This window comes from Triticum aestivum, chromosome 5B (genome assembly GCF_018294505.1).
Source record: "Triticum aestivum cultivar Chinese Spring chromosome 5B, IWGSC CS RefSeq v2.1, whole genome shotgun sequence".
Lineage (NCBI taxonomy): Eukaryota > Viridiplantae > Streptophyta > Magnoliopsida > Poales > Poaceae > Triticum > Triticum aestivum.
Window position 1 is genome coordinate 249,149,557 of NC_057807.1, and position 72,089 is coordinate 249,221,645.

Consider the following 72,089-nt stretch of genomic DNA (forward strand, 5'->3'; position numbering starts at 1 on the left):
GGTGTAAGCCAACTTACACATGCGAAACACTTAGGTTGACTTGACGAGCCTAGCATGTACAAACATGGCCTCGGAACACGAGAGACCAAAAGGTCGAACATGAGTCGTTGGTAGATGCGATCAACATGGAGATGTTCACCGTTGATGACTAGTCCGTCTCACGTGATGATCGAACATGGCCTAGTCGATTCGGATAATGTATCACTTAGATGACTAGAGGGATGTCTATCAGAGTGGGAGTTCATTAAATAATTTGATTAGATGAATTTAATTATCATGAACATAGTCTAAATTGTCCTTGCAAAATATGTTGTAGATCAATAGCTCGTGCTTTAGCTCCCTGTTTTAATACGTTCCTAGAGAGAGACTAAGTTGAAAGATATTGTGAGCAATTGTGCGGACTAGGGCCGTAGTCTGAGGATTGTCCTCACTGCTACACAAAAGGCTTCTGTCCTTGATGCACTGCTCCATGTGCCAACCTCTTTAGCGTCGTCTGTGGATGTTGTGAAAATCTAGCAGACACGTTCTGATGACTACTTGATAGTTTAGTGCGCCATGCTTTACGGCTTAGAATCGAGGCTCCAAAGGAGTTTTTGAACGCCATGGAACATATGAGATGTTCCAAGAGATGAAATTGGTATTTCAGTCTCATGCCTGTGTTGAGAGTTTGAGACCTCTGACAAGATCTTTGCCTACAAGATGGAGGAGAATAGCTCAGCCAGTGAGCATGTGCTCAACATGTCTGGGTACTACAATCGCTTGAATCAAGTGGGAGTTAATCTTCCAGATAAGAGAGTGATTGACAGAGTTCTCCAATCACTATCACCAAGCTACTAGAGCTTCATGATGAACTATAACATACAAGGGAAGATGATCCGGGAGCTGTTCGTCGTGCTTAAGGCCATGAAGGTAAAATCAACAAGAAGCATCAAGGGTTGATGGTTAACAAGACCACTGGTTTCAAGAAGGGCAAGGTCAAGAAGGGAAACTTCATGAATAGCAAGCCAGTTGCCGCTCGAGTGAACAATCCTAAGAACCCAAACCCGAGATGAAGTGCTTCTATAAGGGGAACGGTCACTGGTAGCGGAACTACCTCAAATACTTGGTAGATAAGAAGGCTGGCAACTTCAACAAAAGTATATTTGATATATGTGTTGTTGATGTGTTCCTTACTAGTACTCCTAGTAGCACCTGAGTATTAGATACCGGTTCAATTGCTAGTATCGGTAACTCTAAACAAAAGCGACGGAATAAACGAAGACTAGCTAAGGGCGAGGTGACGATGTGTGTTGGAAGTGTTTCCAAGGTTGATGTGATCACCATCGCATGCTCCCTCTACCTTCGGTATTAGTGTTGAACCTGGATAAATGTTGTTTGCATTGGTGTCTGTGTTGAGCATGAACATGATTAGATCATGTTTACTACAATACGGTTATTCATTAAAGTCAGAGAATAATGGTTATTCTGTTTACATGAATAACACCTTCTATGGTCATGCACCCAATGTGAATGGTTTATTGAATCTCAGTCATAGTGATACACATGTTCATAACATTGATGCCAAAAGATGTAGAGTTGATAATGATAGTACCACTTTCTTGTGGCACTGCTGCTTAGGTCATATTGGTGTAAAGCGCATGAAGAACCTCCATGCCGATGGACTTTTGAAGTCACTTGATTTTGAATCACTTGACACATGCGAACCATGCCTTGTTGGAAGATGACTAAAACCGCATTTTTTTTGGAACAATAGAACGGGCAAGTGACTTGTTGGAAATCATACATGCTGATGTGTGCGGTCCGATGAGTGTAGACGCGTGCGGTGGATATCATTATTTTCTCACCTTCACCGATGAATTGAGTAGATATGGGCATGTTTACTTAATGAAGCATAAGTCTGAAACGTTGAAAAGTTCAAGCAATTTCAGAGTGAAGTTGAGAATCATCGTAACAAGAAGATCAAATTCCTACGATATGATCAAGGGAAGAGTATCTAAGTTATGAGTTTGGCAATCACTTAAGACAAGGTGGAATCGTTTCAAAGTTGATGCCACCTAGAACACCATAGTGTAATGGTTTGTCCGAACGTCGTAATCGCACTCTATTGGATAATGGTGCAATCTATGGTGTCTCTTACCCATCTACCGCTATCGTTTTGGGGTTATGCATTAGAAGACAACTACATTCACTTTAAATAGGGCACCATCTAAGTCCGTGGAGACGACACCGTATGAACTATGGTTTGGCAAGAAACCTAAGTTGTCGTTTCTTAAGGTTTGGTGTTGCGATGCTTATGTCGATAGGTTTCAGCCGGAAAAGCTCGAACCCAAAGCGGACAATCATGTCTTCACAGAATACCCAAAGAAGACGATTGGGTATACCTTCTATTTTAGATTTGAGTGCAAAGTGTTTGTCGCTAAGAACAGGTCCTTTCTCGAGAAAGAGTTTCTCTCGAAAGAATTGAGTGGGAGGATGATAGAACTTGATGAGGTTGTTGAACCTTTACTTCAACCAGAGAGTAGAGCAACACAGAAAGATGTTTCTATGTCACCCACGTCAGTTGAAGAGAAAGCTAATGACGATGATCATGAAGCTTCAGATCAATTTACTATCAAACCTCGTAGGTCGACAAGGGTTCATACAACTTCTGAGTGGTAACCATGTCTTAAAAGTCATGTTGTTGGACAATGGTGAACCTACGATCTATGGAGAAGCGATGGTGGGCCTGGATTCCAAGAAATGGCTAGGAGCCATGACATCCGAGATAGGATCCATGTATAAGAACAAAGTATGGACTTTGGTGGACTTGCCCGATGATCGGCAAGCCATTGAGAATAAATGGATCTTTAAGAAGAAGACAAACGTTGATGGTAATGTCACCATTTATGAAGCTCGACTTGTCTCAAAGAAGTTTCTGACAAGTTCAAGGAGTTGACTGTGATGAGACTCTCTCAATCATAGCGAAGCTGAAGTCTGTTAGAATTATCTTAGCAGTTGTTGCATTTTCATTTAAGAAATCTGGCAGATGGATGTCGAAACAAGGTTTCCTTGACGGTTTCCGTGAGGAAAGGTTGTATGTGATACAACCAGAAGGTTTTGTCGATCCTAAGGATGCTAAAAGTTATGCAAGCTCTAGCGATCCTTCTATGGACTGGAGCAAGCATCTCAGAGTTGGAACATGCGCTTTGATGAGGTGATCAAAGCTTTTGGGTTTATACAAAGTTTGCAAGAAATTTGTATTTACAAGAAAGTGAGTGGGAGCACTACAACATCTCTGATAAGTATATGTGGATGACATATTATTGATCAGAAATGATATAGAATTTCTAGAAAGCATAAAGGGTTGTTTGAATGGAGTTTTTCAATGGAAGATCTAGGTAAAACTTCTTACATGTTGGGTATCAAGATCTATAGAGATAGATCAAGACGCCTGATAGGACTTTCACATAGCACATACCTTGACATGATTTTGAAGGAGTTCAAAATGGATCCGTCAATGAAGGAGTTCTTGCTTGAGTTGTAAGGTGTGAAGTTAAGACTTAAAGCTCGACCACGGTAGAAGAAAGAGAAAGGATGAAGGTCATCCCCTATGCCTTAGACATAGGCTCTATATGATATGCCATGTTGTGTACCGCACCTGATATGTGCCTTGCCACGTGTCTGGAAAGGGGGTACAAGAGTGATCTAGGAGTGGATCATTGGACAGCGGTCAAAATTGTCCTTAGAGGAATAATGAAATGTTTCTTGGTTATGGAGGTGATAAAGAGTTCAGCGTAAAGGGTTACATCGATGCAAGCTTTAACACCTATCCGGATGACTATGAGTAGCAAACCGGATATGTATAGTGGAGCAACCATTTGGGATAGCTCCAAGTGGAGTGTGGAAGCAACATCTATAATATGACCTAGAGATTTGCAAAGTACATACGGATCTGAATATTGCAGAACCGTTGACTAAACCTCTTCCACAAGCAAAACATGATCAACACCAGAACACTATGGGTGTTTAATTCATCATAATGTAACTAGATTATTGACTCTAGTGCAAGTGGGAGACTGTTGGAAATATGCCCTAGAGGCAATAATAAAATGTTTATTATTATATTTCCTTGTTCATGATAATTGTCTATTGTTCATGCTATAATTGTATTAACCGGAAACCGTAATACATGTGTGAATACATAGACCATAACATGTCCCTAGTGAGCCTCTAGTTGACTAGCTCATTGATCAATAGATGGTTATGGTTTCCTGACCATGGACATTGGATGTCATTGATAACGAGATCACATCATTAGGAGATTGATGTGATGGACAAGACCCAATCCTAAGCATAGCACAAGATCGTGCAGTTCGTTTGCTAGAGCTTTTCTAATGTCAAGTATCTTTACTTAGACCATGAGATTGTGCAACTCCCGGATGCCGTAGGAATGCTTTGGGTGTATCAAACGTCACAACGTAACTGTGTGACTATAAAGGTGCACTACAGGTATCTCCGAAAGTGTCTGTTGGGTTGGCATGAATCGAGACTGGGATTTGTCACTCCGTATGATGAAGAGGTGTCTCTGGGCCCACTCGGTAATGCATCATCATAATGAGCTCAATGTGACTAAGGAGTTAGCCACGGGATCATGTGTTACGGAACGAGTAAAGAGACTTGCCGGTAATGAGATTGAACAAGGTATGGGGATACCGACGATCGAATCTCAGGCAAGTAACATACCGATGGACAAAGGGAATTGTATACGGGATTGATTGAATCCCCAACATCGTGGTTCATCCGATGAGATCATTGTGGAACATGTGGGAGCCAATATGGGTATCCAGATCCCGCTATTGGTTATTGGCCGAAGAGGTATCTCGGTCATGTCTGCATGGTTCCCAAGCCCGTAGGGTCTACACACTTAAGGTTCGGTGACGCTATAGTTGTAATGGGAATAATATGTGGTTACCGAAGGTTGTTCGGAGTCCCGGATGAGATCTCGGACGTGACGAGGAACTCTGGAATGGTCCAAAGGTGAAGATCGATATATTGGACAAAGGGTATTGGAGTCCGGAAGTGTTCTGGGGGTACCGGGCTATGGCCAGCATGACCGAAAGGTGTTTCAGGGGCCCCGACAAGCGTTGCAGGGCCTTATGGACCAAGGGGAGGGGGCAAACCAGCCCATTAATGGGTTGTGAGCCCCCACACCCTTTCCCATGTTGCTTGGGGAGGTGGGGCGCCTCCACTTGGCTTGGGAGGAGAGCCTCCACCTGCTTGGCTTGGGGGGCAAGTCTCCCTAGTGGTTCCTAAGGAGATCCAATCTGCCTTAGGCGCCGCCCCCTAGGGGAAACCCTAGGGCGCCTCCTTGCCCTTCACCCTATATATAGTGAGGGAGAGAGAGGGCAGTCGCACCTTGACACGCCCTGGTGCTGCCCTTCCTCTCCTTCCTATACCTCTTCCTCCTCCGTAGTGCTTAGCGAAGCTCTGCCGGAGAACCACGAGCTCCATCGCCACCATGCCATCGTGTTGCCGGAGTCCTCCCTCAACTTATCCTCTCCCCTTGCTGGATCAAGAAGGAGGAGACGTCCACGGGCTGTACGTGTGTTAAACGTGGAGGTGTCGTCCGTTCGGCACTAGATCGGATCTTCCGCGATTTGAATCGCCGCGAGTATGACTCTATCAACCGCGTTCTTGTAACGCTTCCGCTTAGCGATCTTCAAGGGTATGAAGATGCACTCCCTCTCCCTCGTTGTTAGCATCTCCTAGATTGATCTTGGTGGCACGTAGGATTTTTTTTGAATTATTACTACGTTCCCCAACATAAAGATCTTCGTAGAATTTGTGGGAACCAATATTAGCATCCAGGTTCCGCTATTGGTTATTGACCGGAGAGGTGTCTCGGTCATGTCTACATAGTTCTCGAACCCGTAGGGTCTGCATGTTTAATGTTTGATGACGATATGTATTATATGAGTTATGTGTTTTGTGACCGAAGGTTGTTCGGAGTCCCCGATGAGATCACGGACATGACGAGGAGTCTCAAAATGGTCGAGAGGTAAAGATTGATATATTGGAAGGTTATGTACAGACACCGAAATGGTTCCAAAGAGGTTCGGGAATTTTTCGGAGTTCCGGGACGTTACCAGAACCCCACGGGAAAGTTAACGGGCCTCATGGGCTATAGTGGAGAGGAGGAGGTAGGCCACAAGAGGTGGCGCATCGCCCTCTTTCCCCTCTCCGATGGAAGGAAGGGGGGAGCCGACTAGGACTGGGAGTCCTAGTGGGACTCCCCCACTTGGCGCGCCCCTGGGCCGGCCAGCCTCCCCCTCCTCCTTTATATACGAGGGCAGGGGGCACCCCAAGGCACAAAGTTGTCTCTTAGCCGTGTGCGGTGCCCCGCTCCACCGTTTACTCCTCCGGTCATATTGTTGTAGTGCTTAGGCGAAGCCCTGCATGGATCACTTCACCAACACCGTCATCATGTCGTCGTGCTGACGGAACTCATCGACTCCTTCGTGCCTCTACTGGATCAAGAGTTTGAGGGACGTCATCAAGCTGAACGAGTGCAGAACTCGGAGGTGCCATATGTTTGGTACTTGATCGGTTGATTCGAGAAGATGTTCGACTACATCAACCGCATTAAGTTAACGCTTCCGCTTTTGGTCTACGAGGGTACGTGGACACACTCCCCCCTCTCGTTGCTATGCATCTCCTAGATAGATCTTGCGTGAGCGTAGGATTTTTTTTTGAAATTGCATGCTATGTTTCCCAACAGTGGCATCCGATCCAAGTCTATGCGTAGATGATTTGCACGAGTAGAACACAAAGAGTTCTAGGCAGTGATCGTCATACTACTTACCACCAATGTCTTATTTTGATTCGACGGTATTGTTGGATGAAGCAGCCCGAATTAACCTTACATGACCGCGTTCATGAGACCGGTTCCACTGACAGACATGCAACTAGTTTTGCATAAAGGTGGCTGGCGGGTATCTGTTTCTCCAACTTTAGTTGAATCGAATTTGACTCCGCCGGTCCTCGTGAAGGTTAAAACAGCAAACTTGATAAATCACCGTTGTGGTTTTTGTGTCGTAGGTATGCATGGTTCATGCTAGCAGCCCGCAGCAACCACGTAAAACTTGCAACAAACAAAGTAGAGGATGTCTAACTTGTTTTTGCAAGGCATGTTGTGATGTGATATGGTCAAGACATGATGTGACATAAAGATTGTTGTATGAGATGATCATGTTTTGTAAAAGTTATCGGCAACTGGCAGGAGCCATATGGTTGTCGCTTTATTGTATGAAATACACACGCTATGTAATTTCTTTACTTTATCACTAAGCGGTAGCGATAGTCGTTGAAGCAATGGTTGGCGAGACGATCACGATGCTACGATGGAGATCAAGGTGTCAAGCCGGTGATGATGGAGATCATGACGTTGCTTCGATGACGGAGATCAAAAGTACAATATGATGATGGCCATATCATGTCACATATTTTGATTGCATGTGATGTTTATCTTTTATGCAGCTTATTTTGCTTAGTACGGCGGTAGCATTGTAAGATGATCCCTCACTAAAATTTCAAGGTATATGTGTTCTTCCTGAGTATGCACCGTTGCGAAAGTTCTTCGTGCTGAGACACCACGTGATGATCGGGTGTGATAGGCTCTACGTTCAAATACAGCGGGTGCGAGCCAGTTTTGCACATGCAGAATACTCAGGTTAAACTTGACGAGCCTAGCATATACAGATACGGCCTCGGAACACTGGAGATTGAGAGGTCGAACATGAATCATATAGTAGATATGATCAACATAGTGATGTTCACCATCGAAGACTACTCCATCTCACGTGATGATCGGACATGGTTTAGTTGATTTGGATCACGTATCATTTAGATGACTAGAGGGATGTCTATCTAGGTGGGAGTTCTGAAGTAATATGATTAACTGAACTTAATTTATCATGAACTTAGTCCTGATAGTTTTTTGCATATCTATGGTGTAGATCAATGGCCCGTGCTACCGTTCCTTTGAATTTTAATGCGTTCCTGGAGAAAGCTAAGTTGAAAGATGATGGTAGCAACGAGACGGACTGGGTCCATAACTTGAGGATTATCCTCATTGTTGCACAGAAGAATTATGTCCTTGATGCACCGCTAGGTGTACCACCTGCCCCAGCAACTGCAGACATTGTGAATGCCTGGCAGTCGCGTGTTGATGACTACTCGTTAGTTCAGTGTTCCATGCTTTACGGCTTAGAATCGGGACTTCAAAGACGTTTTGAATGTCATGGACCATATGAGATGTTCCAGGAGTTCAAGTTGATATTTCAAGCAAATGCCCGAGTTGAGAGATATGAAGTCTCCAACAAGTTCTATAGCTGCAAGATGGAGGAGATCAATTCTATTAGTGAGCACATAGTTAGAATGTCTGGGTACCATAATCACTTGACTCAGCTGGGAGTTAATCTTCCAGATGATTGTGTCATTGACAGAGTTCTTCAATCACCACCACCAAGCTACAAAGGCTTCATGAGGAACTACAATATGCAAGGGATGGAAAAGACTATTCCCGAGCTCTTCGCGATGCTAAAGGCCGCGGAGGTAGAAATCAAGAAGGAGCATCAAGTGTTGATGGTACAATACCACTGGTTTCAAGAAGAAGGGCAAGGGTAAAAGAAGGGGAACTTCAAGAAGAATGACAAGCAATTTGTCACTCTCGGGAAGAAACCTAAAAATGGCCACAAGCCTGAAACTGAGTGCTTCTACTGCAAAGGGACTAGTCACTGGAAGCGGAACTGCCCCAAGTATTTGGCGGATAAGAAGGATGGCAAAGTGAGCAGAGGTATATTTGAGATACATGTTATTGATGTGTACCTTACTAATTCTCATAGTAGTGCCTGTGTATTTGATACCGGTTCGGTTGATGATATTTGTAACTCGAAGCAGGGACTACGAATTAAACGAAGATTGGCTAAGGATGAGGTGACGATGCGCATCAGAAATGGTTCCAAGGTCGATGTGATCGCCATCGGCACGCTACCTCTACATCTACCTTCGGGATTAGTTTTAGACCTGAATAATTGTTATTTGGTGCCAGCGTTGAGCATGAACATTATATCTGGATCTTGTTTAGTGCGAGACGGTTATTCATTTAAACCAGAGAATAATGGTTGTTCTATTTGTATGAGTAATATGTTTTATGGTCATGCACCCTTAGTCGGTGTCAAAACCGGCGGATCTCGGGTAGGGGGTCTCGAACTGTACGTCTAAGGCTAATGGTAACAGGAGGCGGGGGACACAATGTTTACCCAGGTTCGGGCCCTGTCTATGGAGGTAATACCCTACTTCCTGCTTGATTGATCTTGATGAATATGGGTATTACAAGAGTTGATCTACCACGAGATCGTAATGGCTAAACCCTAGAAGTCTAGCCTATGAGATTATGATTGTCCTCCTCTCTACGGACTAAACCCTCCGGTGTATATAGACAACAGAGGGGGCTAGGGTTACACAAAGTCGGTTACAGAGAAAGGAATCTACATATCCGAATCGCCAAGCTTGCCTTCCACGCAAAGGAGAGTCCCATCCGGACACGGGAAGAAGTCTTCTATCTTGTATCTTCATAGCTCAACAGTCCTGCCCATGTACACAGCCTGGTTGTCCGAGGACCCCTTAATCCAGGACTCCCTAAGTAGCTCCTGAACCAGGCTTCAATGACAATGAGTCCGGCGCGCATATTGTCTTCGGCATTCAAGGCGGGTTCCTCCTCCGAATACTTCAAAGTAGATTTCGAACACAAGAATCGTGTCCGACTCTGCAAAACAAGTTCCACACACAACCATAGAGAGTATAATATTTCACGAGTCCAATCCGCTGACAATTTTGATAGCACGACATTACGTCATCACCCGGCCATTATTCGAACCGTTTTTAGCCTGCCGCTCCGTATTTTGAGGTGCGGTTTTATTGGCACGTCTTGTCAAAGTAGAGATCATGTCCCCTTATCACGGGATTCTCATCAACACGGGTGTGGGTAACCCAACCATTATGTTGGCATGATTCCTTGGGAATAGGCATGTTTTAAGGCTAGGGAGGGGACCTTTGATATCTGTCGCCTTTATAAAGGGGCTAAGACCTATCCTTTTCTTTCAACGCCAATCCTTTCCTCTACCTCCCACCTCAATTTCCAACACCCAAGGGTCAATCCAGTCGCTTCGAGCTTCCAGCCATGTCCAGACCCAGCCTTCAAGGCTGGTGGATGGCCTCTTCTGTCACAGAGGAGGATATCTCAAAGCTCAGGGAGGCAAGATACCTGACTGCGGAAATCCTCCACAGACTTCCTGCTCAAGGGCAGGTTATTCCTACTCCCAGATCCAATGAGAGGGTCGTGTTTATTTCTCACTTCCTCCGAGGGCTTGGGTTTTCTCTTCATCCCTTTGTTCGAGGGCTAATGTTTTATTATGGACTAGATTTCCATGATCTAGCTCCAGACTCCTTCCTTCACATCTCGGCGTTCATCCTCACGTGCGAGGCCTTCCTCCGTATTTCCCCACACTTCGTCTTATGGCTTAAGACCTTTAACGTGAAACCGAAGGTAATCAACGGGAAACAAGCGGAGTGTGGAGGTGCTTCAGTAAGCAAACTTACCACTTATCCTTCGCCAAAGGGCTCCTTCGTAGAATCTTCTGACCTATGGCAACGGGAGTGGTTTTACATTACCGAACCCCGTGGTAAAAAGTGGGCTGCTACACCTGCATTTCGATCTGGCCCTCCTCTACAACTTGCATCGTGGATTAATAAGGGGCTAGACTGGGGATCTATTGATGAAGTGCAAACGTTGCAAAGTCGCATTCGGAGCCTTATTGAAAAGGACACCGGTCTTACCAATGTAATCCAAGTAATGCTAGTCCACCGGATCCTACCGTGTCAGCGGCGTCCGCTCCATATGCAGGAGTTCAATCCGGAAGGTCCACGGACCCTTCAACACTTCTCCGGCACAATGCTCAGAGGGATGTGGAAATTATTCTTCGGCGCACGAAAACAGTGGCTGGATACTACAGAAGACCTTGGTCTAGAATGCAATCATCTGGATACCCCGGTAAGCACTTAACTCCCGAACACAGTTTAGTCAAATTCCTCATAACAATGTACTGATAAAACTCTACTCAGGGCTGGATAAAGAAGGCAGCGAGAATTAGGTGTTCGGCTCCACTTCCCGAGGACTTTGCCGATCCGATGTTAACAAGGATGCTGGCTTCGGCACCATGTCAAGTGCCGGCGGGGAAGGACAAGGAGGAGAGCGAAGAGGCCCAAGGTGGACTCCATTCTGGAGGCACACCAGGCAATTTATCCGGGGAGATCGGAACTTCCACTTACGAAGATGGAAGGGAAGGGCAAGCTGACATCCCTTCTCCTCACGGGAAGAAGAGGACCGCCTCCGAAGACTTGAAGAGAGAAGCTTCTAAGCGGGGGAAGGTATCCCAGTCAGGGGGTGATGTTGACATGCAGTCACTCCGCAAAGTTAGGCCTTCGGCCGAATTGTAAGTGAACCAGGGTGTTTTAAACATATCCCGTTCTTTCCTGGTTTTGAGGGTAACATTTAAAATATATATTTGCAGTCCGGTACGCATCCCTCCTCAACAGTCCTCCTCTTCGGGGGATCTTCTTCCGGAGATGATGGAGAGTGAGACGCCTCCACAGATCTCCCTGCCTGATAAGGCAGGCGATGCTGAGGTGTCGTCCTGGAGGATCTTTCCCGATCAACAAGTGGCGCGAGGGGCAGTGAAGACCTGGCCCGAAGGTAATGCTGCGGCCGCCCAAGTCCGGGATGTGCGGCCCTCATGGGGACCAGTTGAGGGAGTCCCGGATTAAGGGGTCCTCGGATAGCCATACTATATACATGTGCCGGACTGTTGAGCTATGAAGATACAAGATAGAAGACTTCTTCCCGTGTCCGGATGGGACTCTCCTTTGCGTGGAAGGCAAGCTTGACGATTCGGATATGTAGATTCCTTTCCCTATAGCCAACTTTGTGTAACCCTAGCCTCCTCCTGTGTCTATATAAACCAGAGGGTTTAGTCCGTAGGACAACAATCATAATCTCATAGGCTAGACTCCTAGGGTTTAGCCATTATGATCTTATGGTAGATCAACTCTTGTAATACTCATATTCATCAAGATCAATCAAGCAGGAAGTAGGGTATTACCTCCATAGAGAGGGCCCGAACCTGGGTAAACATTGTGTCCCCCGCCTCCTGTTACCATTAGCCTTAGACGCACAGTTCGGGACCCCCTACCCGAGATCCACCAGTTTTGACACCGACATTGGTGCTTTCATTGAGAGTTCCACTGCGTCGTCACCAAAAGGCTTGATGGATCCATCAATCATCTACAACAACAGAGTCCAGGGGGAGATCTTCCTCCCCGGACAAATCTTCGCATTCGGCGGCTTCGCACTGCGGGCTAACTTGCTTGGCCATCTAGAGCAGATCGATAGTTATGCCCCTGGCCATCAGGTCAGATTTGGAAGCCTGAATTTTGTGGCCGATATCCGTGGAGACTTGATCTTCAACGGATTCGAGCCCATGACGGCCGTCCCCTGCCACCACGATGAGCATGACCTAAATCTGTCATCTGGCCGCGTTCAAGAGACCGCGCCTGTAACCGCTCTAGCCTTAGATCTGGAGCAGATCGCGTCGTCTGAAGACAGGAAACTTAACCCCGCCACGGAAGCCGCAGACTTAGTGGCGCTCGAGCCGCACAAAGACCCAACATCAAGCTGGGCTTGTGTTACCGGAACCTCGGACTCGTCTCGGCCATAGGTTCTGGACCGCGTGCATCCGCGTCCATCGAACCTGATTGGGCACCGATCTTGGAGTTCAGCTCCGTGGACATCTTCCAGCACTCACCTCTAGGCGATGTGTTAAACTCATTGAAATCTATCTCCTTGTCGGGGAACTCTCGGCCGAACTACATCCAGCTCGAAAGGGAGGCGGACGACGAAGAACTTCGTTTCCCACCCACCACCGACTTTATATCCACTGTCGACGACTTAACCGACATGTTTGATTACGACTCCGAAGACATTGACGGTAGATGACGATGCCGGAGAGGAGCAGGAACCACCGCATACAGGGCGTTGGACAGCCACCTCCTCGTATGACATATACATGGTGGATACACCCAAAGAAAACAACAGCGACAATGAAAATCCAGCCGAGGATAAAACCTCCTGAGATACAACCAAAGCACCGACGTCAGCAGTGCTGCTCTAAGCCACGCCGTAGTAAAAACAACAACACCGTCACAGGAGAAAACAATACTCCGGACGACGCCGAAGACAATGAAAACCCCGTTGAGCCAACCTCCGAGCAGGACGAACAAGAAGATGGGCAAGGTAGCCCTGATGAACAGGCCACGAATGAAGACACGGAGTACAGTAATTACCTTCCGCTCTTCGAGGATGAGGTGAGCCTCGGCGACAAAGACTTTATCATGCCTGAGGAACCCGTCGAGCAGGAGCACTTTAAGCGCCGGCTAATAGCCACTGCAAGGAGCATGAAACAGAAGCAGCAGTAGCTTCAAGCTGATCAAGATCTGCTCAACGAAAGATGGACTGATGTCCTGGCAGCCGAGGAATATGGCCTCGAGCGCCCAACCAAAAGCTACCCGAAGTGCAAACTATTACCACAGTTCGATGACGAGGCGATGGAGCCCGTCCTACCAAGGCATAATGCGGCTGACCGACCACCACGTGACCTGGACAAAGCGGCGCCTCGAGCCGAACACCAGCCCGCACTACCTCGCCGAACAAACAGAAATACAACAACTCGGGGATATACACATGACCTACGGCATGACTTGGGAAACAGAGCAGGCCAGACAAGATCAATTTATGGATCGCGGGGGCATGCCCCGATGCGTGACGACGGCCATCCGGCTGAGCGTGACAAATATAACCATGTCCGAGCCGAAAACCGCAGACAAACTCCATCCCAAGTTACGTCATGACTTGGCCTGATATAGAGGCGCCGCACACCCCCTTTGCTTCACTGACGAAGTAACAGAACATGAATACCCAGAATTGTTTAAACCCGTGAACATCGAATCATATGACGGCTCAACAGACCCCGTGGTATGGATTGAGGATTTTCTTCTCCATATTCACATGGCCCGTGGTGATGATCTTCACACCATCAAATACCTCCCACTCAAACTCAAGGGACCAGCCAAGTACTGGTTGAACAGCCTGCCCGAAAACTCCATCGGCAGCTGGGAGGACTTGGAGGATGCCTTCCTCGACAATTTTCAAGGCACATACGTCCGACCTCCGGATGCCGACGACTTAAGTCACATGGTTCAACAGCCCGGAGAGTCAGATAGGAAATTCTGGACTAGGTTCTTAACTAAAAAGAACCAGATCATCGACTGTACGGGTACCGAAGCCTTAGCGGCCTTTAAACACAACATCCGTGACGAATGGCTCGCCCGACACCTCTGCCAAGAAAAGCTGAAGTCCATGGCAGCCCTTACAACACTAATGACCCGCTTTTGCGTGGGTGAAGATAGCTGGCTAGCCCATAGAAATAATCATGCAAGCGAACCTAGTACTTCTGAGGCCAGGAACAACAACGGCAAGCCACGATGCAATAGACACAAGCGTCGAAGCAACGGTGACAACACCAAAGACACGGATGTCAATGCCAGAGTCAGTGGCGCTAAGTCCGGTCAGCAGAAGAAGCCATTTAAGAGAAACAACCCGGGCCCGTCTAGTTTGGACGGCATACTCGATCGCCCATGCCAAATCCATGTCACTCCTGATAAACCAGCCAATCATACCAACAGAGAGTGTTGGGTTTTTAAACAGGCTGGCAAGTTAAACACCGAGAACAAGGAGAAGGGGTCGCAAAGCAAGGACGATGACGAGGAACCCCGGCCACCAAACATAGGGGGACAGAAGAAGTTTCCTCCCCAAGTCAAAACAGTGAACATGATATAAGCCACCCATATCCCCAAGAGGGAGCGCAAGCGGGCACTTAGGGACGTCTACGCGATGGAGCCAGTCGCCCCAAAGTTCAATCCATGGTCGTCCTGTCCGATCACCTTCGATCGCAGGGACCATCCGACCAGTATCCGTCATGGCGGTTCAACCGCACTGGTCCTTGACCCAATTATTGATGGATTCCACCTTACGCGAGTCCTCATGGATGGTGGCAGCAGCCTAAACCTGCTCTATCAGGATACAGTGCACAAAATGGGTATCGATCCCTCAAGGATCAAGCCCACAAAAACCACCTTTAAAGGTGTCATACCAGGTGTAGAGGCCTGTTGTACGGGCTCAATCACACTGGAAGTGGTCTTCGGATCCCCGGATAATTTTCGAAGCGAAGAGTTGATCTTCGATATCGCCCCTTCCACAGTGGCTATCATGCACTGCTCGGACGAACCACATTCGCTCGATTCAATGTGGTGCCACACTACGCCTACCTCAAGCTCAAGACGCCCGGACCATGCGGTGTCATAACGGTCAACGGAAACACGGAAAGCTCCCTCCGTACTGAGGAGCACACCGTTGCCCTTGCAACAGAAGTACAGATCAGCCTTTTTAGGCAGAACCTCAATTCGCCAGTAAAGCTCCCGACACCGTCAAGCGAGTCTGAACTACTCTGCAGCAGGACAGTCCAGCTCATCCAGAGCTTGACTAGCAATTCGGCCTCCGTCCCAGCCCCAATCAAGCGGTGACATTTGTGCCATGCGTACATAACTACGCACTTAAAATACCATGGGCACGGACGGAGGCACAGCTAGACTGTGGTCCATAATGCGGCTCAACCGCCCCTGGATCCGCATACCTTCACTTTTTCTTTTTAATTTCAGGTTCTTCTCTTCTCGAGGCTTTTCTGATAACCTGATCATTGGACCTATCACAGGATGGATACACCAAGAAGGCAAGGAGCTTTGACGTACAAGGGAACCCCCAGGTGGTCTCTGCTAACGATTGTTATACCTATTTTAAAAACCCGCACGCAGCTCGCCCTTGGTCATTGCATGTCAAATAGCCTTATTTGCTTATCGCATTACTTGTACCAGTACGCCTTGACGTATTAATCAAATTACAACTAAAAATAATTTGCGGCTCAATATTTGCAGCGTCAACTTATTACTTAGTTTTTTCCTTTTCATTATATATTCTTATCAATTGCGCCCGTACACTCTGGTACGCATTAATTCGCTAGGGGCTTCATCGTACCCCGCAATACGGCAATAAAGTCCGAACACTTTTACAGTACAGTTTGGCACCCCGAACTTATAGCATTATATGCATCGGCGTCGTATCATGTCTTTGGTCGATAGTTGGGTTGCCCGGCTCTTGTGCTTACTACCTTACGTTCCGCTATATCGGCTAGGGTAGTAAAGGGAGAACTACTGTGATTGTGTCCCGGTTCTTCCAGACGAGCACCTCAGTAGAGAAAGCCAAAAACTGACTGTCATGATGCGGCGAGAGCTGGTCAGCTGTTCGAGAGGTTTCAAATCCTTAGAGATTTTTCCGCATTATGCGAGGGATTGGTTTTTATCCGATCAGGTGTTCACAACATCCCAAGTCTGGACTTCCGAACACTAGGGGCTGCGCCTAAATTTTTGTTGTCAAACTCCTATGGCTAAGTGAGAGTGATAAAGCCGTACAGTCCGATTGCCTTGTTCGTTGCGCTAAACACCTCCTTTAAGGACCAAACTCTGGAGTAAAGAGTGTTTAGATTTATCCCAAACACCCCCGTACTACCTATGTGGGGGCAGAAGCCGACGACTGGCCAACTCTCAGATTTAACAAAACGACCGCACAGGAGGTAAAATTTTAAATAACATACATTATAACAGATCTGTTTCATAATACAGGATAGGATAACATGAGTGCGTTCATGGGAATATGATATCCTTAGCACATTGCTCCGCCACAAGATGGGATCCCTCCAGGACACTGTCAAAATACAATTGGGGTCGGCGGTGCTCCTTGCCCTCGGGCGGCCCCTCGGTCATCAGCTTCGTGGCATCCATCTTCGCCCAATGCATCTTAGCGCGAGCAAAGGCCATTCGCGCGCCTTCAATATGGACCAACCGCTTGATGGCTTCAAGCCGAGGGCAGGCGCTGACAAGCTGCTTCATGAGTCCGAAGTAGCTACTAGGAATGGCTTCGGCAGGCCATAGCCGGATTATCAAATCCTTCATGGCTAGTTCGGCCGCCCTATGCAGCTCGACCAGCTGTTTCACCTGATCGCTAAAGGGCACTAGATGTTCTGGTCCAAGGTATTGCGACCAGAACACATTCTTCATAGAGCTCCCCTCTTCTTCTCGATAGAATTTTGCAGCGTCTGACACGCTGCACGGTAGATCCGCAAACGCCCCTGGAGAACTCCAAATCCGGATCAGTAAGAGGAATCTTTCCTTCACATATTTGCTCTGCATTATAAAAGCCTTACCCGCCACGACTTTCTTGGCCGCCTGGATTTCCTGGAGGGTGCCATGGGCTTCGGCTCGGGCATCTTGTGCGTTCTGGCGGGCCTTGGCAAGTTTGGACTCTCGATCCTTAAAATCGCGCTCCAAGGACTCGTACTTCTTGACGGCGTCCTGGAGTTCTTGCTGGACCTCATTGACCCGAGCCTCATGCTTTTCACGTGCGGCCTTTTCCTTAGCCACCATGTCCTCGGCCTCAGCCAGTGACTTCTTGAGAGCCTCTGCCTCGATCGTTGCCCCTAACAAATATTATGACACTTCAGTCAGAACAAATCGTTCATTATACCTAAATTTAGACAAGGTTAAACATATACCTTTGCTTTCCTCGAGCTGCTTCTTCACGCGTCCGAGCTCTTCCTCGGCCTACTCCAGATTCTGCTTCAGTCCGGAGACCTCCGCAGTATGAACCGCCGCAGCTAGCAACGACGCCTGCTTATTCACATAGACGCATTATGTTAGACTCCTGCGAAAATTATTTGATCCTTTGTTCGGCTTTTATTTCCGAACACCGGATAGAGTATCAGGGGTTACTGTCTATACTGTGTCATTATTTTACTTACCTCAAAGCCTGTTAGAAGGCTAGTGCAGGCTTCGGTCAGCCTGTTTTTCGTGGACTGGATCCTCTCAATCACCGTACCCATAAGGGTACGGTGTTCTTCCACAATGGAAGCGCCTTGCAGCGATTCTAGCAACCTGGCCGGTGCCTCTGGCTGGACAGAGGTCACCGGTGGAGTAGGCACACCTCCCTCTTTTGAAAGAGGTGGCCCGCCTGTTTCCGGAGCCGCTTGGGTCTCCAGAACTATATTCGGTTGAGGGCCAATTTGGATATGGCCCCCATTGTCAGTGTCCATGGGGGCTTGCTCCCCCATGTGTCTGGCAGCCGAGGCTTCACCCTCCGGGCCTCCTTGACGGCCTCGGGATTCTCTCCTAGGCCAGGGATCCTTCGGGATGACGCCTCGGCGCCATCTAGGTCCCGGGGAGAGGTGGCCGATGGAAGGGTCCCGCTGTCCATCACCACTGGGTCCAGTGAATCCTTTAAAGACAAGGAATGCTTGAGGTTGGACCGAGCCGGACTACAAATGCATAATTTAGCATATTAAAACAATGAAGCAAAGAATCCAGATACAAATACGTGACCGGACACTTACGATTTGGCCACGGGCTTCTCCCTGGGTTCCCACTCCCAGCTGCTGTCGGTGGCTGCTGCGGAGCTCTCCAGAGGGGAAACTTTCCCTTTCTTGGACGCTTCGGCCTCTAGGTGTGTGGAGGCCGTCCTTTTCTTCCTCCCCCCTGCAGGGGGGGAATGGATTTCTTCTTCCTCCTCTTCCTCGTCGTCTTTGGCAGAGGAGTGAGCCTCGACGTCTTCGGACGTCGCGTCCAAAGTGCCCTTGCAACGGAGACCACCTCTGGTCCCCTTGGCCTTCTTCTCCGGCACCTCATAAGACGCCAGAAATAGCATCTTCGTCAGAAGCAGAGTTTCTGGGCCTTCAGGCAGCGGAGCCGGATAGTTAATCCATTCCGCTATCTCTGTCCAGTCCTGAAATAATTGATAGGGAAACTTAGATGCCTTCCTCGAATATGCAAGTAAAGGGTACACCTTGAAAAACATGAAAGAACTTACCGGATTTGCAGGGTGAGTTAGGTCGTGCCCACGGTCCTCATCCGTGGCCGGCGGCACCTCGTTGGCCTTGAAGAGCACCTTCCAGATATCTTCATGCATCATGCCAAGGAGCTCTAGTAGGGTCTGGTGCTTGGCCGGATCAAACTCCCATAGATAGCAAGTCCGCAGTTGGCACAGAAGAATCAGTCGAACGAGCATAACCTGGATCACGTTGATGAGCTTGACTTTCTTGTTTATCATGCTCTCGACGCGCATCTGGAGCATGGTCAGCTCGTCAGAAGAGCCCCAGGTTAGGCGCTTCTCTTGCTAGGAGGTGAGCCGCATCGAGACTTCGGATCGGAATGCGGGAGCCGCCGCCTAGTTGGTGTCGTGCGGCTCGGTGATATAAAACCACCCCGACTGCCAGCCTTTGACGGTCTCCATGAAGGAGCCTTCGGGCCAGGTGACATTGGGCATTTTGCCCACCATGGCGCCTCCGCACTCTGCTTGTTGGCCGCTCACCACCTTCGGCTTCACATTGAAGGTTTTCAACCATAGCCCGAAGTGAGGTGGGATGCGGAGGAAGGCCTCACACATGACAATAAATGTTGAGATGTTGAGGATGGAATTGGGGGCTAGATCATGGAAGTCCATCCCACAATAGTACATCAGTCCGTGGAAGAACGGGTGGAGAGGGAATCCCAGCCCACGGACGAAGTGTGTGATAAACACTACCCTCTCCTGGGGCTCCGGGGTGGGGACGATATGTCCCTTGGCTGGCAGTTGATGGACGATTTCCTTGGCTAGGTACCCGGCCTCCTGGAGCTTCTTGATGTCCTTTTCCTTGACGAAGGAGGCCATCCACTTGCCTCCTACTCCGGATCCGGACATGATTGGAGTGCTTTTTTGGGCGGAGAAGGTGAGAGCTTGGGTGCTGGAGCTCGAGAATGGATGGGCAGAGAAAGAAGAAGGCGTGGGTGAGAAAGGGTGAATCCTTATCCCTTTATAAAGGTAGTAAAAGTCATGCGCCTCCTTGCTCGGCTTAAAATTCGCCTATTCCCGAAGCGCCATGCAGATGGCACGGTTGGGTGACCCATGCCCATATTGATGAGAATCCTGTAATAAGGGGACACGATCTCTGCTTTGACAAGACGTGCCAATGAAACCGCACCTCAAAACACGGAGCGGCAGGCTAAAAATGGTTTGAATAATGACCGGGCAGTGGCGTGATGTCACGCTACAAAAAGTTGTCAGCAGATTGGACTCGTGAAAATATTATACTCTCTACGGTTGTGTGTGGAACTTGTTTTGCAGAGCCGGACGCGATTCTTGTGTTCGAAATTTACTTTGAAGTATTCGGAGGAGGAACCCGCCTTGCAATGCCGAAGACAATCTGCACGCCGGACTCATCGTCACTGAAGCCTGGTTCAGGGGCTACTGAGGGAGTCCCGGATTAAGGGGTCCTCGGACAGCCGGAATATATACATGTGCCGGACTGTTGGGCTATGAAGATACAAGATAGAAGACTTCTTCCTGTGTCCGGATGGGACTCTCCTTTGCGTGGAAGGCAAGCTTGGCAATTTGGATATGTAGATTCCTTTCTTTGTAACCGATTTTGTGTAACCCTAGCCTCCTCCGGTGTCTATATAAACCGGAGGGTTTAGTCCGTAGGACAACAATCATAATCTCATAGGCTAGACTTCTAGGGTTTAGCCATTACGATCTCGTGGTAGATCAACTCTTGTAATACTCATATTCATCAAGATCAATCAAGCAGGAAGTAGGGTATTACCTCCAGAGAGAGGGCCCGAACCTGGGTAAACATTGTGTCCCCCGCCTCCTGTTACCATTAGCCTTAGACGCATAGTTCGGGACCCCCTACCCGAGATCCGTCGGTTTTGACACCGACACCAGCAACAAAAGTCCCGGATTATCAAAGTTCCGAGGGACGACGCCACCTGTTCCGGATCCGGAGGCGCCGGATACATTGATGGACATATTGCAACATGGGCCCGTCTCAGAGGAACATCGTACCTTGATGGGTACGGTGGTTGAAAGAGTTCGGTCCACGAAAAGAGGATTGAATGAAGCCATTACAGGCCTACTAAGAGGTTTCAAGGTACGTAGTGTAATTTTATTTATGTTATAAATGCAAATTGCACCTGTGTATAGATAGTAGCCCCTGAGACTCTGGTTGACATCCAAAGGGAGGCGATCAAAGGATCAAAAATATATGCCCAGGAAATGGTCTGACTAATTGAAACATAGGCTGTTACATCCATGGCAACTGACCAAGCTATAGAGGTAGCACATCTGAAACAGAAAGTTGATGTAGCGGATGATGACATCATGCTTATTAACAGGCGGCTCGACGAGGCACATGGTATGTCTTTAGGGCCATTCAGTACATGCTAACATTATGAAATGAGCGTGACACTGAGATTTTGTATATGCATAACTGCAGATAGTGCTGTTGCAGTTGAGACCCTTCGGGCTGAACTTGCCCGGACCAAGGAGCAAGCCAGGATGAGTAATGCGGCTGCCAAAAAGGTAGCCGCCGAATTAAAGGCCGAGTAGAGTGCTCGGCGTCAATGCAAGGAGAGAATATCTACTATGGCACTTGAGCTGAAGGATGCCACTAGCCGATGCCAAGTTCTTGAGAAAGATAACAAAGCCAAAGCGACCGATCTTGACAAGGCCTTACAAGAGGCGAAGGAAGCCCGGTCTGAGTCTAGAGCAGCTCGGGAGGAGATCCGACAAGCTGGGGAGATCGCGGCTGGTAAGCCCTTTTTATTGCAAACTAAGTTTAGCGATCTGAAGTATGCCCCGCTTAATCAACTGTGGAGTTCTCCAGACGCCTTTTTGGACCTACCAAAGAGTGTTGTCGATGTGAATCAATTTTTCCATGCGCAAGAAGGACATGCAATGGAAAAGCTATTTTGGTCGCAGTTTGACACACCAAAGCGCCCACTGTTGAATGAATAGATGGCCCAGTGGGCCGAGCTCCACAACATGTCCGGAGCTCCATGAAGGACGTCATAGCCCGACTGTGGCCGACTGAGCCAATTCCGAATATTTATTTTGGTTTGGTGTGGCAACTTGTCGATGCGGTGCCGTGTATCGATGCTATTAAGCAGTCAACATGCATAGAAGGTGCACGGATGGCCCTTGCCCGTGTCAAGACGTATTGGGCAAAGATGAAGGCTACCGATATTGCAGCGCAGAGTCCACCCGAAGGCAAGGACCCTAACATGCCAGAACATTACTTTGAAGATGTCCTAGAAGGTGCCCGCTTGATAGAGGGTCACTGCTCGAAAGATATTATGTTTGAGTGAAGTGCACTGAAATTGTAAAAACAATGTTATGATATGTTTTAAGGCTATGTTTTTATACTTTTGCCCAAAAAGTTTTGGTGCCTCCTATGCGGCCGTTTTTTATATAATCTAAAGTTTGCCAGTCGTCGGCTTCAGCCCCTCTTGCGTATAACGTTGGGGTGTTCGGAAAAGCATTTGATCACTCTTGACCCAACGTCTTGGTCCGTTAAGGAGGTGTCAATGCGGCAAACCAGGTAATCAGACTATATGGCTTTAACACTTTCACTTAGCCATAGGAGTTTGACGGTGGGTGTACGATATAGCCCCTGGTACGTACACAGTTATCCGAATACGGCGCATTTACATACGTGACCGGAAAAAACGGTCCTTCATTAATGCAGAAGGAATCGCGAAGATTCCGCTTTGTCATTGAGTGGTTGACCAGCTCTCGCGGCATCATGACAGTCAGTCTTCGGCTTTCTCTACTAAGGTGCTCATCCGGATGAACCAGGACACAATAGCAGTAGTTCTCCCTTTACTACCCTAGCCGATATAGCGGAACATAAGGTAGTAAGCACAGGAGCCGGACAATCCAACTATTGACCAAAGACATGATTCGGAGCTGATGCATATAAGGTCAAACTCGCGACACCGAACACTCCCTATAGGTGTTCGGACTTTACAATGTATACCGAGCTGAATACAACCCCTGGTGATAGACCCTGGAATCAAGGCACGTATGGCAATCTGATGTGGGAAAGAACGCAGGTGGTGAGAGCATAAATCTCAAAACACAATACGGACCAAGCTGCTTCTATAACATCCACTTTAGTACGGCGAGCTGTATATTTACAGGTAATGCCGATATCTTTCTTGGACATTTTACATGCCAGGGAAGTATAAAACAAAAAGAAATAAAAAGGTTTACACAAGGTCTTAATCTAGAAAAGAAACCTTAATGCGGGGCCCTGCTGCACATCTGCACCGTTTTCTCCGTTGTGAAGTGTCCTTGAAGGGTGTGATGGCCATCTGTAAAAAGGGAAAAACCAGGTAAAAGAATCTGGTGTGGCCATAAGTAAAGCTGGTTCATTTTAATGAACCGTGAAAGATAACTTCTGGGGTCCGAGTAGGGTCGAGCCGAACTATGGACCTTTTGTGTGAGGTGTGCCCCCGGCCCTGCCCAGGGAATTTTGAGTGTATCTCCTTATGGGGCGGTCGATGGGGGCATAGCTGCTAATCGAGCTCGGGTTTATCTTAGCTGCCGCACTGAGGTGTGTGCCGGATACATTTAGCTGTGTTTGCGGTCTTAACGAGCGATGAGCTGCTCGACTTTAATAGGCCATTTTGTGCTTCGACTGCTAGAGTCGCCGTGTATTCTTCTGTACGAAGAGAGCGCTCTGTATTTCTGCTGACCGTAATGACACCACGTGGTCCAGGCATTTTGAGTTTTAGATAAGCATAATGCGGGACTGCATTGAAACGGGCGAAGGCCGTTCTTCAGAGTGGTGCATGATAGCCACTTCGGAACGGAGCTATATCAAAGATTAGGTCTTCGCTTTGAGAGTTATCGGGAGAGCCGAATACAACCTCCAGTGTTAAAGAGCCCGTGCAACGGGCTTCTATTCCCGGTATAACTCCTTTAAAGGTAGTGCTGCTTGGCTTAATTCTTGATGGGTCTATCTCCATCTTGCGGACAGTCTCCTGATATATCAGATTGAGACTACTGCCGCCGTCCATGAGGACTCGAGTGAGGTGGTATCCGTCGATTATTTGGTCGAGCACTAAGGCAGCCGAACCCCCATGACGGATACTAGTCGGATGATCCCTGCGATCAAAGGTGATCGAACAGGCCGACCATGGGTGAATTTTGGGGCGATGGGCTCGACGACATAGACATCTCAGAGTGCGTGTTTGCGCTCCCTCTTTGCGATATGAGTGACATAGATCATGTTCACTGTTTTGATCTTCGGTGGAAATTTCTTCTGTCCCCCCATGTTCGGCTGGCGAGATTCGTCCTCGTCTTCGCTTTGAGGTCCCTTCCCCTTGTGTTCGGCGTTGAGTTTGCCGGCCTGCTTGAAGACCCAACAACTACGGTTGGTATGGTTTGCAGGTTTAGCGGGGTTGCCGTGGATCTGGCAGGGCCTGTCTATAATTTTATCCAGGCTGGATGGACCATCTTTATTGCTTTTAAATGGCTTCTTCCGTTGACCGGGTCTGGAGCCTGTCGGCGTTCTGGGAACAGCGGTCTCCAGACTTGCCTGCCTGCGGCCTGCGGCGTGGCTCAAGTGGGGGCCCAATGCAGCCCAGCTTCATCAGCTCAAGCTCAAGACCCTCGCGAGGGGCCAAGCCTCGCGGGGCGGACGATAGGAAGCTTCCTCAGGAGCAGCCTCCTCAGGCACGCTCGCGAGGAGGCGGAGAGATCAAGGCAGGGTACCTCCCGAGGAGCCCATGACACAAGCCATGATGATCGAGACCAGGCGGGCGCCGGCCTGCGCAGTGTCCTTGTTTCCCTTTCGGTGCAAAGGGGGCAAGCACAGACCAAGGCATCAGGCAAAGGTTACCGTTTCGGTGAAACAAGACCAAGACCAGCAGAATGGCAGGATGGAGGTCATCATGGAGCCCAAGACGGCGTCATCGTCAGAGCCTTTGGCAGCCGAATACCAACTTTAGTCAGGATAAGTGTACTAGATGTTCCCCTTCAAAATGGCCAATTGTTGGCGCCCTTCCCGCTCATTATTTGGGAAGAGGCCCAGGGCCTCCCTCTATAAATAGGACTAGCCACCCACACGGTAGAGGCATCTGGGGATCGGATCGAGAGAACAGATCGACCAAAGAGAGAGAGAGAGAGAAGCGACTGAACTCATCCGAGCAGTTCATCGCACCAGCTCAAGAACAGCCCCTCGCGAGGCTGTTCTCCCTTTGTATTGTTCATCATCAGCCCTTGAGGCAATCCACCACACCACACACTGGAGTAGGGTATTACACAACAATGGTGGCCTGAACCAGTATAAATCTCGTGTCCCTTGTGTGTTCATTCTTTCTTGCTTAGGTCCTTGTGAGACTTCGACGCGTGAGCTGGTAGGGGAAAGATCTTCGTGCGCACCCCAGTGTTCGAACCTAAAGGGTCTGTCGGAACCCGAAATCCGACATTTGGCGCGCCAGGTAGGGGGGGCGCTGGAATCTTTCTTCCGCTAGTCACGCGTGATCTTTCGCCGTGTCCATGGCTGACGCTCGCCGAGCTCGCGCCAAGCGTCGGGCTGCTCTCGCCACCCGCGTCGCCCAGACGGCGCCCGTCGGTGGTCGCCCCCATCATTCCCCGTCACGTGCTGCCAACGCCGCCACCGGCCCGGCGGGGAACGAGCAGCAGGCCTCGTCCCTGCACCCTTTGGTGCGGCGCGATGGCCGCACCGCCACCCCGACGCCGACTCCAGCCGGTTCATCATCCCACGCCCGTCGCGCCCCCGCGGACGCGCTGCCCGCTCCTACAGTCGATGCCGGCACTGGGGCCAAGGGGCTCTGAGCCTTGGCCCCCGCCCTGCGACAGGTGCGGTGGCCGCACAAGTTCAAGCCGGAGATGCCGCCGCGCTACAACAACGCGACAGATCCGCTGGTCTTCCTGCTAGCGTACGAGGAGGCCGTCCTCGAGGCCGGGGGCGACGATAGGGTGATGGCCAACTGGTTCCCCATGGCCCTCACCGGCGTTCCGTGCATGTAGCTGCTCCATCTACCGACGGCTTCTATGACCTCCTGGGGGGAGCTGCGCGACCTCTTCCTCACCCAATATGCCGTGCCAGTGCCCCCGGTTGTTGCAGCTCTCTTGGGCGGCTCACAAGCGCCACCTTCGAGCCGCCATGTCAAGCCGTTCACCCGCCAGGCCAGCACCGCCTCCAAGCGCTGAGGGCTCCGTCGCCTCAGGAGGCGCCCCAACCTCCGAAGGACGCAAGCAGCGCCAGCACTCTCAACCACGTCGAGCACCCCGTGTACTTCGTTAGCACGGTGCTACGGGACATAAGGGTGTGGTACCCCATGCCTCAAAAACTCCTCCTCGCACTATTAGTAGCCTCACGCAAGCTACAACACTACTTCTAAGGCCATCCCATCAAGGTCGTTTCAGCATACCCCTTGGAAAGGGTACTCAGGGGCCCTAACTCGTCTGGAAGAGTCGCTGAGTGGAACATCGAACTGCAAGCATTTCAGCTAGAATTCAGCACAACCAGAGTCATCAAGGGGGCCGCACTTGCAGATTTCGTGGCAGAATGGGCAGAGGCGCCAGGCCTCGAGGCTGGCGAGGACCGATCACTTTCCCCGGGAAGCGAGGCACTGGACGGCTGGGTCATGTACTTCGACGGGGCGTTCTCCCGACATGGCGTGGGGGCCGGTGCAGTGCTCGTATCTCCCACTCAAGACAAGCTCTACTACGCCGTACAACTCTGTTTCCAACACGGAGAAAAGGTCTCCAACAACATAGCAGAGTACGAAGGCCTGATAGCAGGCCTGAAAGCTGCAGTCGCCTTGGGGGTAAAGCGCCTCATCATCAAGGGCGATTCACATCTCCTCGTCAACTTCTCCAACAAGATATACGAGCCGAAGGACGAGCACATGGAAGCCTACCTTGCGGAGGTTCGCAGGATGGAGAAACAGTTCTGGGGGCTGGAGTTGCAGCATGTGCCTCGCGACACCAATCAAGAGGCTGATGACATCTCCAAGAGGGCATCCAGGCAGCTACCTCAGGTGCCTGGCGTCTTCGAGGAGCGACTCTTCAAGCCCTCGGCGGCACCATCACTATCGATCACGGCGCAACCTCAGGAAGAGCTTCCTCAGACGCCTGCCTCGGGAGCCCCGGTCTATGGCCCGGCCTTAGGGGAATGATTGCTCCTAGCATTGGAGCCTCAGGAAGGATGATGGATCACAGAGCTCAGGAACTACTTGATGCAAGGGACCCTGCCGGAGAAGGAGGAAGAAGCGGAGCGTGTGGCATGGCAGGCCTCGGCCTACTGCATCAAGGATGGAGAGCTCTACCGAAGGCGACCAAATGACGTGTCCCTATGTTGCATTTCCAGATAGCAAGGGAAGGAGCTGCTGGTAGACATACACGGTGGAAACTGTGGGCATCACTCATCATCACGGACCCTCGTTGGCAAGGCGTTCTGCAGCGGGTTCTATTGGCCCACAGCACTCAGTGATGCCGTGGAGCTGGTGAAGGCTTGTGAGGCCTGCCAATTCCACGCCAAGCAGATCCATCAGCTGGCGGGGGTCTGCAGACTATACCCCTCTCATGGCCGTTCGCAGTTTGGGGACTGGACATTCTGGGCCCGTTCCCTCGGGCGCCAGGGGGCTATCGCTACCTCTACGTTGCCGTGGACAAGTTCACCAAGTGGGCTGAGGTGGAAGCTGTCCGCACCATCCCAGCGGGCTCCGCAGTCAAGTTCATCAAGGGCCTCGTGAGCCGATTTGGGGTGCCCAACCGCATCATCACCGACAACGGTTCGCAATTCACCAGTAATCTCTTCAAAACGTACTGTGCTAACCTTGGAACGCAGATATGCTACGCTTCGGTAGCACACCCCCGGAGCAACGGCCAGGCTGAGCGGGCCAACGTGGAGGTCCTGAGGGGCCTCAAAACCAGGACCTTCAAGAAGAAGCTGGAGGCCTGCGGCAGGGGCTGGTACGATGAGCTCCAGTCTGTGCTGTGGTCCATCTGCACAACCGCGGCCAAGCCGACTGACGAGACCCCGTTCTTCCTCGTCTACGGAGCTAAGGCCGTCCTCCCTCACAAGGTCAGACGTTGTTCCACACGGGTCCTAGCGTTCGACGATACACAGCAGGACGCCATGCGGGGGACGGATCTCGTGCTGGGGGAGGAACACCGTCGAGAGGCCGCGCTGCAGGCAGCAAGGTATCAACAGGCGCTGCGATGATACCACTACCGCAACATCCGCCCCAGAACTCTTGAGGTAGGGGACCTCGTGCTCCGATGGGTCCTCTCCAGGGAAGGGTTGCACAAGCTCTCTCTGATGTGGGAGGGCCCGTTCAAGGTTGTTCATGTTTCCAGGCCCGGCTTCGCGCGCTTGGAGACCCAGGAGGGGGTACCCATCCAGAACGCGTGGAACATTCAACATCTCCGAAGATTCTACCCCTGAGCGAGGCCCAGTGCCTATGGAAAAGGCCCGGTGCGTGTGAAGAAGGCCAATGCCTGTGAAGCTACCGCATTTTGGAAAAGGCCCGGTGCCTGTGAAGAAGGCCAATGCCTGTGAAGCTACGGCATTTTGGAAAAGGCCCGGTGCCTATGAAGAAGGCCAATGCCTGTGAAGCTCGCCGCCCGTGACACTGTCACGTAATAATGAGTGGGGCTGTACACGCCCCGGAGTCTCCGGAGTGCCACCCTCAGGCCTCGGGGGCTCCCGCCCACGCCCAGTGGCAGCACTTTGCTCCGCGCTGGTGAGAAGACGTCAAAGACTAGATTAGGTGCCGGACGCGGCTTTTTCATTTGCTTTCTGCAGTTGGCTTGTTCTTTCCTATTTGAAGTTTTATCGAAGCTGTCGCTGTCTCTGGCTTGTGACCCTTTGTCTTTTTCACTCACTTGCCTCGGTTTTCCCTCGCGCAAGTCTCGCGAGGGAGGTACGCGGGCACCCTCGCGAGTGTTTTCTGCCCCGGTCGTTTGGAGCTTTCCTATCCGAGTCTGCTGAGGGAGCACCCCTCCCAGTCCTTGCCCCACGGGCATCACGACGCGAGCACAGGACCTGGGTCGGTCGCCCCCACAACCAAAACCGAAAGCTACCCCTCTCGACTAATCCTTGCAAGACATGAAGCGCACGGCGAGGCCTCGGCCACGGGAGGCGGAGATCATGGCAAGCCTCCCCGAGGCGGGCGCGACAACACGGGGGCTGGTCGCGACTCCCACTGGAGGAGCTGCTGCCTGAAGGAGAGTCGCCGAAGCTTGGCGAGCCCCGAGCGCCGCTGCCCACGCGCCTGCCGCCATCTTCGTCCTGACCAACGCCGGGGCTGGGCACCCGGCCGCGGTCATCGTCTTCGGGGCAGCACCCAGCGCGACGACCGTCTTTCCCGAACACCCTCATGTAGAGGGTGGCGTCGCCGTCGAACTTAAAGTGCAAGGTGCACCACCGGCTCAGGCCACGCGCGCGGGCAAAAGTTTGCCAGCCACGGGTCAGGGACAAACCCCCGGCGGCGGAGACCTCCAGCAAAGCCCAGGAGGCCCTGTTGCAGCAACCTTCCGCCTGAAGCCAGAGGTCGCCCGTAGCGCCAGCCGGAAGTTCACCTATAAAGAAGCAAGGAAGCTGGAGCCAGGAGCTGGTCGGGTCCGCCGACCACGCGACGAACTCCGACAGCACCTCTGCCGAGTGGAAGCGCGGTCTGGGGGGTCGCGCAGCCACGACGTGCCTCCCGTCAACGACCGGGCGCTCATCGCCACGCAGGGAGCCATCTCGACGACCACGTGAAGCCACCACGAGGGACGCAGGATGCTTGCGGGGGCGGCCCCGGCCGCGCTTGGTCGGAGGGGAGTCAGACCCTTCCTGACAAGCCTTTCCCTTCTCCGCGGCCGAGAACCTCTTCGGCCGAGCCATGGGGATGGCGAGCAGCTGGGATGAAGAAGAAGAGGAGTAGTAGGAAGGGTTGAACTGGAAGGGCCTGTGCCGTTTTGTACTTATAGCCGGCGGAGGCCAACCATTGGCCCCCACGATCGTAGGTAATCATGACCCGTTTTTGCATGAAGGGACTTGTCAAGTCATGCGGTTGCTGAGGCGTCATGGGGAAGCGGAGACACCCACGCCCAATCAATCGCCACGCGGCGCCCGAGGCCGTAGGCTGTTGGGGCCTGCGGTGCTTCTCACTTGCCCCTTCGCTTCTCTGCCAAGACAAGTCCGGGCGCGCCTTGGGCCCGAGGGCTACTGTCGGTGTTCTGGGAATGTGGGTCCCCAGACTTGCCTGCCTGCGGCGTGGCTCAAGTGGGGGCCCAATGCAGCCCGGCTTCATCAGCTCAAGCTCAAGACCCTCGCGAGGGGCCAAGCCTTGCGGGGCGGACGACAGGAAGCTTCCTCAGGAGCAGCCTCCTCAGGCAGGCTCGCGAGGAGGCGAAGAGATCAAGGCAGGGTACCTCCCGAGGAGCCCGTGACGCAAGCCATGACGATCGTGACCAGGCGGGCGCCAGGCGGGCGCCGGCCTGCACAGTGTCCTAGTTTCCCTTTCGGTGCAATGGGGGCAAGCATAGACCGAGACATCAAGCAAAGGTTACCGTTTCGGTGCAACAAGACCAAGACCAGCAGAACGGCAGGATGGAGGTCATCGTGGAGCCCAGGACGGCGTCATCGTCAGAGCCTTTGGCAGCCGAAGACCAACTTTAGTCAGAATAAGTGTACTAGATGTTCCCCTTCAAAATGGCCAATTTTTGGCGCCCTTCCCGCTCATTATTTGGGAAGAGGCCCAGGGCCTGCCTCTATAAATAGGACTAGCCACCCACAGGGTAGAGGCATCTGGGGATTGGATCGAGAGAACAGATCGACCAGAGAGAGAGAGAGAAGCGACTGAACTCATCCCAGCAGTTCATCGCACCAGCTCAAGAACAGCCCCTCGCGAGGCTGTTCTCCCTTTGTATTGTTCATCATCAGCCCGTGAGGCAATCCACCACACCACACACTGGAGTAGGGTATTACACCACAATGGTGGCCTGAACAGTATAAATCTCGTGTTCCTTGTGTGTTCATTCTTTCTTGCTTAGATCCTTGTGAGACTTTGACGCGTGAGCTGGTAGGGGAAAGATCTTCGTGCACACCCCAGTGTTCGAACCTCAAGGGTCTGCCGGAACCCGAAATCCGATAGAGCCCCTGAATCCGGCGTTTACCGTTGTATTGTCCGGGCTTTCTTCATTGTTCCGACATTTGTTTTTGTTGTGTCGTGGTTTTCCATTGCCATCCCTGATAGTCGACGATTTGGTTCTTCTTAGTGAGAAACCGGATCCAAAGCTTACGGGTTGATTCTCCGGGTTTTTGGATTATGTGACTTAGATCATTTGCATCCAAGGGCCAGACATAGGCCCCTTGGAAATTGGCCTGGAAAGCATCCTCAAGTTCTTCCCAGCTTCTAATGGAGTTTGCAGGGAGGCTTTTCAGCCAGTGCCAAGGTGGTCCTTTTAGCTTGAGGGGTAAGTATTTGATGGCATGGAGATCATCTCCGTGAGCCATGTGGATGTGAAGAATAAAGTCTTCTATTCAAACCGCAAGGTCCGTCGTTCCATCATATGCCTCGATGTTTATGGGTTTGAACCCTTCTGGAAAATCATGTTCTAGCACCTCATCGGTGAAACACAGGGGGTGTGCGGCACCCCTGTATCTGGATGTGTCGTGGCATGGGTCCGACGGTTGTAATGTCCGGTATTGGTTCTGAACTGGTAAGTGACCGACATATTTGGTTTGATAGTCATGATCCCGTGTAGGAGCTCGTTCCCTGGATCCATAGATGGACCTGGTTTTGCCAGCCTTTTTGTCTAGGTCCTCATGTAGATCGTGTTTCTGGTCCTGAGCCGCAACCTCCCTTCCTTTACGGGGAGGGGGTGCGGGCTTGTGTGCGGAATTTCTAGCCGCTCTGTCTCGACCACGAGGTGGTTGGTCCGGCTTGTCGGTCGTATTGTTTTTCGGTGGTATAGGCGCAATAGCCTCATCGTCGAATTCGGGCAGCAACTTACGCTTAGGATAGCTCTTTGTTTGGCGATTACCGTTGTATTTTTCCTCAGAGTCTAGCACTTCGTTCCATCTGTCATTGAGCGTACCCTATGCGGATTTAAGCTGCTGCTTCTGCTTCTTCAGGCTCCTTGCAGTGGCGATAAGCCTTTGATGGAAGCGTTCTTGTTCTAATGGTTCTTCTGGGACGACGAATTCGTCATCGCCCAAGCTGATCTCCTCTTCAGAGACAGGTTGATAGTTGCTATCTTCGGCATCGCTATGGTCCAACAACATCCCCGGACTATGCTCGCCGTCCTCTCGCACATTCTGCTCTAACCCTGGGTCTGTGGGGTCCTCGGCTTGGTCTGGATTATCATCGTCGTCCGTGACAATGTTGCTGTTTTTCCTTTTGCTGGATCGAGGTCGGCGCTTCTGACGCCGATGTTTGGGAGGTTCATCGACCGGCATACCATTATCGCTGTCGGCCTCCTTCTCTTTAGGTGTGTCCACCATGTATATATCGTATGAGGATGCAGCCATCCACCGCCCTATGGGTGCTGGTTTTTGTGCCTGCTCCTCTCCGGCATCGTCATCCATACCGTCGATGTCTTCAGAGTCGTAATCAAGCATGTCGGTTAAGTCATCGACAATGGCTATAAAGTGGGTGGTGGGTGGGGGACGAAGTTCTTCGTCGTACGCTTCCCATTCGAGCCGGACATAGTTCGGCCGAGAGTCCCCCGACAAGGAGAGGGATTTCAATGAGTTTAACACATCACCTAGAGGTGAGTGCAGGAAGATGTTCGCAGAGCTGAACTCCGAGATTGGCGCCCAATCAGGTTCGATGGACGCGGTCCAGAACCTATGGCCAGAGACGAATCCAAGGTTCTGGTGACACAAGCTTAGCTCGATGTTGGGCCCGTGTGCAGCTCGAACGCTGCCGAGTCTGCGGCTTTCGTGACGGGGTTGAGCTTCCCGTCCTCAGGCGGCACGGTCTGCTCTGGATCTAGGGCCAGAGCGGTTACGGGCTCTATCTCCTGAGCGCGGCCAGGTGACAGATTTAGGTCGTGTTCATCGTGGTGGCAGGGGACAACCGTCATGGGCTTGAATCTGTCGAAGATCAAGTCTCCACGGATATCAGCCACAAATTTCAGGCTTCCAAACCTGACCCGATGGCCAGGGGCGTAGCTATCGATCTGCTCTAGATGGCCAAGCAAGTTGGCCCGCAGTGTGAAGCCGCGTAATACGAAGATTTTCCCGGGGAGGAAGATCTCCCCCTGGACTGCGTTGTTGTGGATGATTGATGTAGCCATCAAGCCTTCTGGTGATGACTATCGGTGTCAAAACCGGCGGATCTCGGGTAGGGGGTCCCGATCTATGCGTCTAGGCTAATGGTAACAGGAAGCAAGGGACACAATGTTTACCCAGGTTCGGGCCCTCTCGATGAAGGTAAAACCCTACTTCCTGCTTGATTAATATTGAAGATATGGGTAGTACAAAAGTAGATCTACCACGAGATCGTAGAGGCTAAACCCTAAGAGCTAGCCTATGATGGTATGATTGTAATTGTGATCGGCCTTCTAAGGACCGACCTCTTCGGTTTATATAGACATCGGAGAGGGCTAGGGTTTACATGGAGTCGGTTACAAGGAAGGAAATATAACATCCGGATCGCCAAGCTTGCCTTCCATGCCAAGGAGAATCACATCCAGACACGGGACGAAGTCTTGAGTCTTGTATCTTCACGCTTCAATAGTCCGGACGTTGTACACAGTCCGGCTGTCCGGATACCCCCTAATCCAGGACTCCCTCAGTAGCCCCTGAACCAGGCTTCAATGACGATGAGTCCGACGCGTAGTCTTGTCTTCGGCATTGCAGGGCGGGTTCCTTCTCCGAATACACCAACGTAATTATCGAACACTTGAATCGTGTCCGGATCCACAAAATGATCTTCACATGCCACCGTAGAGAGAATGACATCTCACAAATGCAATCTGCTGAGAACTTTTTAGACAACGCGTCATGTCATTACGGTCGGGTCATTATTTGAACCATTTTCCTACAACCAGCCATAGCGCATATTGCGAGGCGGTTTCCTTGACACGTCTTGTCAAAGCAGAGATCATGTCCCCTTATCACGGGATTCTCATCAATACGGGTATGGGTAATCCCACCACTCCATCAATCGTGGCGCTTGGGAAGCAAGCGATTCCCAACGGGCAAGTGGGGAGGCGCACCGCTTTCGTCGCCTCTATAAAGGGATAAGATTTCCCCATTTTTACCCACGCCTTCTTCCTCCTTTGCCCACTCTTGCCCCCTCGAGCTCCAGCGCCCAAGCCCAAGTCTTCTCCGCACAGCTAAACATGTCCGGAGCAGGAGGCAAGTGTGTGGCTTCCACCGTCAAGGAGAAGCATATCGCAAATCTTCGGGCGGCCGGATACTTGGTCGCAGACATAGCGCACCGGCTACCAGACGTTGGGTAGGTCATTTCGACCCCAGGACCCCACGAGAGGGTCGTGTTTGTCGCCCCCTTCGTCCGTGGACTGGGATTTCCACTTCATCCCTTCGTCCGCGGGCTCATGTTCTACTACAGGCTAGATTTCCATGATCTAGCCCCGAATTTCGCCCTCAACATCTCGGCGTTCATCGTCGTATGCGAGGCCTTCCTCCGCATCCGGCCTCACTTTGGCCTGTGGCTGCAAATCTTCTGCGTGAAGCCGAAGATTGTAAGCGGCCAGCAAGCGGAGTGCGGAGGGGCCATGGTGGGCAAGATGCCTAACGTCACCTGGCTGGACGGTTCCTTTGCGGAGACCGTAAAAGGGTGGCAATCGGGGTGGTTCTACATCACCGAGCCGCGCGGCGCCAACTGGGCGGCGGCCCCCGAGTTCCGATCCGGAGCCCCCATGCGGCTCACCTCCTGGGAAAAGAAGGGCCTAGCCTGGGGAGAACCTACAGAGCTGACCGGACTCCAAACCTGCATCAAGAGCATGAAGGACAAGAACATCAAGCTTGTCAACGTGATCCAGGTCATGCTCGTTTGCCGGATTCTGCCATGCCAAAGGCGGGCATTCAATCTGTGGGAGTTCGTCCCGGCCGAACACTAGACGCTTCAGAGGCTCTACGACATGAAGCACAAAGATGCGTGGAAGGCGTTGTTCAAAGCCTTCGAAGTACCTCCTCCCACATCCGAGGACCGTGGGCTCCACGCCGCGACGCCTCCCAGTCAGGTGAGTTTTCAGGCTACCACCGGATTTGGTTCTTCCCGATATATTTATGGGGGAGTCTTAAGTAATTGTGCATATTTGTTCAGGATTATGTGGAGACAGCGGAGCAGATTGACTGTCCGGCTCCACTGCCAGAAGGCCTAGCTGATGCTCTTCTGATGGAGATGCTGGTCCCGACGCCTTACAAGGTGCCGGAGAAGAAGGCCGAAAAGAAGGCCCTAGGGATCCGAAAGGGTCTCCGACATAAGGTTGCGCCGGAAGCCTCGTCCGAAGACGACGAGGCACACTCCTCCCTCGAAGGGGAGGAAGAAGAAGAAGAAGGGGCCACCCCACCCGGAGAGGACGAGGGGCCCGAGAAGGCGGACCAGGGGGCCGGGAAAGGCCCTCGGCGCAAGGCCGTTATACCCACGTCGTCTGACCACGACGAGACAGATTCCTCCCGCGGAGGCGGGGGGAAGCAAGAAGAAACTCTACCTCCCTGCACTGGGGAGGAGAAAAAGAGAAAAGCCGCCCCGGAGGGGGAGGCTGGGACGTCCAAGAAGGTAAAGGTGTCCCTTCCGGACTACTCCGCCACGGCCGCCCATAGCAAGGAGGGGTGGCTGCCCAGGGGGAAGCCCCTAGCGCGATCGTAAGTATCCGCACTCTGTTATGACTTTACTTCACAATCTTTTTATAACACCGAACATATATGCAGTCCGACCAGGGTTCATCCCGAGGTATCTTCTTCGGATGGATCCTTGAGCGATTTGGAGATGAACTCGCTCTCGACGGCCACTACTCCTCAACCCGTAGATGACACGGAGGTGTTGTCTCGAAGGCTCCCAGAGTGGGGGGAGGTGACTCTGGAGACGCCCCAAGGCGGAATTCCAGATGTTGGACACGCGGGGTTCAAGATCCCCGCGGATCGTGTCGATAAGAGCCACAGTAGGCCGGGCTCTCGGCCAAACACTGTTCCGGAACCTCCAATGGTTCCAGACTCAAGCGGGCAGCCCCTCATTAGGGAGGGCGAGCCATCTGCGTCAAGGACTTCCATTGCACCCGAGGCGCCGTATTGTCTGCTGGAAGCCCTTCGCAGCGCTTCCATGGATGAAGAGCACCGTACTCTTATGAGTGCGGTGGTTCAGAAGGTTTTGTCCGCCAAGAGCGGACTAACCGAAGCTTGCACCAGCCTCCTAACAGGCTTTGAGATAAGTAATAAAAATGTGTGAAATTACCACCCGATAGGTAGTAGCCCCTGATACTCTGTTTGGTGTTCATAAAGAAAAACGAAACGGAGGGTCAATTATAATCCGCAGGAGTCTAGTAATAAGTGTGTGAATAAGCAGGCTGTGCTGCTTGCCGCTACTGCCCGCACAACCAAGGTTGCCGAACTAAAGCGGGACCTAGAGCAGGCGCAGGGAGAGCTCGACCTCACGAAGAGGCAGCTCGAAGAGAACAAGGGTAAGTGATTCCCCGCTCTTATGTATTTAAGGATAGACAAAATTGGTTAGTGTAACGCCAAAGCGTCGTGACTGTGTAACAGGGGCCACCGCCGAAGTGGCGTCCCTGAAGAAAACGTTGTCTGAGGCCGAAGACAAGGCGACCTTGGAATGCAAGGAGCACGAAAAGCAAAGTGCTAGAGTGGGCGAGGTACAGCAAGAGCTCCGGGACCTCGACAAGAAGTTCGAGTCCGTGGAGCATGATCTGAAAATGAAAGAGGCCGAGCTTGCGAAGGCCCTTGTGAATATGAAAGACGCCAAGGCCGAAGCCGAGAAGGCACAACAGAAAATCCAGGAGGCCAAAAATATAGCGGCGGGTAAGAAATTCTTTATGCAAAGCAAACATGTGGAGGAGGCATTTCTTTTACTTACCCGAATTCGGAGCTCTCTAGGGGCATTTGCAGATCTGCCACACAGTGTATCAGATGCCGCGGAGTTCTACCGTGCCCAGGAGGGGAGCTCAACGGAGAAGCTGCTCTGGTCCCAGTATACTGGGGCCGAACACCCAATGCCTCTGAGTGACCAACTGAAGTAGTTGGTCGAACTCCACAGGGCGACCGAAGTGGCTATGAAAGATTTCATAGTCCGGATGTGGCCTGGTGAGCCCTTGCCCACTAGCTACTTCAGCCTGATCAAGCGGATGGTGAATGCCTGTCCGCGGCTTGAAGTAATCAAATGATCCGTTTGCATCGAGGGTGCCCGCCGGGCCTTTGCCCGCGCGAAGGTGCATTGGGGCAAGCTGGATGCGGAGAAGCTGGTGAAGGACGGGCCACCGGAGGGCAAGGTGCATCGCCATCCCGAGAAGTAGTATGATGACATTATGAAGGGCGCTCATCTCGTGGCCGATGAATGTACCAAGGACAAGATCTTTGATTGAATGTACCTCTGCCGCTGTTGTAATTTAAAGACGAAGTTACGTGTGCTATGTAGCACTTGTTTGATTTAAAATATTACCTTCTGCGCGGCTGTTTATAGAATACTAAAAGTAGGCCAGTCGTCGGCTTCCGCCCCCATGCAACTAGTACCGGGGTGTTCCTGGAAAAACCCGGATACTCTTTATCCAAATGTTTGGTCCCGTAAGGAGGTATCCGGCGCAGCGAACAAGGCAATCGGACTATGCGGCTTTATAACTTTCACTTAGCCATAGAAGTCTATAATTTTAAATTTCGGCAAAGCCCCTAGAATTCGGAAGGCCGAATTGGGGCGCTATAGACGCCTAAATCAGACGAAGCCGATTCCTCGCCCAAAGCGGAAAAATCTTTAAGGATTTTAAGACCTCTCGAACAGCGACCAGCTCTCGCCGCATCATGCCGGTCAGTTTTCGGCTTTCTCTACTGAGGTGCTCGTCCGGAAGAACCGGGACACAATCACAGTAGTTCTCCCTGCGCTACCTTAGCTGATATAACGGAACGTAAGGTACCAAAGCAAGGGAGCCGGGCTAACCCAACTGTAGACCCAAGACATGATTCGGAGCTGATGCATATAGTGCTATATGTTCGGGGTACCGCACTGTTGAAAGTGTTCGGACTTGTCTTGCCGTATTATGGGGCGCCATAAGAAGCCCCTGGCAAACTGGGTGTTTCCTTCTGTGCGCAAAGCCTGTTGCCTCCTTGGTTTTCTCTCCTATGTAAGTCCGGCAATCCGGCTCTTCTGAAGAGGCTGCACTAAAGCAATGTCCTGAAAGGTAAAAGGGAGAGATTATGAAGGTATGTTGCAGTGATACCGCACTATTGACTGAGTCACTTATGCGCCTCCGCCTGTGCCCATGGTAATTTGAGTGCGTAATTCTGTACGCGTGGCACGAATGCTGCTTTAATGGGGTTTGAGCGGAGGCCGGACTGCTAATCGCGCTCTTGGCGTGCCTGATGATCCTGTTGCAGGGTGCTCCGGACTCGCTTGACGGTGCTTGAGGTTGTCGTCACCGGATTGGTGGTTTGTCGGAGGAGGCCGCATTGTACTTCTGCTGCGAGGGCTGCATTATGCTCTTCTGTACGGAGAGAGTGGTCCATGTTCCCGTTGACTGTTCTGACCCCGCGCAGGCCTGGCATCTTGAGCTTGAGGTATGCATAGTGTGGCACCGCATTGAATCTAGCAAATGCGGTTCGTCCGAGCAGTGCGTGGTAACCACTACGGAAAGGAACGATATCGAAGATTAACTCTTCGCTTTAGAAGTTGTCCGGAGATCTGAAGACCACTTCTAATGTTATGGAGCCCATACAACGGGCCTCTACTCCAGGAATTACACCTTTAAAGGTGGTTTTGGTGGGCTTGATCCTTGAAGGGTCAATGCCCATTTTGCGCACTGTGTCTTGATAAAGCAGGTTCAGGCTGCTGCCACCGTCCATAAGGACTCGCGTGAGGTGGAATCCGTTGATGATTGGGTCTAAGACCAATGCGGCTGAGCCGCCGTGACGGATGCTAGTAGGATGATCCCTATGATCAAAGGTGATCGGACAAGCTGACCATGGGTTGAATTTGGGGGCAACTGGCTCCATCGCATAGACGTCCCGTAGTGCTCGCTTCTGTTCCCTCTTGGGGATGTGAGTGGCGTAGATCATGTTGACCGTTTTCACCTGGGGGGGGGGGGGAATTGCTTCTGTCCCCCCGTGTTCGGACACCGACGCTCCTCGTCATCGTCGCTGTGTAGCCCCTTGTCCTTGTTTTCGGGGTTAATTTTGCCGGCCTGCTTGAACACCCAGCAGTCTATGTTAGTGTGGTTGGCTGGCTTGTCCGGGGTGCCATGAATTTGGCACGGGCGCTCCAGTATACGGTCCAGACTGGACGGTCCCTGATTGTTTCTTTTGAACGGCTTCTTCCGCTGACCGGACTTGGATCCGCTGAATCCGGCGTTTACTGCCGCGTCTTCAGTGTTGTCGCTGTTGTTCCGTCGTTTATGTGTGTTGCGCCATGGCTTGCCGTTGTTGTCACAGACATCCGAAGTGCCAGAATGTGGCGTGGTGCCACTGCGAGCCAACCAACTGTCCTCGCCCGTGCAAAAGCGGGTCATTAGTGTTGTGAGAGCTGCCATGGACTTGGGTTTTTCCTTGCCGAGGTGTCGGGCAAGCCACTCGTCACGGATATTATGCTTAAAAGCCGCCAGGGCTTCGGCGTCCGGACAGTCGACTATTTGGTTCTTTTTAGTTAGGAACCGAGTCCAGAATTTTCTGGCTGACTCTCCGGGCTGTTGAGTAATGGGGCTCAGGTCATCGGTGTCCGGTGGTCGCACATATGTGCCCTGGAAGTTGTCAAGGAATGCGTCTTCCAGGTTTTCCCAGCTGCCAATGGAATTTGCTGGGAGGCTGTTTAGCCTTTGCCGGGCTGGTCCTTTGAGCTTAAGGGGAAGATATTTGATGGTGTGTAGGTCGTCTCCGCGGTCCATGTGAATGTGGAGAAGGAAATCTTCGATCCATACTGCGGGGTCTGTCGTGCCATCGTATGATTCAATGTTTACGGGTTTGAACCCTTCTGGGAATTCATGATCCATCACTTCGTCAGTGAAGCAGAGGGGGTGCACGGTGCCTCTGTGCCGGGCTATGTGACTACGCAGTTCGAATTGGTCTGGGTTGCTATGTTCAGCTCGGCCGGACTTGTTGATAATGTATCCCTCGCGACGATCATCGTCGCGTGCTGAGGCACGCCCCCACGATCCATAGATCGATCTTGGTTGTCCTGCTTTGTTTTCCAATATATCTTGCAGGTCCTGCATGTTGCCCCGGGCTGTAGTGTATTGGCGTGGGGGTGCGGGCTGGTATTCGGGCCGATATCCCATTTTATCCCGGCCACGGGGTGGCCGGCCAGCCGTTTGGCGCTCGAGTCCGTATTCCTCGGCTGCCAGGACTTCATTCCATCTATCTATGAGCAGGTCTTGATCAGCTTGGAGTTGCTATTGCTTCTTCTTCAGACTCCTTGCAGTGGCAATAAGCCGGCGCTTGAAGTGCTCCTGCTCCACGGGATCCTCAGGCACGCCGAACTTGTCGTCGCCGAGGCTAATCTCGTCTTCGGAGGGGGGCATATAGTTGTCCTCCTCCGGATATCCGTCAGTCGCTTGTTCGTCTGGGCTGACCTGCTCAACTTCCTGTTCGGCCTGCTCGAAGGTGGGTTGGTCAGGGTTATATTCCTCTTCAGCACCATCCGGATTGATTTCATCTCCGGGGTCGGTATTGCTGTGGCGGGGCTTGGAGTGGCACCGACAACGCCCATGCTTTGCTTTTCTCCCTGAGGGGTTATCCTCCATTGCCTCATCGCCATTGGTTTCCTTCGGAGTGTCCACCATATATGTATATCATAGGAAGAGGTGGCTATCCACCTCCTAGTGAGCGGTGGTTCGTGTTCTTCTCCTGCATCATCGTCCATACCATCGATGTCTTCAAAGTCAAAGTCAAGCACATCGGTTAGATCGTCTATCATGGCAATTAAGTGGGTGGTGGGTGGGAAACGAATTCCTTCATCGCTTGCTTCCCACTCGAGACGGACATAGTTCGGCCGCGAGTCTCTTGATAAAGATAGAGACTTTAGCGAGTTCAGTACGTCGCCAAAGGGCGAGCGCTGGAAGATGTGCACAGCGGTAAACTCCATTACCGGAGCCCAACCAGGCTCAGCGGGCTCAGGAGCGCGCAGACTGGGACCTACAACCGGATACGAATCCGGGGGTCCGGAGTCACAGGCTTCCTCAGAAGTGAGGCATGTGTTTGGCTTCACAATCGATGAGTGTACGGCCTGCGGGGCGGGGTGCATCCCTCCGTTCTTAGGCAACGCAACCTGCTCCGGATTTAAGTCCGGTGCTAATGCAGGGGTGATACCCTGAGCATTGTCTGACAGCAGGTCTAAGCCGTGCTCGTTGTGACTGTCCGGTGCTACTGGAGTAGGCCCGAATCCGTCGAAGATCAAGTCTTTGCGGATATCAGCCGTGTAGTTCAGGTTTTCGAACCTGATCTGGTGGCTAGGGGCGTAGCTGTCGATCTGCTCCATGTGGCCAAGCGAATTGGCCCGTAGTGCAAAGCCGCCGAACACGAAGATCTGTCCGGGGAGAAAAGTCTCCCCCTGGACCGTGTTGTTGATGATTGAAGGCGCCATCAAGCCCTGCAGTGACAACACCGAGGAACTCTCAATGAAAGCACCAATGTCGGTGTCAAAACCGGCGGATCTCGGGTAGGGGGTCTCGATCTGTGCGTCTAGGCTGATGGTAACAGGAAGCAAGGGACACAATGTTTACCCAGGTTCGGGCCCTCTTGATGGAGGTAAAACCCTACTTCCTGCTTGATTAATATTGAAGATATGGGTAGTACAAGAGTAGATCTACCACGAGATCGTAGAGGCTAAACCCTAAGAGCTAGCCTATGATGGTATGATTGTAATTGTGATCGGCCTTCTAAGGACTGACCTCTCCGGTTTATATAGACACCGGAGAGGGCTAGGGTTTACATGGAGTCGGTTACAAGGAAGGAAATATAACATCCGGATCGCCAAGCTTGCCTTCCACGCCAAGGAGAATCCCATCCGGACACGGGACGAAGTCTTGAGTCTTGTATCTTCGCGCTTCAATAGTCCGGACGTTGTACACAGCCCGGCTGTCTGGATACCCCCCCTAAGCCAGGACTCCCTCAACGACGCAGTGGAACTCTCAATGAAAGCACCAATGTCGGTGTCAAAACCGGCGGATCTCAGGTAGGGGGTCCCGAACTATGTGTCTAAGGCTAATGGTAACAGGAGGCGAGGGACACAATGTTTACCCAGGTTCGGGCCCTCTCTATGGAGGTAATACCCTACTTCCTGCTTGATTTATCTTGATGAATATGAGTATTACAAGAGTTGATCTACCACGAGATCGTAATGGCTAAACCCTAGAAGTCTAGCCTATGAGATTATGATTGTCCTCCTCTCTACGGACTAAACCCTCTGGTTTATATAGACACCGGAGGGGGCTAGGGTTACACAAAGTCGGTTACAGAGAAAGGAATCTACATATCCGAATCACCAAGCTTGCCTTCCACGCAAAGGGGAGTCCCATCCGGACACGGGAAGAAGTCTTCTATCTTGTATCTTCATAGCCCAACAGTTCGGCCCATGTACACAGCCCGGCTGTCCAAGGACCCCTTAATCCAGGACTCCCTCACCCTCGAAGAGTGGTATATTTCTGTTGAATCTTGATTGTGATGATACACATATTCATAATATTGATGCCAAAAGATGCAAAGTTGATAATGATAATGCAACTTATTTGTGGCACTGCCATTTGGGTCATATCGGAGTAAAGCGCATGAAGAAACTCCATAAACATGGAATTTTGGAATCACTTGATAGTTGTGAACCATGCCTTATGGGCAAGATGACTAAAACTCCATTCTTCGGAACAATGGAACGAGCTAGTGACTTATTGGAAATAATACGTACTGATGTATGCGGTCCAATGAGTGTTGATGCTTGTGGTGGGTATCATTATTTTCTGACCCTCACAGATGATTTGAGCAGATATGGGTGTATCTACTTAATGAAACACAAGTCTGAAACATTTGAAAAGTTCAAAGAATTTCATAATGAAGTGGAGAATCATCATAACAAGAAAATAAAGTTTCTACGATCTGGTCATGGAAGAGAATATTTGAGTTACAAGTTTGGCCTTCATTTAAAACAATGTGGAATAGTTTCACAGCTCACGCACCTGGAACACCACAGCATAATGGTGTGTCCGAACGTCGTAACCACACTTTATTAGATATGGTGCGATCTATGATGTCTCTTACCGACTTACCACTATCGTTTTGGGGTTATGCATTAGAGACAACTGCATTCACTGTAAACGGGGCACCGTCAAAATCCGTTGAGACGACACCGTATCAACTGTGGTTTGGCAACAAACCTAAGCTGTCATTTCTTAAAGTTTGGGGATGCCATGCTTATGTCAAAAGGCTTCAGCCCAATAAGCTTGAACCCAAATCGGAGAAATGTGTCTTCATAGGATACCCTAAGGAAACAATTGGGTACACCTTCTACCACAAGTCCGAAGGCAAGATTTTTGTTGCTAAGAATGGAACCTTTCTACAGAAGGAGTGTCTCTCGAAAGAAGTGAGTGGGAGGAAAGTAGAACTTGATGAGGTAACTGTACCTCCTCTCAATTTGGAAAGTAGTCATCCGAGAAATCCGTTCCCGTGATGCCTACATCAACTAGAGAGGAAGCTAATGATAAAGATCATGAAACTACATATCAAGTTGCTATAGAACCTCGTAGGTCTGGCAGAGCACGATCCGCACCAGAGTGGTACGATAATCCTATTTTGGAGGTCATGTTACTTGACCATGACGAACCTATGAACTATGAAGAAGCTATGATGAGCCCATATTCCGATAAATGGCTTGAGGCCATGAAATCTGAGATAAGATCCATGTATGAGAACAAAGTGTGGACTTTGGTGGATCTGCCCAATGATCGGCGACCCATAGAGAATAAATGGATCTTCAAGAAGAAGACTGACATTGATGGTAATGTTACTGTATAAAGCTCGACTTGTTGTAAAGGGTTTTCGACAAGTTCAAGGAGTTGACTACGATGAGACTTTCTCACCCGTAGCAATGCTTAAGTCTGTCTGAATCATGTTAGCAATTGCCACATTTTATGATTATGAAATCTGGCAAATGGATGTCAGAACTGCATTCCTTAATGTATTTCTTAAATAAGAGTTGTATATGATGCAACCAGAAGATTTTGTCGATCCTAAAGGTGCTAACAAAGTGTGCAAGCTCCAGCGATCCATTTATGGATTGGTGCAAGCATCCCGGAGTTGGAATATACGCTTTGATGAGGTGATCAAAGCATATGGTTTTATACAGACTTTTAGAGAAGCCTGTATTTACAAGAAAGTGAGTGGGAGCTCTATAGAATTTCTAATATTATATGTGGATGACATATTGTTGATTGGAAATGATGTAGAATTTCTGAATAGCATAGAAGGATACTTGAATAAGAGTTTTTCAATGAAAGACCTCGGTGAAGCTGCTTATATATTGGGCATCAAAATCTATAGAGATAGACAAAGACACTTGATAGGACTTTCACAAAGCACATACCTTGATAAATTTTGAAGAAGTTCAAAATGGATCAGTCAAAGAAAGGGTTCTTGCCTGTGTTACAAGGTGTGAAGTTGAGTTAGACTCAATGCCCGACCATTGCAGAAGATAGAGAGAAAATGAAAGTCATTCCCTATGCTTCAGCCATAGGTTCTATCATGTATGCTATGCTGTGTACCAGACCTGATGTGTGCCTTGCTATAAGTTTAGCAGGGAGGTACCAAAGTAATCCAGGAGTGGATCGCTAGACAGCGGTCAAGAACATCCTGAAGTACCTGAAAAGGACTAGAGATATGTTTCTCGTTTATGGAGGTGACAAAGAGCTTGTCATAAATGGTTACGTCGACACTAGCTTTGACACTGATCCGGATGACTCTAAGTCACAATCCGGATACATATTTTTATTGAATGGTGGAGCCATCAATTGGTGCAGTTCCAAGCAGAGCATCGTGGCGGGATCGACATGTGAAGTGGAATACATTGCTGCTTCGGAAGCAGCAAATGAAGGAGTCTGGATGAAGGAGTTCATATCCGATCTAGGTGTAATACCTAGTGCATCGGATCCAATGAAAATCTTTTGTGACAATACTGGAGCAATTGCCTTGGCGAAGGAATCCAGATTTCACAAAAAGACCAAACACATCAAGAGACGCTTCAACTCCATCCGAGATTTGGTCAAGTAGGGAGACATAGAGATTTGCGAAATACACACGAATCTGAATGTTGCAGACCCATTGACTAAGCCTCTTCCAGGAGCAAAACATGATCATCACCAAGACTCCATGTGTGTTAGATTCATTACAATGTAATCTAGATTATTGACTCTAATGCAAGTGGGAGACTGAAGGAAATATGCCCTAGAGGCAATAATAAAATGTTATCTTATATTTCCTTATTCATGATAAATGTTTATTATTCATGCTAGAATTGTATTTACTGGAAACTTGATACATGTGTGAATACATAGACAAAACACCGTATCCCTAGTATGCCTCTACTAGAATAGCTCGTTGATCAAAGATGGTTAAGTTTCCTAGCAATGGACATGAGTTGTCATTTGATAAACGGGATCACATCATTAGTGGAATGATGTGATAGACAAGACCCATCCGTTAGCTTAGCATAATAATCGTTCAGTTTTATTGCTACTGCTTTCCTTGTGTCAAATATATATTCCTCCGACTATGAGATTATGCAACTCTCGGACACCGGAGGAATGCCTTGTGTGCTATCAAACGTCACAACATAACTGGGTGATTATAAAGATGTTGTACAGGTATCTCTGAAGGTGTTTGTTGGGTTGGCATAGATCGAGATTAGGATTTGTCACTCCGAGTATCGGAGAGGTATCTCTGGGACCTCTCGGTAATGCATATCATATGAAGCCTTGCAAGCAATGTGACTAATGAGTTAGTTACGAGATGATGCACTACGGAATGAGTAAAGAGACTTGCCGGTAACGAGATTGAACTAGGTATGAAGATACCGATGATCGAATCTTAGGCAAGTAACTGATACGTCTCCAACGTATCTATAATTTATGAAGTATTCATGCCATGTTTACAACAATTTTATATTGTTTTTGTATGATCTGCATGGAACTAACCCGTACTGACATTGTTTTCAGCAAAACTACCATGGTGTTGTTTTTTGTGCAGAAATGAAAGTTCTCCAAACACTGTGAAACTTTTTGCGAATTTTTTATGGACCAGAAGACTACCAATGGGCCAGAGTGGCACCTGGGAGGTGCCCCGAGGGGGCAAAAACCACCAGGGCGCGCCTGGGCCCCCAGGCGTGCCCCGGTGGGTTGTGCCCACCTCGGTGGCCTCCCGCACGCCCTCTTCACCCTATAAATTCCCAAATATTCCAAAAACCCTCATGGAGACCCTAGATCGGAAGTTTCGCCGCTGCAAGCCTTTGTAGCCACCGAAAACCAATCGGGAGCCCGTTCCGGCACCCTGTCGAAGGGGGAGATCATCACCAGTGGCCATCTTCATCATCCTAGCGGCCACCCCGATGAGGAGGGAGTACTCCACCCTCGGGGCTGAGGGTTTGTACCTATAGCTATGTGTTTAATCTCTCTCTCTCTCATGATCTTGAGATGTCACGATCTTGATATATCATGGGCTTTGTTAACATAGATGGATCATATGATGTTTCTACCCTCTCTACTCTTGTTGTGATGAATTGAATCTTTACCCCTTGAAGTTTTGTCATGTCGGATTGAATGTTCAGATTTGAGAACACATGGTATATGTCTTGCATATGAATACTTGTGGTGACAATGGGGTATTATTTTGATTCACTTGATATATGTTATGACACTCAACTTGCAGATTCCCGAGGTGACTTTGGGGTAATCTATGCATAGGGGTTGATGCACGTTTTTATTATCTTTTCTCCAATAGAAACTTTGGGGTCTCCTTGTAGTTCTTTGCGTGGATTAAGTATTATGAATCTGAATTTTTTTTGATACATATCGTATAATTAACTCACGGGTACTCGCGGTGACATTGGGGTATCTAGGTGACATTAGAGTTGGTTGATATGTATCATATGGTGTTATTTTAGTATGAACTCTTGATTAGATCGATCGGAAAGAATAGTGATGTATACTACACAACCTTCTTCTTGTAGACGTTGTTGGGCCTCCAAGTGCAGAGGTTTGTAGGACAGTAGCAAATTTCCCTCAAGTGGATGACCTAAGGTTTATCAATCCATGGGAGGCGTAGGATGAAGATGGTCTCTCTCTAACAACCCTGCAACCAAATAACAAAGAATCTCTTGTGTCCCCAACACACCCAATACAATGGTAAATTGTATAGGTGCACTAGTTCGGCGAAGAGATGGTGATACAAGTGCAATATGGATGATAGATATAGGTTTTTGTAATCTGAAATTATAAAAATAGCAAGGTAACTAATGATAAAAGTGAGCGTAAACGGTATTGCAATGCTAGGAAACAAGGCCTAGGGTTCATACTTTCACTAGTGCAAGTTCTCTCCATAATAATAAAATAATTGGATAATATAACTATCCCTCAACATGCAACAAAGAGTCACTCCAAAGTTACTAATAGAGGAGAACAAACGAAGAGATTATGGTAGGGTACGAAACCACCTCAAAGTTATTCTTTCTGATCGATCTATTCAAGAGTCCGTAGTAAAATAACGCGAAGCTATTCTTTCCGTTCGATCTATCATAGAGTTCGTACTAGAATAACACCTTAAGATACAAATCAACCAAAACCCTAATGTCACCTAGATACTCCAATGTCACCTCAAGTACCCATGTGCATGATTATACGATATGCATCACACAATCTCAGATTCATCTATTCAACCAACACAAAGTACTTCAAAGTGCCCCAAAGTTTCTACCGGAGAGTGAAGACGAAAACGTGTGCCAACCCCTATGCATAAGTTCACTGAACCTGCAAGTTGATCACCAAAACATACATCAAGTAGATCACGTGAATATCCCATTGTCACCACAGATAAGCACGACAAGACATACATCAAGTGTCCTCAAATCCTTAAAGACTCAATCCGATAAGATAACTTCAAAGGGAAAACTCAATCCATTACAAGAGAGTAGAGGGGGAGAAACATCATAAGATCCAACTATAATAGCAAAGCTCGTGATACATCAAGATCGTATCACCTCAAGAACACGAGAGAGAGAGAGAGAGAGAGAGAGAGAGAGAGATCAAACACATAGCTACTGGTACATACCCTCAGCCCCGAGGGTGAACTACTCCCTCCTCATCATGGAGATCGCTGGGATGATGAAGATGGCCATTGGTGATGGATTCCCCCTCCGGCAGGGTGCTGGAACAGGCTCCCGAGAGGTTTTTGGTGGCTACAGAGGCTTGCGGCGGTGGAACTCCCAATCTAGGTTATGCTCTGAGGGTTTCTGTATATATAAGAGGTTTTGGCATCGGGAACAAGTCAGGGGGGTCTCGGAGGCGGCCACGAGGTAGGGGGCATGCCCAGGGGGGTAGGGCACGCCCCCCACCCTCGTGGGTGCCTCAGGACTCTTTTGGCCCATCTCCGGTACTCCAAGGCCTTCTTCTGGTCCAAAATAAACTCCGTGAAATTTCAGGTCAATTGGACTCCGTTTGATTTTCCTTTTCTGCGATAATCAAAAACAAGGAAAAAAAATAGAAACTGGCACTGGGCTCTGGGTTAATAGGTTAGTCCCAAAAATCATATGAAAGTGCTTAGTATAGCCCATTAAACATCCAAAACAAGTAATAGAATATCATGGAACAATAAAAAATTATAGATACGTTGGAGACGTATCAAGCATCCCCAAGCTTAATTCCTGCTCGTCCTCGAGTAGGTAAATGATAAAAACATAATTTTTGATGTGTATTGCTACCTAGCATATTTATCAATGTAATTTTCTTTATTGTGGCATGAATGTTCATATCCAAATGATTCAAGATAAATGTTTAATATTGACATAAAAATATTAATACTTCAAGCATACTAACCAAGTAATCATGTCTTATCAAAATAACATAGCCAAAGAAAGCTTATCCCTACAAAATCATATAGTTAGGCTATGCTTCATTTTCATCACACAAAATACTGCCATCATGCACAACCCTGGTTTCAGCCAAGCAATTGGTTCATACTTTTTAACGCGCTTCAGCTTTTTCAACTCTCACGCAATACATGAGCGTAAGCCATGGATATAGCACTATAGGTGGAATAGAATATGATGATGGAGGTTGTGTGGAGAATACAAAAAGGAGGAAGTCTCACATCGACGCGGCTAATCAACGGGCTATGGAGATGCCCATCAATTGATGTCAATGTGAGGAGTAAGGATTGCCATGTAACAGATGCACCAGAGCTATAAATGTATGAAAGCTCAACAAAAGAAACTAAGTGGGTGTGCATCCAAATCGCTTGCTCACGAAGACCTAGGGCATTTTGAGGAAGCCCATCATTGGAATATACAAGCCAAGTTCTATAATGAAAAATTCCCACTAGTATATGGAAGTTACAACATAGGAGACTCTCTATCATGAAGATCATGGTGCTACTTTGAAGCACAAGTGTGGTAAAAGGATAGTAATATTGTCCCCCCCCCCCTTTTTTTGGACCTTCCTTTTTTTATTTGGCCTTTCTATTTTTTTGGCCTTTTTTTATTTGGCCTTTCTTTTCAAGGGACAATGCTCTAACAAAGATGATCATCACAATTCTATTTACTTACAACTCATGGATTACAACTCAATACTAGAACAAAATATGACTCTATATGAATGCCTCCAGTGGTATACCGGGATATGCAATGAATCAAGAGCGACATGTATGAAAGAATTATGTAGGTGGCTTTGCCACAAATATGATGTCAACTACATGATCATGCAAAAGCAATATGACAATGATGAAACATGTCATAATAAACTGAATGGTGGAAAGTTGCATGGCAATCTTGGAATGGCTATGGAAATGCTATAATAGGTAGGTATGGTGGCTGTTTTGAGGAGGAGGTTTATGTGTGATAGGGCATATCATATCACAGGGTTTGGATGCACCAGCGAAGTTTGCACCAACTCTCAAGGTGAGAAAGGGCAATGCACGGTACGGTAGAGGCTAGCAATGATGAAAGGGTAAGAGTGCGTATAATCCATGGACTCACATTAGTCATAAAGAACTCATATACTTATTGCAAAAGTTTATTAGCCCTTGAAGCAAATTACTACTATGCATGCTCCTAGGGGAAGGGTTGGTAGGATTTAACCATCGCGCGATCCCGACCTCCACTCATAAGGAAGGCAATCAAAAGAGCAACCCATGCTACAAATTTGTTACACAACTTTTACCATACGTGCATGCTACGGGACTTGCAAACTTTAACACAACTATTTCCCAATTTCATAATTACCCAACAAGTATGACTCTAACATTACCACCTTTATATCTCAAAACAATTAGCAAGCATCAAATTGATCATAGTGTTCAATGCACTTTCTATGATAGTTTTTATTATAACCAACTTGAATGCCCATCATATTAGGACCAATTTTACAACCAAGGAAAATACCATGCTGTTGTAAAAGACTCTCAACATAATATAAGTGAATCATGAGAGATCAATAATTCTACAAAATAAAACCACCGCCCTGCTCTAAAAAGATATAAGTGAAGCACTAGAGCAAGATTGTCTAGCTCAAAAGATATAAGTGGAGCATATAGAGTATTCTAATAAATTCCTAATCATGTGTGTCTCTCCCAAAAGGTGTGTACAGCAAGGATGAATGTGTAAAACTAAAAATCAAAGACTCATGTCATACAAGACGCTCCAAGCAAAACACATATCATGTGGTGAATAAAAAACATAGCTCCAAGTAAAGTTATCGATAGACGAGGACAAAAGAAGGCATCCCCAAGCTTAGGCTTTTGGTTGTACTTGAATTTACCTTGGGGTGCCTTGGGCATCCCCAAGCTTAGGCTCTTGCCACTCCTTATTACATAATCCATCAAATCTTTACCAAAAACTTGAAGACTTCACAACACAAAACTCAACAGAAAACTCGTAAGCTCCGTTAGTATAAGAAAATAAAACCACCACTTAGTTACTGTTGTGAACTCATTCTAAATTCATATTGGTGTAATATCTACTGTATTTCAACTTCTCTATGGTTCATACCCTCCGATACTACTCATAGATTCATCAAAGTAAGCAAACAACACATAGAAAACAGAATCCATAAAAAATAGAACAGTCTGTAGTAATCTATAACTCCCGAATACTTCTGTAACTCTAAAAATCCTACCAAATTAGGAAAACCTGAGAAATTTGTGTGAAAATCCAGAGAAAAAATAATCAGGTCAAAAGAACGGTTCTGTGAATGATAAAAACTAATTTACTGAGTGCAAAAGTTTCTGATTTTCAGCAGGATCAACACAATTATCACCGTAAGCTATCCTGAAGGTCTTACTTGGAACTTTATTGAAACAAATGCTATAAAACATGATTACTACAGTAGCATAATCATGTGGACACACAAAAACAGTAAGGGTAAATATTGGGTTGTCTCCCAACAAGCGCTTTCGTTTAACGCCCCTAGCTAGGCATGATAATTTCAATGATGCTCACATAAAAGATAAGAACTGAAACATAAAGAGAGCATCATGAAGAATATGATTAGCACATTTAAGTATAACCCACTTTCTATGCATAGGGATTTTTTGAGCAAACAATTTATGGGAACAATAATCAACTAGCATAGGGAGGCCAAACAAGCATAACTTCAAAACTTTAAGCACATAGAGAGGAAAGTTGATATTATTGCAATTCCTACAAGCATATATTCCTCCCTCATAATAATTTTCAGTAGAATCATGAATGAACTCAACAATATAACCATCACATAAAAAATTCTTTTCATGATCTACAAGCGTAGAATTTTTATTACTCTCCACATAAGCAAAATTCTTCTCATTCAGAATAGTGGGAGTATCATAAGAGACTCGAATACTATAAATTGTTTCCATAATAAAAGAGTAATGTTCAGAAAAAGGGTAATCATAATCATGACAAGTTTTATAAATATAATCATCACTACTTTTTATAGCATAAGTGTCATCACAATAATCATCATAAGTAGCAACTTTATTCTCATCATAATCAATTGAAACCTCTTCCAAGATAGTGGAATCATTACTAAATAAAGTCATGACCTCTCCAAATCCACTTTCATAATTATCACAATAAGATTAAACATGCTCCAAAATAGTGGGATCATTACTTCCTAAAGTTGACACTCTTCCAAACCCACTTTCATCAATATAACCATCATAAATAGGAGGCATGCTATCATCATAATAAATTTGCTCATCGAAACTTGAGAGGCTAAAAATATCATCTTCATTAAACGTAGCATCCCCAAGCTTGGGACAAACATTAATTGCAGCAAATATATTCTCAAACATGTCATTCTCATCAAACATAGCATCCCCAAGCTTGGGACTTTTCATATCATAAGCATAATCACTCTCATCATTAATAGTATGGATAGCACCAATAGTATAGCAATTATCATCATCATAATGAGTAATAGGAGCAACATCATTTGGGAGGGGTACCTTTTTACCTTTTCTTCTATGTATTTCTTCTTCGCATCATGTGTGGGGTTAACCCTCTTTTTTGTGCTCCTTATTAGTGAGATTGGTTGGATAGAAGGCTCCTCCTTGTTACCTCATTCATCATAAGAAAAAATAGGAGGATATTGGGAAATCTCTTCCCTTTAATTAGTATTCTCTTCATCTTCTATTTGTTTTCTTGATTTTATGTAATTGTCAATCTAAGGATTTTCAATGCAATTCACCGCACAATAGATATAAATTTCCTCTAGATCAAAATCAAGAACTTTATCAAGGACAAACTCTGGAAGATTCTTAGTTAAATGTTTCACTTCTTCAAAACCCATAAGCAAACTAAGTTCATTATGATGTGCAAGGGAAATCAAGTCATCACAATTTTTGGACATGATTCGATCATGAAACAGTTTTGCATTGGGTATTTAAATGATCACGTTCATTGCAAAGTTCACAAGGATGGCAAACAAATTTTAAACAAACTTCTAGCCTCTCTTGCAACCATTTTGTTTCTAAATGCTTATGCCTCTTGCAAAATCTATCTTCCCTATTTGGTGTGTACTTGCAAACTCTATTCACTCCACAAAAGTTGACATGCTTATAAGAGACATTTTCATCATGACTAGTGCAATCATCATTAGCACTATGGATATTCAAGGAATTCATACTAACAACATTGCAATCATGCTCATCATTCAAAGATTTAGTGCCAAACATTCTAATGCATTCTTCTTCTAACATTTTGGCACAATTATCGGAATCCTTATTTTCATGAAAGATATTAAAAAGATGAAGCATACTTGGCACACTCAATTCCATTTTTTTGTATTTTTTTATAGACTAAACTAGTGATAAAGCAAGAAACTAAAAGATTCGATTGCAAGATCTAAAGATATACCTTCAAGCACTCACCTCCCCGGCAACGGCGCCAGAAAAGAGCTTGATGTCTACTACACAACCTTCTTCTTGTAGACGTTGTTGGACCTCCAAGTGCAGAGGTTTGTAGGATAGTAGCAAATTTCCCTCAAGTGGATGACCTAAGGTTTATCAATCCGTGGGAGGCGTAGGATGGAGATGGTCTCTCTCTAACAACCCTGCAACCAAATAACAAAGAGTCTCTTGTGTCCCCAACACACCCAATACAATGGTAAATTGTATAGATGCAATAGTTCGGCGAAGAGATGGTGATACAAGTGCAATATGGATGATAGATATAGGTTTTTGTAATCTGAAATTATAAAAACAGCAAAGTAACTAGTGATAAAAGTGAGCGTAAACGGTATTGCAATGCTAGGAAACAAGGCCTAGGGTTCATAATTTCACTAGTGCAAGTTCTCTCAACAATAATAACATAATTGGATCATACAACTATCCCTCAACATGCAACAAAGAGTCACTCCAAAGTCACTAATAGCGGAGAACAAACGAAGAGATTATGGTAGGGTATGAAACCACCTCGCACTACTGGAATTAGCTTATTTGTCGTCTACCAACTCTTTGTCGTCCGCTGGCGGACGGCAAAGAAGGTCTTTGCCGTCAGCCACACAAAAACGAACGACAAAGAAGTGGCTGATGGCAAACAAGGTCTTTGCCATCAGCCAACTCTTTGTCGTCCGCTGGCTGACGACAAAGAAATTATGACATCCGCTGGCTGACGGCAAAGAAACTATGACGTCTGCTAGCAGACGTCAAAGAGGTTGGTGGGTCCAGTTATTGTGTAGCCAACCCAAACCCACCGGCCCCACCTCTTTGCCGTCCGCAAGCGGACGTCAAAGAATGTTTGCCGACCATTGGCGGACGGCAAAGAGGTGGGTATGTTAACGGCCGTCCCGCCCCCGTCCTCTGTCTCTTCTCTCCACCCTCTCTCGCTCGTTCCCTCCCCACCCACAACTACGCCATCGCCGCCGACCTTGTCTACCGTAGTCGGCCGTCCCGCCGCCACGCACCCCTCTCCTGCGGAGCCCTGACCTCCACCGCACCCCCGCTGCCCCTTCCACGTCGCCCCGCCCCCTCCCCTGCCCCCTCCCCTCCGTTGCCATCCCCCACCCACACCGGCCCGTGCCGTCGCCGCCGACCCCGTTCGGCATAGCCGGCCGCCCCGCCACCCTGCACCCCTCCCCGACCTCCACCGTGGCACCACCGCTCCTTCCACGTCGGCCAGCCACACCGCCACCGTCCCCGCCCATCCCGCCGCGGTCGTCCGGCCTCCCCCTCCACTGGGCCGCCGCCTCCTCCAGCGGCCGCCGCAGTCGTCCGGCCTCCCCCTACACCGGGCCGCCGCCTCCTCCAGCAGCCACCGCGGCCGTCCGGCCTCCCCCTCCACCGGGTCGCAGCCTCCTCCTGCAGGTGAGCTCCTCCCCCTTTTTTAACTAGCTTTTTGTTTCTTTTAGTTTAGTTTCTGCTTTAGTTATAGTTTTACTTTCAGTTTAGTTTTAGTTTAGTTTATTTTAGATTAGTTTAATTTTAGTTTAGTTTATTTTAGATTAGTTTTAGTTTTAGTTTAAAAGAAGAAGTAGAAGGAGGAGGAGGAGGAGGAGGAGGAGGGAGGAACAGGAGGAGGGAGAAGAAGAAAGAAGAAGAAGAAGAAGAAGAAGAAGAAGAAGAAGAAGAAGAAGAAGAAGAAGAAGAAGAAGAAGAAGAAGAAGAAGAAGAAGAAGAAGAAGAAGAAGAAGAAGAAGAAGAAGGAGGAGAAGAAGAAGAAGAAGAAGAAGAAGAAGAAGAAGAGGAGGAGGAGGAGGAGGAGGAGGAAGAAGAAGAAGAAGAAGAAGAAGAAGAAAGAGGAGAGGAGGAGGAGAAGAAGAAGAAAGAGGAGAGGAGGAGGAGAAGAAGAAGAAGAAGAGAAGAAGACAAGGAAAAAAGAGACCCCGACCGCCGACACCCCGACACCCCGGCACGACACCCCGACCCCGACCGCCGACACCCCGACACCCCGGCACGACACCCCGACCCCGACCCCCGACACCCTGACACCACACCCCGACCCCGACCCCGACCAACCGACACCCTAACACCACACCCCGACCCACACCCCGATCCTGACCCACACCCCGACACCCTGACACCCTGACCCCGACACGACACCCTGGCACGACACCCCGACCCCGACACCCTGACACCCTTACCCCCGACCCCGAACACCCTGACACCCTTACCCCCGACCCCGAACACCCTGACACCACACCCCGACCCACACCCTGACCCCGACCCCGACACCCTGAAACCCCGACCCCGACACGACACCCCGGCCCCGACACCCCGACACCCGGACACCACACCCCGACCCTGACCACCGACGATCGACATCCCCACACCTGACACCCTGACCACCGACACCCCGACCCCGACCACCGACACCCCGACCCCGACCCCGACCCCAACACCCCGACACCCTGAGACCCCGACAATCGACACCCCGACCCCCCCCCCACCCCGACCCGACCCCCGACACCCTGACACCACACCTCGACACCCTGACAGCACACCCCGACACCCTGACGCCCCGATCGACCCCGGACATGATGATGATACAAAAACATCACATATATTTGTGTTGATTGGGTGTATTTTTATTATGTTCATGATGATGATACACTTAAATTATATACATATTATTATGTTCATGTCAGGTATCCAATTTTTTATGTTGTACTAATTTCGTTTACTTTTTGTCATTGCGGGTGTTGACAGGATGGTGGGCAAGGGTCCAGAGCGCCCTGAGCCTCCTTCAAGCGCTACTGTGAGGGGTGGTTCCATTATTGCACCCCAGCCCCTCCAGAGAGCGCTGCTAGATAGTATGCAGACAACTGCGGCGGGAGCTTCTACTTCGGCTGGGAGAGGTCGGGGGAGGACGAAGAAGGCTGGTAGAGGTGGATGTGGCACCGGGAGAGGTAGGAAGGCTGCTACGCCTTCCTCGCCGCCACCCTCAGCTGATTCACTCGACCACATGACTGCTCTGTCTGACGTGGACCCGTCTCGGACTCTGGTCCATGAGCCTCCGGTCGCTGATCCTTTGCCCCACCAGACTCGGGTCGCCGATCCTTCGCCCCACGTAAGTCCGGTCCTAGAGTCTTCGTCCCAGAAGACTCCAGTCACGGGGTCTTCATCCCAGAAGACTTTGGTCACGGTGTCTTCATCCCAGAAGACTCCGGTCCCGTCATCCTCTTCCCACGAGACTCCGGTCCTGCCGTCTTCTTCCCACGAGACTCCGGTCCCGCCGTCTTCTTCCCACAAGACTCCGGAGGCTAGTGGCCCGGAGGATGGTACCGAGGACACCTTTTCAGATGATAGCTACAACGACGACGAGCTGGTTGAGAAGGGCAAGAAGGTTTACAAGCGTGGTGGTACAAAGCTCCCGCCCGTGCCGACGACCCCCGACGAGAGGTGGTTGATTGCGCCTAAAGGGTTGAAGTAAGTACATTTACTATTTTTTAACCTTTTGCCTTCATGTTCCTTCAAATTAATATCTAATGCCTTGGCCTTGTCATACTGCAGGGGCTGGGTATACCCCCGTGACCTTGGTGTCCGTAGGCCCAACCAGGTCCTTGGCACGCTTTTTCGGCAGCACTTCCCTGGGTGGGTCACGATGCCCAATGAGGGTCAGGTTCCACATCTAGCACTGAGCTGGGAGGTGTACTCTGTTGCCCCGGCCCCTCCAGGGGAGATGGTCGCCGGTGTCGCGTGCGAGATGGTGGCCGACATTATGTTCCATCGGTTTTGGGTAATTTCTCCTTTACAGAATTAAAAATGAACACTACCTACCTAGTGATTGTACTAATCATTGTTGTCTTCTTTGATTGCAGACCTTCTACAGGGTTTCAGAGGGAGAACAGGAGGCCGCGGCTATGGTTGTCGAAGCCGAGTGCAAGCGCCTACTTCAGAACTTACGGCACGAGGCTCGGGTGCAGGTCGTTCGAGACTACTACGCCCCGCAGGGTATTAGGAGGGCCAAGAAGAAGTGTCACAACAAGTTTCTAAGTAGGGAGAAGTACTTGTCGGTAATTATACCTATTCTTAAGGCCTTGAACTTAGTTTTCTTGATTTGATTCGTACCGCTGAAATTTCTCTTGACTCACTTAGGTGCCCCCGAGATGGTGTGTCGATAAGATGGACTGTTGGGAGGCGTTGGTGGATGCGTGGTGCTCTCCCGAATGGCGGCTCAAACACCAAAGGGCCAAGGATAAGCGCGACCAAATGGAAGGTGTGCCACACCATCAAGGGAGCTCCAACCTGTTTGAGTACGGGGCTAACTGGGTATGTGGTTTGCTACATGATTCATGCAATTTCATTCTTCATGGTAGGATTTATCATTTCCAAAATGACTTAATATGCTTAGTTAGTTAAAATGACATAATAACTTCATGATAGCTCTATAAAATGACTTAATATGCTTAATATGCTTAGTTAGTTAGTTAAAATGACTTAATATGCTTAATATGCTTAGTTAGTTAGTTAAAATGACTTAATATGCTTAATATGCTTCATGGTAGCATTTATCCTTTCCAAAATGACTTAATATGCTTAGTTAGTTAAAATGACATAATAACTTCATGATAGCTCTATAAAATGACTTAATATGCTTAGTTAGTTAGTTAAAATTACTTAATATGCTTAATATGCTTAGTTAGTTAGTTAAATGACTTAATATGCTTCATGGTAGCCTTTATCCTTTCCAAAATGACTTAATATGCTTAGTTAGTTAAAATGACATAATAACTACCTTGGATAGTTCATTTATGACATATTTAGCTCTAAAATGACATAATAACCTTTAGATAGCTCTATAAAATGACTTAATATGCTTTAGTTAGTTAAAAATGGCATAACTACCTTTGATAGCTCAATAACGACCTAAACTAATCTTAGTCCATTTCATTCATGACATAATTAGCTCTAAAATGACATAATAACCTTATATAGCTCTATAGAATGCCTAACTATGTTATAGTTAGCTAAAAAATAGCATAACTACCTTGGATAGCTCAATAATGACATAATTAGCATACTTTAGTCAAAAATGGCATAATAATCTTAGTTACCTTGAAAATGACCTAAACTTAGCTTATTTTCCTCGAAAATGACATAATAACCTTTCTTAGCTCCAAAATGACCTATTTACATAGCAATATCATTCTTAATGCTAGCTTGAGCCCTTAACTAATATTTTGTTCCTCTCTCTCAGGCATAGTACAACAAGAAGCCTGTGCCAAGTCTGTTCGACCTCTATGGCATGGCCCATATGGCCCCGTACAAGAAGGCCAAGGCATTCACGGAGTCTGACATAGATCATCCAGAGAGCTTCACCAACATCTACTCCCACCACAAGCTTGTGAAGTACAGAGACGAGGGGAAGACGAGGAAAGGGGAGGACTTTAACCCGAGCCCGGATCCTTTTGATACAGAGCTGGTGATGATATCTAGTGGCGGGAGGTCCCATGGCTCTCAAGCCATTGGTGATGGACTGATACGTTGTCCTAGGACTCTCCCGTAGATCAAGAAGCGCCTGAGTAGCTCTGATCCTGAGATAATGCCTCGTGCACGGCCCGCGGAGCTCGCCGTGGCGGTTAGTTGTGCGGACTCTCTGACCTTTCCTCCATTACATTGTGTGTGCGTCCGTCGATGATTACAATGCTAACAAGGAGTGTTGTGTTGCAGGCAGCGGTTGAGAAAGAGAGATTGAAGACCCAGGTGCTTTTGGAGGAGGCAAAAAGGGAGGCGGCGGAGAGGGAGAGGTAGAGGAAGGAGAGGACAGTAAGCTGTTGGAGGAGGAGAGGAACCAGAACAATGCATCTCACCGGGCCCTATACGAGCTCATCGTGGTACGTTTCTTGTGCATATTAGCCCAATCATGCATGTAAAGTTCGCATTACTAACTAATATGACTGACTCGTGAGAACCAAATGTGCAGACCATGTGCGAGAAAAACGGCCAGGCCCCTCCGCCGATGCCCCAGATTGCTCCAGCGGGCACAGTGATTTTGATTTGAATGGTCCTTAGTTACTACTATTCACATTTCAGTTTGCATCATGCTAACGAGACATTATTGGAAATGATCTTTGGTTCAGCATGGCTCTCGACAAGCATCGACCAATCCTTCCGCGTCTGCCAATGCTGGAACCCCGACCGGTCCTTCACCTCTGTCTGCCAACAATGGCATAGCCCCGACCATTCCTACACCTCATAACGGTATTTTTCTTCTTATTTAGCTTGTTTAGTCCATTTATGACATAATTTAGGTTATTTAGTCCACAAATGACATAATAAGATGAAGAAAATCAAGGAAGAGGAAAGAAAGAAGGAATAGAAAGAAAAGAAGAAGAAGAAGAAGAAGTTCTTCTTCTTCTTCTTATTCTTATTCTTTTCTTCTTCTTCTTCTTCTTTTCTTCCTCTTACTTGTTTTTATTCGTAAATGGCATCATAACCTTGCTAACCTCATAAATGCCATATACTTAGCTTGTTGTCCTCTAAAATGACACAATAAGCTTAGTTAGGTCAAAAATGGCATAATTTGCTACGTTAGCTAAAAATGGCATTTTCTTCTTATTTAGCCTATTTAGCCCATTTATGACATAATTTAGCCTATTTAGTCCATAAATGACATAATAAGATGAAGAAAATCAAGGAAGAGGAAGGAAAGAAGGAATAGGAAGAAAAGAAGAAGAAGAAGAAGTTCTTGTTCTTGTTCTTGTTCTTCTTCTTCTTCTTCTTCTTTTGTTCTTCTTCTTTTCCTCCTCTTACTTGTTTTTATTTGTACATGGCATCATAACCTTGCTAATCTCATAGATGTCATATACTTAGCTTGTTGTCCTCTAAAATGACACAATAAGCTTAGGTCAAAAATGGCATAATTTGCTACGTTAGCTCAAGAATGGCATTTTTATTCTTATTTAGCCTATTTAGTCCATTTATGACATAATTTAGCCGAGTCCACAAATGACATAATAAGATGAAGAAAATCAAGGAAGAGGAAGAAAACAAGGAATAGGAAGAAAACAACAAGAAGAAGAAGAAGAAGTTCTTCTTCTTCTTCTTCTTCTTCTTCTTCTTCTTCTTCTTGTTCTTCTTCTTGTTCTTCTTCTTCTTCTTCTTCTTCTTCTTCTTATAGTCTTCTTCTCCTTCTTCTAGTCTTTTTCTCCTTCTTCTCCTTCTTCTTCTCCTAGTTTTCTTCCTCTTCTTCTTCTAACTTTCTTGTTTCCCATTTTGCAGATTTAATTCACTATCTAGAAGCTTGCATGGATGGAGTGCTTGTTTCTCTGTTCTTCTTTTTGTTTTTATCAAAGAATAACGTGGAACTTGTTATATGGATGCATGGAACAATGTGTTGGATGAATATTGTGATAGTAGTGTAAGATGTATGGATGATACTGTGTTTCTTATGTATGTATATATGTTGTCATGGATGGAGCTATGTGTTGCATAGATCATATGTCTGATGTGCCTGTGAAAAAAAATATGTATATCTGTGTGTGAATTCCAGTGAAATTAAATGGATATAAATGTAAACAGGAGATATATAGCCTCTCTGCCGTCTGCTAGCAGACGGCAAAGCTCTTTGCCGTCCGCTGGCAGACGACAAAGAGTACACGTGGCAGCTTCCTGTAGACACTGGGAACACTGGCTGCCTATTTGGTCAGCTATGCCGTCTTCTGGCGGACGACAAAGACCTTTGAATCTTTGTCGTCTGTTGGCAGATGGCATAGCTGGCCACGTGGAAGCTTCCCAGTGCTGGCCTAACTGAGCTCTTTGCCGTCTGCTGGCGGACGACAAAGACCTTTGAATCTTTGTCGTTTGCTGGCGGATGGCAAAGAGCATCGTTAACGCCCTAACGGCTCTGATGCCACCCCACTGTCGTCCGTTGTCTTTGCCGTCTGCTGGCCTCAGACAGCGGACGACACAATCGTTTGTTGTCCGTTTCGTGGAAGCAGACGGCAAAGAAGGCCTTTGCTGGCACCTGTTCAGACGAACAGTTTGCCGTCTGCTGGCGGACGACAAAGATGTTTGCCGTCCGAGATCTATGCCTTTGCAGTCTGCCATAGCGGACGACAAAGAAGCTATTTCCAGTAGTGTCAAAGTTATTCTTTCTGATCGATCTATTCAAGAGTCCGTAGTAAAATAACACGAAGCTATTCTTTCCGTTCGATCTATCATAGAGTACGTACTAGAATAACACCGTAAGATACAAATCAACCAAAACCCTAATGTCACCTAGATACTCCAATGTCACCTCAAGTATCTATGGGCATGATTATACGATATGCATCAAACAATCTCAGATTCATCTATTCAACCAACACAAAGTACTTCAAAGAGTGCCCCAAAGTTTCTACCGGAGAGTCAAGACGAAAATGTGTGCCAACCCCTATGCATAAGTTCACTTAACCCGCAAGTTGGTCACCAAAACATACATCAATTAGATCACGTGAATATCCCATTGTCACCATAGATAAGCACGACAAGACATACATCAAGTGTCCTCAAATCCTTAAAGACTCAATCCGATAAGATAATTTCAAAGGGAAAACTCAATTCATTACAAGAGATTAGAGGGGGAGAAACATCATAAGATCCAACTATAATAGCAAATCCCGCAATACATCAAGATCGTATCACCTCAAGAACACGAGAGAGAGAGAGAGAGAGATCAAACACATAGCTACTGGTACATACCCTCAGCCCCGAGGGTGAACTACTCCCTCCTCGTCATTGAGATCGCCGAGATGATGAAGATGGCCACCGGTGATGGATTCCCCCTCCGGGAGGGTGCCGGAACGGGCTCCCGAGATGTTTTTGGTGGCTACAGAGGCTTGTGGTGGCAGAACTCCCGATCTAGGTTATGTTATGAGGGTTTCTGTATATATATAAGAGGTTTTGGTGTGGGGAACAAGTCAGAGGCGGCCACGAAGTAGGGGGCGCACCCAGTGGGTAGTGCGCGCCCCCACCCTCGTGGGTGCCTCGGGACTCTTCCGGCCCATCTCTGGTACTCCGTGGCCTTCTTCTGGTCCAAAAATAAACTCCGTGAAATTTCAGGTCAATTGGACTCCGTTTGATTTTCCTTTTTTGCGATACTCAAAAATAAGGAAAAAACTGAAACTAGCACTGGGCTCTGGGTTAATAGGTTAGTCCCAAAAATAATATAAAAGTGCTTAGTAAAGCCCATTAAACATCCAAAATAGATAATATAATAGCATGGAACAATCAAAAATTATAGATACGTTGGAGACGTATCAAATAGCTTGCTGTTATTTTAGTATGAACTCTAGGATAGATTGATCGGAAAGAATAGCTTTGAGGTGGTTTCGTACCCTACAAACAATTTCTATCTTTTGTTCTCCGCTAATAGGAACTCGGGAGTGATTCTTTATTGCACTTTGAGGGATAATCACTACAAAAAAAATACACTTCCGTGATGATACGTGTTTGTCACAGTAGGCCGCGTTTTTTGTCATGCATGTACATCCATGACAAATTTATGACAGAATCAAGATAGTCATATTTGTGCTGTCATAGAAGTGTTCCATGACATTACCAAAATTATCATCACGGAAGTGTCCACTTCCATGACGATAAATCGCGCGTCACAGAAGTGCTTATGTCAAGGGTGACCGACACGTGGCATCCACCGTAGCGGAACGCCGTTAAGCTATCGGGTCGGGTTTTGGATCCGATAACCCATTAACAGCCCTGACCAATGGGGATTTTCCACATGTAAAATCATCATTGGCTGGAGGAGACACGTGTCAGGTCCACGCTGGCACAGGTGTCACTCATCCAATGGGAAAGACGCGCCTATGATATGTTGACACGTGGACCGGCCCATCAAGTTTAAATGGGTCGGCCCAACTAAAGGCCCACAAGATTTTGCGGACCATAATGGGCCGTCCCAGCTAAATGCCCACGAGATTTTGCGGGCCATAATGGGCTGGCCCAGCTAACGGCCCACAAGATTTCGCGGCCATAATGGGCCGGCCTAGGTAAAGGCCCACAAGATTTTTGTTTGCCATAATGGGCTGGCCTAGGTAAAGGCCCACAAGATTCTTGTGGATCATAATGGGCCGGCCCGGCTAAAGGCCCATGAGATTTCGCCGACATTAACAGGTCGGCCCAGCTGTAGGCCCACAAGAATTTGAGGGCCCTAGTAGGCCGGCCCATTAACTGGCTGCCCATATTTGATCCGGTCCATTAATGGCCTGCCACGTTCCGGGCCTAATAGTGGCCCATATGAGATCCGGCCCGTTAAAAGCCTACCATGTTCTGGGCCAAATTACGGCCCAGATCAGGTACGGCCCTTTAAGAGGCTATGGGCTCAATTATGGCCCATATCAGATTCGGCCCGTCAACTGGACACTATGCTTTTGGGCCCACTTGCTAGAGGCCCACTTAGTAATTCGGCATGACATTAGTTTTGGCCTCTTAGGACCCGTTTAACATTTCGGCCCTATATTAATTTCGGCCTATTAAATGCCCCTCATATAGTTGGGCCTAACTACGGCCCGGTTTGCATCCGGCCTGCTCGCAGCCGATATGATTGGGCCAAAGAAGGACCGAGACAATTTTGGCCTGTTAAAAGCCCATGATTTGATTCGCACAATCATGGGCCGGGGTTCATTTCGGGCTGCTGCCGGCCCGTTAGCTGTTCGGCACGTTTTAGGCCCAACCTACATCGTGATTGCATGACGGCCCGATTATGTACCGTAATTTTACGGTTTGGCCGGTTTACTGCGAAGACAGTAAAATAACTGCAGCATCGTGAATAAGAAAAAACCTAGACTATACAATAAAGAAATTACAACATATTACATCCACTGGGCATCAAAGTTCGCCACTATGATAATAAAGCACAAGCAGACGGCAGATTACATACACTGGGCATCAAAGATCGCCACCAGTGCAAATAAATACGCCGACAAAATAATATACAAAACCGACATCACTTCAATAGAGTTCAAGAAAGGTTAGCCCTGCTGGGGAGCTGCAGCGCAAGCAGCTGAGCAAGATGATGAGACTGCGCTTGTTCAACACTTAAATCTTCCTCACTCTGAAAGATAAACAAGCAGACAGATGACAGGTTTTTCACATAAAAGTATTAGTGCTGACAATTCATCAAATTTCTTACTGACGAATAAAGTGACACAGTTTAAAATTGCATTAAAACAATATGGTATTGTTCAGGTCAAGACATGGCAGGAAATGACATTGTGAAGGAGTTGGTAGCTTCACGACACCACTGGATTACAGATCAAGAACTCATAAGTATCAATGGTTAGTGTGCTGTCAATTTATCCCATTTCAGATTGGCAAATAAAGAGACGGTTTAAATAATACTCCCTCCGTCCGGAATTACTTGTCATCAAAATGGATGTGTCTAGAACTAAAATACATCTAGATACATCCATTTCAATGACAAGTATTTTCGGACGGAGGGAGTAGTAGAATGATATGACATTGTTCATAGTTAAGACATTGCAGAATATGACACTGTGCTGTAGTGGGTAGGTTCACCACACCACTGGATTACGGATTAGTGAGCAAAAGGTACAGCCAAGAGCAATGCACAGCTAAACTTCTTCAGTACCAACCTTATGGTAAGAGTAAATATAGATCTGATGTGTAGAAAATGGAGGGCAAAGGAAAATAAGCTGCAGAGTGATGGTACATGAACCACTACATGTCATTATAAGTACACTGATAAAGGACAGCATGTACTTACAAGAACAATGCAGAGCTAAAAAAACATTGGCATTGGATACTGAAGAATTTGGAGCGAACAATTGATAAGCAAGCTATCATGCATACTGCTGTCACATAATGAACCAGGTATGTATGCAAGTATAGTGATACAGGACAACAGGTACTAACAAGAGCAAAGCAGCGGGCAACATATTTGCGATAACCTGTCGTTCTTTTCAAACCGGAATTCTTCTTCGAGCAGATTTCCTGCAAACAAGATCCGTAAGGCACATGCGGAAAAGTAGAAGTTCAAATTGTCATGTGATTTCATAGACAGTACCTCATCCTGGGAACGAGACCAGTGCATAACAATGTTTTTCCATTCAATGTCTTCTAAATTTAGCACATGAGACTTCACCGGAAATTCATTTATATATTTGCCACCAAAGTGTGATTTCCTCAGGTAACACCGATACTGCTGCAATGCTTCCTTGAAAAGCACAAGCAAGCTTTCCTCGTCATGACTATCCAGATTGACCCTCGCCTAGTTACAACAATGTAATGTAAATCATTGATGTGTTCAATCAGCAGAAAACAGGAAAATAATAACCATGAATAATGGCACTTACACGTAAGTTGGACATGAAGATGTGAAAATGGTGTTTGTCTTCACAATAATCATCCCATGATGGGAATATATGCACGTAGTCCCTAACAACATTGAAAGCATTGTCTTTTAAACTGGGATAAATGGAATGGGGTTCCAATCTGCAGGAATTGGCCGTCTATGCAGTTGGGATAGGTCTTCGGCCGGTGGACATGCTGTACTTTTTGCTGGAGTGGGATTTTTCTGTGGTACAGCTGGTGCTATGGCAAATGAAATCGGTATACCTTTTGCTGGAGTGCAGGTCCTGTGTGGTGGGGCTAGTGGTGTGGCCAGTGATGTATGGGTACAGTCTGGTGGAGTCGGTCCTACGTTTTGTGTCACAGCTCTATCGAACATGGTAAAGAAGAGCAAGCAGATTTTGGATAATAAAATGTTGGTTGCGCAGTGCCCACACATGATGAACCAAGCGCATTAAGAATGAAACTCCCAGCTGTCTCTCGACCATTTCAGGCGGTTGGATGAAGATCCTACGTCTCCTAACCCTTCTTCTTCCTCGTCTGTGATTCTTCCCATACAGAACACCGCACGGGCCGCCGGCTGGACCACCGGCCCCCACCGCCTGTGTTCCTCCGCCACCCCCACCCCCCACCCGCATCGAGTTTTCTTCGTTCGGCGAGGCCCCACAACCACTCGAGCCCCTTGGATCGCACCGGCGAACTCTGGCGAGCTTTGAAAAATCGACTGACCCAATTTTGAAATTGAGTCTACTGTGATTTAACTAGTGTGGAATATAAAAGGGGAAAACCATAAGCATTGGGAGTATTGTGTTGAGCGTGCCATGGCGGATCTGAAGATGCAAACCGGACAAAGGCAACTTCGCAACCAAGACAAGAAATCAAAGTAAATCAGTGGCGATCTATTTTCTTGCTGTGATAAATAAGTTGAGTAGATACAAAAGAGTACCGCCTCTGGTGCGGCGCCGTGTACGCATCTGGTGAGAATTTGACGGTGCTGCGGTAGCGATGGCTGTCGGCGGCGTGGAAGCAGATCTAGGAGGGTAGACGGTGGTGGCGGGGCGCAGTGGACGAGACGGTCGTAGGAGTGGCGCTGGCAAGGTGGACGACGGCGGGGATGAAGCGAGAGGACGGGATGCAAGGATCCCGGTCCGAAGGCGTGGATGAGAGAGGTCGATCTCTTGTAATGGACGGCGGCGTCGGTGTATCATCTCCGGCATGGTGGAGGAGTACGGCGGTGGATGGGGTGGCGGACCGCGGCAGGCGGAGGAGGGTGGGGTGGAGAGGGTGTTTTGGCGCCCACGGAGTACGAATGGGGAAAAGGGAGGTAGAGAGGAAGGGGGAAACCATGTAGTCAGGGCGCGCTTGTCTCAAATGCGAGGAAATTTACAAACTTAGCCCCCATTTCAAATTTCTACTACATCACAACAACATTAGTCGGTTGGGGATAGGACGGTAATCTCGCATACACCAAATATTTGCCGACGAGAGTTTGTTTTTGGCACCCACCGTGTATGAATATGAATCGGGGAGGGAGTCGATTTCGGTCGAGGGCACAGTGTGTTTTGGTGCCCACCGTGTATGAATCTGGGTGAGAGGCGGTTACGTCACATTTGGGTGAAATTACAAACCTACCCCTATTGAAACCTATAGAAATCCAGCAGATAGGCTTTGCACGGCAGGGATACGCAGTAGTGATTTCCATCTCGCAGATTTTGGTTTCGGGCGGTTACTGCGACTTTCCCCGCTTCGTTCAAATTTTGCACAGTGCACGTTTACCGTGCAAACTCAATTCGAATCCCGTTTGTATTCTACTATTTTTTTCGGGCGGGATCCATTTTCAATTGGAATTACATTCTATATACATCATTTTGTTTACATATATACTTTCAAAAGCACAACAAAGAATTCTGCTCCTTTATATGTATAATATGATTTACAAATACAACAATCTCGAAATCTTAAGGTTGAATTCGAATTTTTTTAACCAAATTATGTTCTACTAAAATGTATGGATCAGTAATATCTACATATTAAATAACATAGATGTGCGTGAATTCATACGAGTATGCATGTTTGATAGACCAATTTTGGTTCGAGTATGGATTACATGTATCATCATCTCGAATTCAAATATTTGAATCCCTTTTTTGTTCACTCCTTTCACGCCCATCTCTCTCGCATGCATGCTCCTTCAGATAGCCATCACTCTCTTTTCTCCAGCTCACCCGCACGCTCACTTCATGTTTCTCCTATCCTCGCAAACATGGTCTCCCGACGTCTCCCTTGAGAAGTGTCACACTCTCCCTATCATTATACATTACACGGTTTTCATTATCTCTCACGTCTCTACTGTTCTCTGGTATCAATCGGTACCTAAGCTTTCTTTTTCACCGCCACACACACAGTCTCCACTCGTCTTTCACTTTGTCTTTCTCTCTATGGGATTCTGTCACACACCCTATATGTCTCTACATATGACTCATACCACTAGAATTACTCTCTCTCTCCTGTAGACACAACATTTGTTGCGATCTCCTTTTCATCTCCATCCCAGACTGACACCGATCAGACAACCCCGACTACCGTCTCCTCTCTCTCTCTCTCTCTCTCTCTATCTCACAGACACACACACACAACTCCTGCTTCCACCCCCCTTCCTGACTACCATCTCTCTCACACACACACAAAACTCTTACTTTCGCACCCCGACTCGTATTTCTCTCACAAGCATTTATCAACTAGCTAGCCTCTAGATAGGTTTATACACCCGCACACTCATGCTTCCACCATCGCATACATGTCTCTCTCTCGCTCCTTGTATCTATGTAGCTTTTTCTTCTCTTCTTGAGACACGCCCTCTCGATCGTGCACACACACACACTATCGCCTCATTTTAAGCTGATACCTATCGCACACACACTACTTATGTCTTTGTCACACATGCACTCCGTCCTCCTCCACTCTCCCTCTCTCTCACACACACATGGGCTTTTTGCAACAACTAGCAAGATGCCATGCGTTGCACGGAACATCAAGATGCATTTGTATGAGTAGTTTATCTTGTGGGGGAAAAGGATGAACGAGGGAAGACCTTATTTGCAAATGTGGAGAGGGGTGTGGGTATCTTTTTGCAAAATTGCCATAGTTTCCTTCCTATCCGTCAGATATAGATCGGACGGCCTATATTGCAGGATGGCAGGCACACGATCATCACCGACAATGCTTTTTATAAGAGTAGGGATAAAAAATAGAGTTGGTGATGATGGTGGGCCTGCCATCCTGCAATGTAGGTCGTCCGATTTATATCTGACGGATAGGAAGGAAAATATGGCAATTTACCCACACTCTTCACCACATTTGCAGATAAGGCCTTCCCTCGTTCATCCTTTTCTCCCACGAGATTTTGATGTTCCGTGCAACGCACGGGCATCTTGCTAGTAAGAGTAGAAATTAGACATATACCACTTCTCGAATCTTGAAACCAACAACATGCCTCCCTTATCTCATCAAAACCGCCAAAGGAATATATTTTGAGTGAAACATAACATATTTTTAGTGATATACGTATTTCAAAACTAGACTTTTTTTCTATCAAATCGGTGAATATGTATTAATCTACTTTGATCGTGTGGCAACGCATTGGCACATTGCTAGTAGTTATTATAATTTTTTGGACACCAGACAAACGGTGGAGTACATATACGAAGAGAAGAGGCGCACGCACGCAGTCGGCCTCTCGCTGTCTCGCACACATGAGTGTTACGTAAAGGCAACGTTAACAAATAAACCCTAAAACCCTAGGTGCATGATTGCTGCATTCGCGGGTACCGGGTACGTGGTGGAGCACCTTTGTAGGAGTTGATGGTCGGGACCACAGGTGAACGACTTGGAGCGTGGTGGCTCGCCAGTTGCCACAGACCGAGTAGCCACGTTTAAAATATCATTTTTTAGCGGGGTTAAGAGTTCCGATTTTAAATGGCACGTTATAAGTAGTAAGTAGTTTTTAGAACGATTGGTATGGAGCGAAAATGGAATTCATAGTACTACGTACCTCCTTGGCGTATGGTTGTATGGGTTTATGTTACGAGATGTTGAACCTGGTAGTTCTAGGGCAAATACTATGGTTTAGATTTAGATGCTGGTTTTCAGTAATCGGAAGGGGAAACCCTTCTTTGATTAAAAAAACTACTACCTCCATTCTGGTTTACTAGTCCCCATCGTACTTTGGGTCAAAGTTTGTCCATGAATTTTACTTGTAAAATGTGAATGGAAAACGAGATTTTGTTATACCCAAACAAAAAAGGACTGGAGGGAGTGATTGCTCTGACACGGACGCGACCTCTCATAGCGCAGGCATTGAACCGGCGCGCCGGCCAAGAGGGCCGCACTCGCTGCAGGCCCGGCTGAGCACGCCTCCTCGCCGCGTGCAACCAGCTTAAGACTGCCCCGCCTGCCTTCATTGAATCCGCGCGTGTGCCGGCAACACGTCCTTCCGCGAGCCGGCAGGCATTTTAGAACACAAAAAATGACTAAAATATAATTAATTTACGCATGGTCTTGACTTGTTGTGCTCGCACTGGTAGCAGGAACTAGTAGAGGTTTTTCTTTATTTATAACTCTCCTCACATTTTTTTTGGCTTTGAAGTGAATCATGGTTGTGGACATTATGTATGAATGTGCAGATATCTGTGAACATGAGTTTGATGTGGAAGTTGGACTTGGAATGTCGGGCTTGCGCGTGAACTATACCATGTCCAATGCTTCGTCTGTTATTGTTTGGAAAGTAATTGCTGTTATTACATGACCCGAAAAAAACATTTTGTGCCACATCAGTAGATGCACAGACATCACAACAGGCATGCTGACTGGATAAACATTTGAACCTAGCTATTATGAAGGAAATTTTGTATTGACAACAGTTTTAGATAGCAGGAGACGCCTAGCCTGCTCTGCCTCTGCTAGCTTATTTCTGGCTTCTTCCATCTCTTCTTTGGCTTGGGTGAAGAGAGCATCTGATTGCTCTTTTCGCTTCTTCAGGAACTCAGCTACATTCTCAAGGGCTGCTGCACGCTTTCTTTCAGCCTTTACTAATGCCACGAGGACACGAACAGCTGACGACTCCACCTGGCTTGTGTGTAATCCAGCATCATCTGGGAATTTGCACCTTGTGTCTAATCCAGCATCATTAGGGAACTGGCACCTTGTGTGTAATCCAGCCTCATTTTGGAAACATGATCTCGAGGTTGACCATACTTCCCTCCTCGCAGGAACTGCATCCTGACATGAAGTTACTTCTTTTTTAGATCAATACTCAGAGAAACCTAGATCCATTTAGTAGAAGCCAGATAAACAGAACTCGGAGAAGTGAATTCAAAAGGAAAAGAAATATAAAAACAGACTACACGGTGAGAACACCCACTTCCTACATCAAGTTAAAAACGAAAGCATTAGGACGATTAAGACTCTTCTTATTACACATCGAAGAACACCACGCTTAAGAGAAACAGAAACTACAACATATACACATCGAAGAACACGAGGCTAAACGAAAGTAATTGAAAGGGTGTTACTTACCAAAGCTCGTTTTACAGGTTCGGTGCAGCTCCTCTTTAACTTGCCACGCTCCTTGAAGATGTCCCGAATATCCCGTGTTTGGTCTTCATTGCTCCTCTGCATGTTCACACTCGTGGTTTCAAAATCTCAACATGGCAAGAAAAATACTACTAGTAATACTCGCGCATCTTGTGGGCAACATTAAAGCACTTGTCTGCCATGTTAGAGCATCTCCAACAGAATCGCAACGCGTGGCGCTTTAAAAAAGCGTTTACAGTGATGAGA